Raw genomic sequence first — 72089 nt, forward strand, 5'->3', positions numbered from 1 at the left:
TTCCTCCCTCAGTCACAAGCAAAACCTCTTCCACACCCCAGTGTTTTGCTGCGCTGCCTGGCAAAGCCATGCAAGAAACATGGTCAGTAAGGCAGTGATGCTGTAAGCTGAGTACAGGAAATAAAAAGCAAAGTGTGAAAAGCGACCAAGCTTCTGTACTTTTCTGCTGTGCCTATCTCTGCTATAAACAGGGGAGCAAAGCACAGGCCTGGGAGAAGCAGCTCAACCACTTGGGAGATGAGAAACCAGCCCCAGCCCCCTGCACGTCCATCCCTTTGTGGCTTCGTCATTTGGGGGCTGATAGGGCTTTTTTTCAGCACAGTTTTGCACCACCACCTCTCCTGGAAACAGTCCAAAATCAGTGAAGGGGGCTTGCAGACGGATCCCAGCCCAGGTGATGCTAACCCTGCTAACCCTGGATGGTTACTGTTATTCTCAACAGTCCTGAGTCCTGAGTGTGGGTATTCATGCAGTATCCCTGATCCCAGGTGTGACAGCGACAGCTGGGTTTTAATCATGTAAAAGCTGATAACCATCAAACACCACTAATTTCCAACAAATTATCTAATCCAGATGCTTGCTGGATTTGAGTAAACACTACACCCAACAGGATCATAAAATAAATAAGCACAAAGCGGTTTAGGATTTCAGCTCTCCCCTTGCTTAGCCTGGGACCCTCAAACGGGGAGAAAGTGCAAATCGGGTGATCCACCACCTGTGTTTGAGACCAGATGGGTTCCTGGGGAGATGATGCACAAGCCCTTCATGCAGCACAGATGGGCAGCCCTGAGTGAAGAGGGGCCATGGGGCAGGTGCTGGCAGCGTGCAGACAGGGGTGCATTTGAGGAGATAGATGCCCAGGGCAATAGGGGCAACAGCCAATATTGGTGCTGTCAGGAACAATAATTACAGTGGGGACTGCAGTGGCGAGGAGGCATTTAGGGATGTTTCTGCCTCATGGTGAAAGGAAGGGCTTTGCAAAACCTCGTTTCCGCCCTCATCTAGCTCTTCTCCCCACCAAGCTGCACCAGCACCCTTCTCCCCTGCAGGGAGCTGTGCAGAGCCTGGCTGCAGCGCCCGGCATCTGTGCACCTGGTGCACGGCACATGAGTGCCCAGCGGTGGTGGGCTGAGACCCACGGCACCGCTCCGGTGGAAGGAGAGGCTGATGTGCAGGTGGAAAGGGGCAGGAGGCATCTCTGGCACGCGGGATCTGCTCCCCGCACTCCGCCGACGCGGGAGGGAGGCACGGGGCTGGGGCCGTGATCGCCACCTCAGAAATCACTCCTGGATTCCTAAGCTCCTAAGTCAGGGCAGCATTTAAAATTCATGTGTTTGGGGAAAGGGGCATGCACAAACGTGGCTGGAGAAGCATGTTTCAGGCACTGTGAAACGGTTTCGGAAAAAGTTTTATCCTGCCGTGAGACAGGGGACAGATCCTGTCCCTTTTAGGGTCCCTTTTAGATTTCTGTTTTGCAAAAGCAGTGACCTGGAGAGACAGACAAATGTGTATCAACACGTGTGTGGATATGCATACACACATGCACACGTGCACACACACGTGCGCGTATAGTTTGTTTTCCCTCCTTCAGCACTGGCATATCTTCTGGGATAATTCTCCTGCAGGACCACATATAAGACACTCCTCTAAATGAAATCTCATCTCCAATATTCATATAATACTTCCTGAGGTACACATTAGGATACATGATATATATCTAAATATGCAATACATATAGTCACAGAGAAATACTGTACGAATGCACATGAAATATCTGTGCTCTGCCATGTCTGGGGACTCATTTAAATATAGGATTTGTTTTACAAATTTCCTTACACACAAACACACACTGGAAATATATGAGATGGAAAACATTCTTTTGCATAAGTGTGCTATATGGGATTCAAAGATACAATTACCCGGAGGTTATGTAGGCTTTGAAGAAGGAGAAAAAACTCTAGCATGCCTAAGCAGGCCTTCTGGTGCGAAAGGGGAAATGGCCCCTCCCCACTTACAGCATATTGTCTATTCTGTTTTAAATTGGGGGAAAAAATGTTTTCACAATTCCATAAACAACAGCAACCCTTCTTTCAGCAATTCATGGTGGTCCTAGTTCTCAAATGTTCATAAAAAAAGGGATAGTCCCAAATATTCGCCTTCCTAGGCTTTTTTGCAGAATAAAGAAATAAACCAGTCGTATTGCCTGCCCCTGAGAACTTTCCATCTTCCTCCTCTGCAATTAAAGCTGATCTCTTGTTGCTGCTTTTCTCCCCTCTGCTCCCCCTCCAACTAACCCCTTGTGTATCTGATCTCCAGTTCCCCTCCAAGTGCGTTATTTGGTTTTGGAATTACATCTATTTACCCAGAGTGGAAGTTGCACAACGGATGTGTTTATGCGAGAAAATTATATCACTGACAAACGCTGATTGGCATGTGGACATTGTGAGAGAAAACTACCGAGGACATTTTCATCAGCTTGGAATAACACAGTGATTGTGTTTTCAGCGGAGCTAATGGATCACATACCCCTGCTCGCTCTGATAGCTGTTTACACAAAGGACGGCTTCCCAGATGCAGCCACACACACAAAAAAAAAAAAAAAAAAGAAAAAAGAAAAAAAAAGAAAAAAAAGCTTGGAATAAGAACACCCGCCCCAGCAAACATGGTAATAAAATAAGAAGGGGATAATCCTTGGGAAGAAGAGCGTGGGTCTAATTCTTATCTGTACTGAGACCCCTTCACACAGTGCTGGGCGCCCGTGTGGGTGCTTCTGCAGCGAGGCTGCCGCTCTCCCCAAGACGGGGGTGAGACCTGGGCTGGGGGAGAACTGGCCCTTTGGCCCTTTGGCCAAGGTGCCGCAGGGCGCAGGGACGGGACTGCCCAGTCCTGCCCCTTCTGCACGCGCGGGGGCTTTGTTTGGGGGCAGTTCCTCAGGCCGGAGAGCTCGACGCTGCTGGCGCTGGCGGCAGGGCACACAACTTTTCTGTCGGACTTTTAGCAACGAGAGACAGCACCGCAGGCCGCCTAGTCGGTCTCTCCTCGCCCCCGTTTCCAAACAAAGATCAGCAAGCGGGTAAAAAGCGTATATGGTGGCGGAAATCAGAACTCCCTCTGCACCAGAAAGCGCCCTCCCTGCTAATTACGCATTTGGCCTTTTCTAGAGCTCACCTATTTATCATGCAAATATGTATATCAGGGAACAAAGCTCTCAGCCCAAGGAAAACGCTTTACACCAGCTTTCATCACTCTAGCCAGTGTCTACCAGTGAGATCTGCAGAGAGAAATACACAATTTTGTCAAAAACTTTTTTGCAGCTCAGACTTGCAACATCTATTTCTTCTGTCTCTCTATTCTGCCTTCTCCCTACTTTTTTTCAGCAGATACTGTTCATCCGAGAATCAAACAAACGAGTCATTAGGATAGAGGCAGTTCATCTGCCGCATGTTCCCAATTTCACATCCCTTCGTGCCTTTGAGAAATCTAAATCTGCCACATGTTGTCCAGAGGAACCTGTCTGATTTTGCTCTTTATTGCTTCTTACATGCCGCAGTGTTTAAAGACGACCCATCTTTTGAACAGCAGCTCACAATCTGATAATATTTCTCTTTGAAAAGTCAACATTCTATCATTGTTTCAAATTCAATTATACAGCTGACTTTCTCTCTGTGGTATGCAAGCACTATATTTAGGTTATATTAAATTATGTTTTAATAACATCCACTGGCTTTTTTTTTTATCCACCTCAGCCTTTAAAAGTCTTAGTCCCTCCAAAGGGGGGGGGGGAAAGCAGTTTATTAATGCATCACTTCAGAATTGTTTTTTAATTGGAAACATTTTGCACAGAAAAGACCATTAATAAAATTCGATTCCAAATCAAACTTCTCTGTGTATGTTATTTTTACTCTGCAGTCAAATGCTTTTATTAGATTTAAAACTTTCACTGTTCTTTTTTATCTCTAGCTGTATAATGTTCTACAATAAAAAAAAGGGCCTAGCGACTCCAAAGTCTGGCAAAATAATATACTTTTTTGGATGTCTGTGTATGTTGCCAATTAGTTTTGCTGTAAATACAGACCTCCATCCATCATCAGTCTCTGGGTGGCTATAAGAGATCTAATTTGTTTCAGATGCCTTGTGCTTTCCGAGCTATTCACCAACTCTGCTGACCTGCTGCGAAGACCAAAAGCTGCAGAAGGATGACTGACAAGGGAAACGAGAGAAAGACCTATCTGCCTCGGGACGGCTCCTGCCCTGCCGAACGGGGACGGGAGGGCACTGCAAGCCTTTACCCCGGCCTTTTCCCCTCTGTCCTCTCCGCGCTCTCCTCTTTTCAGAAGCTCGCTGTTTTGGGAAGGAGCTCAAAGGCGTAAGGCACCCGTTCGGGAGGCTATGACAGGGTAATGGAAAACTCTCCTCCTCGGTCCGTTCTCCCACCTCCCCTCTCCTCCTTTTACAAGCCGTGCTTCAAACCTCCGGTTCCCGAGGAATTTTATGAATGCCTGAGCCCAGCCAAAATAAACTCGTAAAGAAAAAGTTTCAAAAAAAGGTCACGGACCCATACAGCAAGTGCGAACCGGTAAATGTCGTACCTGGGGCCAAACGGCGTTGGGTGGAAGCCCCATGGCTGTACGCAACCCAGCCCCACATTATTTGTCCATCTAAAGAGGATCCGAGCCTTCAACCCCCATGTCCAAGTCCTGCCAGCTTTCCGGGCCTCCCGCTGCTGGCATCTCATATCCCCCAGGAAGGCACCTACAGAGCCATCAGCACCTCTGAAAGGGAACAAAAAGGGGAGCCCTTTTCTTTCCCAGTGCCTTTCATGTCCCCGAGGATGAGATCAGAGCCATCAGCTTAGGGGCTTACTCACAGCCAGCCAGAAACGCTCCGTCTAAATTGTTTTTCCACAGACAATTGGGATTCCCATTAACTGAATTGCTGGTGCGCACGCACGCATGTGTGTGCGTGTGTGTATGTGAAATGTGCCTTCTTTTCTATAGGAAATAATTCTTATTTGTTTAGGGGAAAAAAAAGAGAAGGTTACCAGGCTAAAAAAAAAAAAAAAAAAAAGGAAAAGAAAAGAAAAAAAATTGAATTCCTCTTCCAAATAGCAAAACCCTCATGACACTTCAGGCGAAGGCAGTTTATTTATCCCCCCACTGCCCGGGGCTCACTCCTCTCCCCGGGAGCCCCGCTGCTGGCGGCGGCGCGGCAGGGCTGGCGCGCAGCTGGGTCCCGGCGCGCGGAGCATCGGCACCGCCGAGCCCCTGCCAGCTCGCTTCCTCCGCAGCCGCGATTCGGCTGCCCCCGCGGGCCGCCCCGGCCCCTCGCGCGGAGCCGCGCTGGCCAGGGCGCCGCTCCCGGGCTGCTCCCCAGAACCCGGCCCCGCTTCGCCCCCTGGAAGAGGGAGAGCAGGGTTCGAGGAACGGTCCTCGGAGCTGGAGAAGGAGCCAGAGCAAGCAGCCAGGAGAGAAACGCAGAGAGCAGTTGGGAGAGGAGAGAACGGCCCTCGCCTCCCCACGCTCCCGCTGCAGCTCTCCCGGCGCTGCCGCTCGTGCGTTTCACACGCTCCGAGCACGCTTGTGGGAACGGGCCCTGCCACAGAAATCCTGCCCCCTGCCTGGCTTACAATTCCGCTTCAGGTGTGTTTTTGCCAGCTCAGGGATCCAGAGCGCTTGTGTGCTCAGGATCAGCACGTACAGGTAACTCCCAAGAGTCCAAACACCATCCATGTGAGGGAGAGGCAGGTAGCAATTTCACGAGCGGCGGTGGTCAAGCTTTGGTGCTGAGCCAGCCCTGGGCGCTGCTTGTACCGTGAAGCAGAGCTGGGAACCGATCCAGCAGAAAACTAATCCAGCTACAAGAAGTGAGTTTCTCGGATGCATCTGCCGGGAGCAGGGGTGCCCCCAGGAATGAGCAGCAGAAGGAAGTGCTGGGAACGCTTCAATTAGCATTTCCCCGCACAAAAGAAAGAAGTCCTGATTGCAGGAATTAACTTTGACTACGCAAAGGGGTTCTGCAAGTGCCTCTTCCTGTCGAGGTTGAGTTGCTAAACTGGCAATGTGGGAGAAGGATGCTACCTCCACCGGCAGCGTGAGCAGATGGGGCCAGCCTGGAGCCTGCAAGCATCTCCTGCCGTCACATTACAGCCGGCCGGCGTGGACGGCTGGGGGCAGTCATGGCTTACCCCACACTGGTGCCGCCACCATCTGCCCAGCGTGTCATTGCTTAGATACTTGTGAAAATGTGACGATGCCTTTCAAAATAAGCATCGTTGTTTCAGTTCAGAGAGGGGAAGAAAAGGAGGGGGGATCCTCCCTCTTCAATTGCAGGGCATGCTTAGTTTTCGTCATGTTTTGGGGGGGAAATTACTTTTACTCAAAACCATATGTAGAGCATCAACAAATGCAGATCCTGTAAAGTTGGGCGTGTTGCAAGAGGGATTACAATGCTAGCAATTTATAGCAGCTGCCTTGGTAGCCTCTTCTTCCACGCATTATTCTGTCAACATTGTATTTTCCTTGGAAAAACATCTACAGTAGTTTAAATCTCTTTACTGAAAACAAATCTACTACAGGTGCTTTAGAGTTCATCCACGGGATATGAGAAGGTTGAACGTCCCCAAGAAAGGGAAATTTATGTCAGTAATGACTAATTGATTTGCTTGGCTTTAAAATCCCTAATGTATTTCCACGTTTTTTCCCTCACTTCTTTTTTACAGTGCTAATAAAAGAAGCTACATCATATAGTTGTGTTATATGTGGCTTTATTCTTGGAAATCCTTACTTTTGCAATGTGTTTATGTTTTCTCTCATTTCCTTTTACCTTTCCTTTATAAAAGGGCTTGTTTTTATAGCAAATCAATAGGTTAAAGGTGAACATTAATGAAAAAAAGAAAAAGTGTGTTTGGAAAATATATGGTGAAAACAAGACTGAACTGGAAACCAAATCTCCATTCACTGGAAATTAAAGACACACTTTGCACTCTGAAATGGGACAAATGTACTATATTGTGGTAGAGCCTAGTGAGAACTGCACGCTTCTCTCCGAAGGCTCCCAAATACACCCACATCCCAGAAGTCTTTAGAAATGTTCTTGTCCTCATAAGGTTGAAGGGAATGGTTAGTGCATCTCTGTTGGAGGTCATTTATGGAAAAGGCTCCTGCAAGATCCTTTGCAAAAACAAATATTTTTACTAAATCCCTGGAGTCACTTATAATTCCCCCTGCTCACAATTACAATTTCCCCATTAGGAAACTTCCCTGAAAAACTCACTTTGACTCAGTTGGAATGTGTTTTTTCAACAAAGCTGAAACATTTTGATTTCAGCCTTTTTTTGCTTTGCGTTCCAATCATTCATCATGCTCAGATGCAGAGCAGCCAACAGGACAGAAACGGCAATGTCACACGGAAGACTCAAATGTGCTGCTCAGAAAGTGACAGGCCATTTCATTCTGGGGGGAACACTGTTCCACTGGGGGGAGAGAAACAGAAGAAAACAGCGGTGAAAATGAAATGATTTCCTTAAACACTGCAGTTTCTAAGCCAGTGGGAAACCCTTCAGAAAGGGCTTGGTTAATGTGGTTGTGACATGTGTCAGTCTGTCCAGACCACTGTCTGGCTGGAGAGGTAGATGAGGGCCCTCTTCATGTCCTTTGTGGCATGAAAAATTCAGTCAAATTTAATGCAGGATTTGGCAGCCTGCAGCAGGGTTGTTGGGGGCTCTTGGCTCTCCCGTTGCTTGAAGAGTCCCGTTAGTCAAGTCTCTTCATTGCGCTGTGCCTCAGATTCCATCAGTGTTCTGAGAAGAGCAGTTGGAAACACCCTTTATAGCCCGCTTTGGCTTTCACAGTACAAGCAACATTATATGACAATGCGGCTGAAAGTATCTGAGCTTACCAAAACTTCTAACTTCACACCATTTATTAATTAATGTTACTGGTAAGAATGTTAAAAGTAGAAACTGAAGCACTTGATTAGGATTGTACTCAACTCCACTACACCAAGTAGAGAACTAAATTGTTTATGAGACCACTTGAAAGGACTTCAAAAGTAAGAAATGTTGTTGCCTTCAAAATGCATTCTTCAGCTCTGTGAAATTAATGTCATTCTGCTTACAAAATTCTATTAAACTTGCATTCCAATTTTAAACTAATACTGAAGGAATACTCCATGAACAACTTAAAAGGCTAGTTAGGAACAGAGGCATTCTTTTAAATTACAGATGTGTAWAAGAGAGCCAGGGTCTGGGAACACAAGGTCTCCATATGTCTCTATATGTGTCCATACAGGCTCCTGTATACAATTTACAAATACCCTATGGAATAGGGGACCTGGCTTGCAGGCTGACAAAAGCTGTGGAGGTTACAGAATAGATGGTTCCCCATTTCCTCCCGGGATCCTACTGTCAAGATCTTCTGGGATGCAATCTGTTCTAAAATCAATTAATTTTTACAAGGACCACTCCCGCTGAACCTTGCAATATCCATCCTCTGCCACTGTCTACTCAAGTTATTACCCTCAGGTCACAGGAGCTCTGGCACACTAACGTATGCACATGATGGTGTGCATTGCTGGAAGCTATTATCTCAGGGAGCTCACAGGATACAACAACTTGGGGATGTTTTTTCCACTGAGAACCAGCAATCACTTTCCGGACTGACTAGTGTTTGAAGAGGGGCCATCTGTGCAGCTCAAACTGACATTGACAACTGTGTTTGATTTCTCTGTCTCAAATGGTAATGAAAAATCACTGTTTTGTTTTCCTGACTATACATTTTCTAACTTTGTGTCAGTGGAGGATAAGACGAGAAGTGATAGGCTCATAGTGGAGGAGAGGAGTTTGGATAAAACATTAGGGAAAAAGAACAGGTTTTTTAGACAGGAAGGACTGCTAAAGCCTGGAATAGGTTATCTAGGAAGGCAGTGGGATCTCTAAAAATAAGGGCCATTAAGAACAGGTTAAACAAACATCTGTCCAAGAGGTTTAGGCAGAGCTGGTCCATCCCTGGGGCAGGAGGAGGACAAAGATGACCTCTGATGGTCATTTCCAGCACTATTATCTGTACCTAATGATACTTGAGTATCCTGCAGTGCTTTAGGTTGAGTGTCTTTCATAAGAAGGTGATTCCTCAAAATGTTGTCCAGAGTTAATTAATTCAAACCCAAGGGACTGGAATGGACATCTCTGAGAGCACAAACCTGTACCTCTTTGAGGAAAGAGCTAGGCAGAATACATGGGACTGGTGATGTGACTCTGAGAAGAATTTTTCCACCCCCATATTTCCTAGCTGGTGGATGGTTCCATTAGACATCCTGCCAGCTGTGTTAGCGGGAAACAGCCCCATGTCACTGTTTTGTGCTTTGTGACCACACATGGCCTGAACTGGAAAAGCTCAGAGATGCTGCTTCAGAAAAGAGGAGAGGGCTGCCACACTAAACACAGGAACCAAAACACATGCCAGTCACCTGTTTCATACTCGAGGCTGTTGATAAAACCAATACAAAACTGACTACAGAAGGTCTAGAAGTATAGTGTCTAATATTATCTTTGCATTATAAAGGATTCACTATCTCACCTCTGAACAGTGAGCATCTCCCTTGATCTACATTAGCAATGCCAGTGTTTCAATATACCTAACGTCCTAACCAAACTGTGATATCTGTATGGATTCACCTCAGTTAGCTTTACCCATCTAAACATGAAGCACCTATCTGAAAAGACTCCTCTAGATCACCCTCTAAAGCCAGTGGAGAGAGGCTCACATCTCTGGAGAGCTCTTAATACATTTCTAAGGCAGAGCGGGAAGAACTAGCTTGTGGAGACAGTGTACTCTCTACATGGATTGTAGGGGTTGAGGTGATACTAGAGATCTAATATTTAGGCATCTGAAGGATGGTGATATCCAATCATTAGGGATATTTTGCATGAATGTTTTAAATTGATCAAAGAAAAAAAAAAAAAACCTTCCTATCTCAGTGCTTTCAGTTGCATGAGGAATCTGCTGCTCGACTTCCCTAAAGAAAGAGAGCCAGAGCTCTGTCAGCTCTGAGTCAGCAATGCTGCACTGTCCTTGCTTTGGGAGGAAAGCTTACTCAAAGACACCAGAAATCTTCAGTAAAAGAAACATAGGGTTTGGGTTGTTCTCCTTCTGTTTCTATCACATTGAGATATTAGATATGGTTGTTACTATTTAATAAAAATAATGGTAACGATTTCTCAATGTACAAGTAATACAATAATGATAGGCTTCGTGGAACATACTAAAAAAGAACCAACAAATATAATCAGTTGTAGAAGGAACTGAAGAAAATCTGGGACACAAAAAGCAGAGTAACAACTGTTTGTGGTGATGCATTGGCTTGCTTAATGGGGGTATCCTAGCAGCTGTATAAAAAGGAAACAGGGTCTACTGTAAAGCTATGTGTCCTCCAGATGGCAACATTGATTGATATTTCTAAAGGAGTCTGGAAGGAACATTCATACTCTGGGATGTTCTGATCGGTGTTAGATAGAGACTTGCAGCTGTGCTGCTCTCAAGACCCTGGGCTGTGGCAGGAAAAGATAGTATCTTTGACCATGTCCATGACACTGGCAATGAGGAGGAAAATCAGGACACTGGAAGACTGGTGGAAGTCACTAGACAACCATCAGACTCAGACAGACAATTCCCAGGTAACAAAACACTATTGAAGAAACATTATTGCTCATTTATGGCATGAATATCTGGCAAAGGACAAGAAAAAAAATAACCCCCCAAATCAATCCCTAAGAAGGGATAAAGCTCATTAAAAATGAAAAATGGCTGTAGTCTTAAAGATGCTTGAATCTCTTCCTGAAATCAATGTATTTTCCCTTGTCATTCAGTGTCCAGTGCTGTTGATGTGAAGACCTCTTTCATATTGCAGCAGCACCTTAACCTCTATAAGTCTTGACGTGAAGAACTGACAAGTCATGGGCATGACAATAACCCCTAAGACTGCAATAATAATGATTTTTAGTGCTCTTCAGAGGCTTTTCATTGAGGATTTCATAGCCCTTTGGAAAGGAAATTAGGATGATGAATTGTAGTCAAATCTCAGACTTGCATCTTTTTGCCAAGAATGAATTTAGTCCCTGATTTGAAGCCAAGTGAAATCAAAGAAATGAGATAAACTCTTTTGCTTTTATTAACTTCACTGAGGTGTGATTTTCTTTCTAGTACACTCTAGGTCAAGTCAAACTGCAACCACGATAGGAATTCTGCCTGGATTTTGTGATCTGAAATGCATCACTGTAGCTTCCTGAAGCCCTGATAGAAAATTTGACAGAGTGCAGGGAGAGATTAAGATCAAACAGCATGTTAACATGAGATTTAGGGCCAAATTGTCAGTGGGTTACAGGGAGAATTTAGTCTCCATTTCTGGGTTAGAAGAGGTGGATCATGTTGACTCGTATCTTCCATATCACTGCCCTTTAGAGAGCAGATGAAAAAAGAAGCTCTATGAATTCTTACACAATTTGTCTCTTTTTCCTTGTGCTAGTTAATATTCAAAATGTCTTGCGATTTCCATGACTTGTCTGCCCTCTTTAATAACATTAGCTATTAACAGGAGAGCTTCTTGGAAAATAGAAGAGTTTAAAATTTAAAAAATAAAAACTCCTATTTTCTGTTGAAGTTTGATTTTTAGAATCATTTTCCACTTTCAGCAAGAATAAGACTGAAAAGCAGAGAACATTTTTCATCAAAGTCTCCAGAGAAATTTCCTTTTATTTCTTGCACAGAAAACTACAGGGTTCGAAACGTCTGCCAGAACAAGAGCCAGCCTCTTTTACCTCCCTTCTCTGCCTTGAATCCAGCCTAAAGAGACACCAAGTCACCACTTGCTGGGCACAAATGGCCCATTAGGTCTTCCTTTTACTTCATCTTATCTACCCAGGCTACTCATGGTAGTCGTATTTTCAGTGCTCTCCCTGTGCTCTGCCCTACTGAAGGAGATGAGATTAATCTCTCCATTCTGACCGGCGGGAGTTTACTGGAATTATTAAGTCCAGTGAAGAGCTACAGTCATAATCAAGCACTTTATTCATCTCTATATCTTCCTAAGGTGACTATACTTCTTCCTCATTTTCACTTTGCTTCCCATGCATTTTTCCAGCCTGGAGGCTCCCCAACAGGTTTTGCAGCAGCAAGGCACGAGTTCAGCCTATATTTTTTGTTTCTCAAAGGTTAATCCTGTTCCCACTGGCATCAATACAAAAAAAATGAAATCTAATACAAAGTCCAATAGATGTTGGGATTGGGGTTTTGATAAAGGAAAACATTTTTTGGATAAAAATGTCTGACTTTTTAAAATATCTTCGGTTAAACTTTTGAAAGATCAGGCTGTATTTTTGACTAAACACTGAGAATTGTTGCAGAAAGCTTTTTTATTAATTAAATTTTCATTTAAAACCATCCATCCAAATTTACTGGCTCAGAGCCATTATCTTGTGACCAAGTCAGGACTGAATCAAACCCTGGATCTTCTGTGGCACCTTCACCCACCATCGGCATGATCTGTGTTCCAGTGATGGATGGCAAGATTTGTTTCTTCTGTCTGCATAGTGCGTAGCAAAATTAAAACAGTATGATTTAAATAGACAGTAGTTAGCTAGCTCAGATATGGTCTCAGCTCGTATATGAGAACTGGTGAAACAATCTTTCATGATTTATGGTCTTGGTAAGAGCAAGGCTGCCCCTAAAATCTGGTAGTGGCTAATCCACTAGTGTTAGAACAGGACAGCTGCCTTCTGGAGAAGCACACAGAGCAACGAGCCTCTGATGAAAACGCAAAGCTAAAAATTTAATCTGATGAATTCTACCTCTATGTTTCTGCAATAAGAGGTTAACAAAATACTTTCTGTGCCAAGAAGATGTAAAATAAGCTTCATTTTAGATGTGATAGAGGAATATCTTCTTACTAATTGTGCCAAGGTGTCTACTGAATTATCTGAGATACAATTATCTGAGTATCAGCAGTCACTGTTAAATCTCAGTGTGAAAATATCTAAAAGCACTAGGATAGACCCCAAGACGGATCAGCTATATCTAAACCTAAATCAGGCTCAACGATGTCCAGCCACACTGTACAAACCACCATTAACCGGTACCTCTCTTTGCATGTACTTGCATGGGATTTGGCCCATTTTTGCAATGGCATGCAGGGAATATTTCCGTAAGTGATGGGATAATTTGTTAATGAATTAGCCATTAAACACTCATATGATTTAGGAGATGGTGGATACTGCAGTCATACCTAGACTCCGCTGGGGCATCAGGAAATCACATTTTGATTTTGCTTTTAAGCAGTAAATTTTTGAGGGGATCTATTTGTTTTTAAACCAGAATGTTTCTCAGACGACAGTCACATGAACAGTTGAATCTGCCCCAGGAGAGGCCAAGTGCCTCTGCTGTAAGGATGGGCATGTGCAAAGAGCTGGGGGTGGCCAACCCTGAGGGGGAACCAGGAAGGGGAACCAGGAAGGGGAAACCTCCGTCCTTGATTCGCTGGCTTCAGGGGGACTCAAGCCTTTGCTAAGACTGTGCAGGACTGATCCTCTCACCCCAGGAGAGGACTGCTCACATGTACAATGTTAAGCAGCTGCCTTTACCCGAGCCAGGACGCATGGCTTCCTAGAAAGCTCTCTGGAGTTGTGGATATGTCCTCAGTACTCCTGCTGGGCTTGTCCATGCCTTTGGCAGTTAGGGACCAAGGCTGCAGTCAGGGGTTGCACATCAGTATGCTGTAGGTTCATCACAGGAGTCTTGCTGGCAACTATTTACGTTGCTCAGATTCAGAAATTCCCCCCTCTAACAAAGACTGAATGGAGAAGAGCTGTGATTGCATTTGTTCTATTAACTTCTGCCCAGTCTGACTTCCTACGAAGGGCTCATTCACAAAACAAAGTCATCCATTCCTAATTGTATGCACTACTGTTATTTTTTGTACAGAAGCAAAGCCAAGACCACAACCCTATTATGACTTTACCTTACCCTAGTCTCTGTGCCCAAAACTGCGCAGAAGGAAGCAGCTGGAAAATATCATTATACCTGTTCCACAGATGAGCATGAAATGACATACCTGTTCCTGCAGTTGCCCCATTGAGATATCATGACCATATTGTATCATCTCTCACATGCTGTTGCAAAGTTAAGAGGGGGATGAGAGACGCAGACCAAGTCTGGTTTCTCTAAAGCCCCTGGAAAGATGTAATCCCAAATGTCTAAGCAAGGTGCCTTCCAAAGGATGTTCAAATAGGACTTTGGATTATTTTCCATGTTTCCATATGGAAATTTGTGACAGAAGCAGTAGGAGAGCTCAAATATCCCAAATCCCAGGTCTAAAGTGCTGCCTGTGGTGCAGGACTTCACTTACCACTTTGTTTTAACTACCTTACTGCATGGGATTTTTTTCACTCTTACATATAGCCTCAAAATTTGGGTCTAGCTTTGAAATGTGTGTGGGCAGTGAAACAGCCTTATCATTTTGACCTGTAAACAAAGGGTCAATTCCAATATTCTGCATCTTTTTTAGTAGAAATGATTTTACAGTAGTAGATTATTATGAAATATGTTTTTTTCGTGTACTAGTAATATACGGTAATTTATACATCCAATGGAAGCCAGCATTTATTTTCAGTAATTTCTCCCAATTACATTTATCAATAGGTATCTCTCAGCAAAATGCCAAATCTTCCAAGCATGTTTGCAAAGTCAAATATGTTTGTGTAATACAAACCTATGTCATGTCGGGAATTAGTTTGACTAATGGGCTTTTAATTAAATCCTTGTGGGGTTTTGGTGTGAAGAATAGATCCAGCTTCCCCCAAAAAAGAATTTTTAAGATAAATCTACAAATATATCACCTAATAAATCTCTTCTACATCCAATATTTGTCACAGAAACAATAACAGGACAGATAATTTAGTAGATGACTTCCTACTGCATTATAATGAATATGCTTGATACTTTAGACATATTTTTCAGAGCATTGGAATCATGAAGGCTCCAGTTAATGAAGATAAAGATTTCCAGGATGCATTGATCCAGGAGAGATATACTTAGTGCAACTTCCAGCCCTACATGTAATCGCAGAAATATTTCCCCAGAGAACACAAATTATAGATGACTCTAAGGTAATACCCAACTGCCACTGGAGATATTTTGCAGAAACCACAACAGGAAATGTTTATTTTCTCAACCTTAATAACCCTTTCAATACAAATTATTTTGGATTTTAAAGAAAATTGCATTAATTTCCTATTTTTTCATACAAGATATTTTGCATTTATATAAATATCCATATTTTTCTCATTGTGATTTCTTTAGCCAGTTTTATCGTTTCTCACTTAAATAGATGTTGTGTAGGAAACAAAATGCCATCTGAAGTGTCTCTGTTTCTCTTATTTTGGAGAATGGCATGCTTTCAATACAGATGAACACTGCAAGAGGTCATTTCTGCCCCCGCATAAAAGCATGGGAATCTTAATAGCAGAGAACAGAACAGAAGTTCAAAATCTAAAACATAGTCTCAACAACTAGAAATACTATTTTGGTATTTCTAAATGGTCTTCAGAGAATTAGACCTTTTCCTAATCAATCTAGATAAAAATCACCTCTCAAAGTTGACAAAGATTAGAGAAACCATCTCCCTGCAGCCCTTTTCCCCTCACTGACCTCCAAATATACAGGTACAAGGCAGTGCAGAGCCTGGATATGATTAGGACTACAGAACATCTATTTAGAGCACCCTCTTCCTCCAGCAGCAGAAGTCACAGGTTTTTAGTTCTTTACAGTATATTTCTTTTACTTAATAATCGATAATAACATTAATAATAGTTTTTCTTACCACACAAGCCAGTTCCAGAAGGCCATATGTTGCATGGAAAATGTATAGGAGAGTAATGCAGGCTAAGGCAGGGAAAAATGAATGAAAGACAACAGCTGAGGAAAGAGATGGATTAAGTTATGGTCAAGCTTGTTGGAAGTTCTTGAAGGCTCAAAAAAAAAGTGCTTGAGCTTATTCATAACTGAACTGGATAAAGTCCAACTCTTATGGTATTCTCAACAGCACTGCTGAACGGCGCGCAGGTCTTCACAGCCTTAGGGGCATGCGTTAGAGGTCAGGCAGCTGCTCTGACTCCAGGCGCTACAGAGCTCAAGTCAAGATAGAAAACTTCTGAAGAGTTTGAAAAATAAAATACTTTGAAAAGAGAACATCAACTTAGATTCTTGATGATTTTTAGAGGAAAATCTGATTTGCAACCTGTGGTTTGGCTTTGAGTGTTTTGTTTGCATGGATTTCATAGCAGTGGAAATGAGGCACTTAGTAACCTTGGCTAGTATCAGCCTAGCTGTGGGCAGATGCTCCCCCAGAAACCTCGTGTCTCCTCAGCCCAAACAGCATCTCTGCTCCAAAATCCTGTGCACGTGATTGCAGGTAGAGATCTTTGGGCAATGAACAAATAAGTAATAGAGATGACTGAATACTAAGAAGTTTTCAAAAAACAGGGAAGAGAAGTAAGTTGGTAGAGCTGCTTCCCACTGGTTTAGGAAAGCCATCATGCTGCCTGAGGACTTGTTCTCATGCCTAATCCAACAAACAGAATGGCCACATGGTTCTTTACATGCGGTGTGTCAGGCACTGAGCTCCCAGCACTGCAAAGAGCAATGTTTCTCTATCGCACTGTTTCATTTCCTGCTACAAACTAAATCTCTACCCAAGGACACAGGAGTAAAAAGGAATCTAGTCTCTTGCAATTGCAAATAATGATGGAAATGTAGTATATATGGAACTTCTGCTCCTATTTCCCACACAGAGTAAACTGCAAAACATTTCCCCAAAACTTGTGACCATCTTAAAGCAAGCTGCTGAAAAGATCAAAAGTTACAAATTACACGGTACACCAGGAAGAGAACAGGAAAGATTACAAGCACTGAGATGTCTGAGGTCTTAAAAATAGCAAGGGTATTTACTAGGTGCTAATTCCCAGATGATCCTCAGCAGTAAGCTATATTCCATGCGGCACCTGAAGACAAAGAAGAGGTGACAGGTCCCAATCTGTGACATTTGATGAAAAACTTATGCCTAACCCTAAACCTGGTGATTTAACACCAGTGCTATGAACAGGATTCCCTGTCTGGGCTCTAGAGAAATTGCTAACACCAGCTGGCGCACCAGCACAACCAGTTTAGTGTCCTGCCTCTAGCTGTGGCCAATTTCCAGTGCTTCGGAAGAAGACAAAGAAAACTCTCAGAAGTTACGCTACATTTACACAATATTATAAATTAATATAGTCCTTTTTTTTTTTTTTTTTTTTTTGTTCCCATGAACCTGATATGACTCAATGGAAACTACTTTGCAGGAAATACGTGGCACATTTTGAATCTTAAGCCTCCAGAAATGATATAACACTCATTAGAATTTGTATATGGTCTACCTGTTGGGATAGGGTGAGCTAGCTCAAGACCTAAATCTGAAGAAATCTGTAGTTTGGGAACAGCTGAAAAACAAACCTCCATCTGGTCTAAGTGTTGCCATTTGCAATCCTGGTAGCAATCCACAGGACTGAACTGAAGCCTTGCATCTACCTAAACAGTGTGTTGATATAACAGCATTTACTGTAAGCTTGAAATAAAATAGAATATCCATTCAGTGGAACTCTTTTGTGCTTTCTTCCTGAGAACTTCTAGATGTTTGTACCAGCATTTCTTAAATCCTGTTTCAGCTGCTACTTATAATCCTAAAGCAGTGTTTGAAATCTGTCTCTGAACTTCAGGGTGTGAAGCCAACTTGAATCTCCTGTCTCCACATCAGCTCTCCTGACAAGCATAAAGAAGGACAAAATGTTATGCAGACATGTTGACGGAGGTGAAATTCAATGATTGCCAAAGATGGTTTCTGGAAACAGTGCAAACCCTCCACTGAAACCTTACTGGCATGCAAGACAATCTTTGCTTTTTACTATTAGGCCCAAAACTAACATTTTCATAATAATTTTCCAGTATCAAAGTGATAGTTTTTATCCAAGACAGCTGAATACTACAGAACTGTGTAACAACAACTCAGTGCCAAACATATGCTATGTATATATTTTAACACCTTTGATAATAATAAAAAATGCATGTTCCTAGCAGTTTTCTCAACTTTCATTCAATAACAACATCCTCAAGTTGATGCTTTTTGTTTTCCTTTCATATTATTACGAACCTGTGTTTAATTCTCAGTGCCAGTTTGGCTTTTTAACCTCTCTTTCTACATTCCACTAGTAATGTCTGATTAAGAAATTAGCCTTTCAAGTGCTATAAAAAAATCCAAGAAATACAGTAACACAATACCACGGAAAACTGATATAATCTTTTCAAAACTATAAAAATTGGTCACCCGGAGGAACATCTGCATGGTAAAAATTTTAAACAAACTGGAAGGGAATCAGATAGCTCATAAAGAACTAAGCAGCTAGAAGAGCCATTGGTCGTTTACATATTTTGCTGTCATCCTGACTTGGAGAAGACTATCATTTTGAAGCATGTTTCTTCAGTTTTAGTTACCAGCATCTGGAATGAATTCTAGGATGGAACACTGAAAGTTTTTAAAAGGAAACTCAACCTTACAATAATTATTCCTTAAATCATTAATATGGTGAAAGTGCCAGATGTAAAAATATGAACAAAATAAAATAAAATATGCTCCCAGGTATCAGTCAAATCCCTAATGTACATCTGTCTGTTTTCTCAGTTCATTAATATCTGTTGTAGTCTCAGATATTTTCTTTTATGTAAAAATTTCCACTTGCTTGTTATGTCTTCTGTCTTGCATTAGAGTTATTGCTCTACCTCTCAGAATAACTCTGGCTGTGTATACTGTGGGATTGCGGATCTACTGTAATGTAGGCTTTCCTCCAGCAAAAGATAACAGTGCATTCATCTTTTATCCAACAGCATGGGAAACTTTCAGTCTGAGAATATTCAAGAGGGACCTCACCCTAAAAAAATCATTCTGTGATGGTTCCAGGGATATGCCAGTATGGAGCTCCTCATAGGATCCAGGTTTCATTCACAGACATGAGATATTATGCAGCAAGAACTAGGTGTGAGGAACTGTTAGGCTTGCCGAGCTTGGGACAGGACCAAGAGCCTAAAAATCTTACAATTCAGTTTACTAGTCCCTGTTCACACTTTCAGAGTAGCAGGATGAATGCAGCAGAAGAAGAGATGAATGTCACTGTAGATGAATATAAATTTTTTGATGCTTCATTCTTTTGGGGAGAAGGATCCAAATCATAAGGCCAAAATCAAATCCACTTTTTTAAGGGTATCCACTTGAAATACAATACAGTTCAGCAAAAAGTTGCATCTAAGTTACTTAGGAGAACCAATTTCATTGAAAATTCCTAGAATGCTTGATTTGCACCTACTGAAACCCCAGCCATTCATACATTTGCACTAATGTCCTCCCTTCCTCTCTCCCTCCCCAAAGAAGATGTCTTCCAAGAGTTCCACTGAGTAGTCATAGTGCCACTAAGCATTTTTGCAGATTAATACTTGTTTGAATGTTACTAATTAGGCCAGGCCACTATATAATGAGATGCTTACAAAGTTTATTCATCACTAAAAGTAAATGTTAAGCATCTGGTTTGCAGGCTATTCCCATGTGCCATTCAGGTCTGCATGCTGGAGAACCAGATGGAGCTGGAGGGAGACCAATCACAGCACAGAGGGATTACATGTCAGAAAACCATGGTTAACTTAAATAAGCAAGTTGCCATCCCTTCATAAATCCCGCATCTACCACCAGATGTGTGACAAGATTATTGCACGGTGCTTTCTAGCTGGGGCTTTCCAGTTCCAAGGGTGCAGAGAAGGATGGTGGTCCCTCATGGCAAGGGCAATCTCTCCCTTGTCAGCCCTCGTGTCAGCAAAGCCACTCTCCGTTGGTGACCATCTAAAAAGAAAGCCCTGGTGAGTCACAAAGCAGAAAACCATCAAACAGGGCTACACTAACTAAACTCTCTATCTGTCCCAGGCAGGGGTGGAAATGATTCATCTTTCAGCTGAGCATGGGGTGAGTTTCTCTCTGCTGTATTGATGAAATGTAAAGTGTTTACTTGCAAGACCTGACTAGGTACTCAGCATAGCAATCAATCTAAACAAGGACACTGTCTCTCCTGAGGACACTCCAGGCTGCCAGAGGAGGTAGGATTGACAGCTGGATACTCATAGTTTTCTTTTTTTGTTCCTTTGTGAGGCTGTGAAAGAAGAAGTGCTTGGCTAGTGTTATGGGGCTCTTTCAGAGCGACTAGGAAAGAAGGTCTGGGTGATCATAAGTTCTGGGTGGCAGAATGTCATTCCTTATCCAGGAGAGAATGGAGAAGGACGGGAAACAACCCAAACCAACATTAACAGAGAGTAGGGCAAAAGCTGGTTTTTCCCTGCAGAGTCAGAACCTGAACTAATTCAGAGCTGAGTAAGCTCTCTAGGGAAGAGGAACATTTAAACTCCATTTCTCTTTTTAGATGAATTTAGACGTTGTTTTCAGAATGGGAGATTTATTTTGCTAAGTACTGGATAAATACAGAAGCCAATTTCTTGTCTCCCTCGAAGAACAAGCAATTTGAGGAAGCAACATGCAAAGGCAGAACCATGGAGGGGATAACTTTAACAATGAAGATAGTTTTCAGCAGTTGTGTTTTTTTCCCTAGAAAGGAGCATAAGATGATAGATTCATATCTGGATTTCAAGCATCCCCAGAATTCAGAGATTTTGGATTCTGGGGATTTTGGATTCACTACTTCACATTGCTAGGGAAACATAATAAGGTATATAGCTTCCAGGAACCACAGAGTACAAGTAAACTATGTAAATAAGACTATTAGCATAAGAAAAATACTCTTTTTCTCTGAAATGAGAAATCGGCAAGGCTGTTTGAGTGCAAGAAAGGAACTATTCTTCATTCTTTAAATCAGTAGTGAACTTTTTAGTTGACTGCTATTTGAACATTTCAGATTTTCAACCTGTCTGATCCCCCAAAATATCAAGTTTCAGGAGAAACTGTAACATTGCAAAACTGACAGGCTGAGTTGCTAGCTCAAGTAAATTCAGAAATGACGCCAGCTTCATGGGCTGATTGTCTGGACTGAACACAACCTCTGCTTTTCTGTACATTCTCTCATCGACAGGTGTGGGTCAGTGAATTCAACAAGAAGTCACTGGGTCTAGTGAATTAAGCTAGCAGCACTGGCTTTTGAACTTTGGGAGGGATTTACAAAAACAGAAACCAAAGAGAGTGGTCTTTATGGGTGAAAACAATAGTGTTTATCTGGATTTGCTAAGGAAACCATCTGCATGCGTGTGTGTTGTGTCTCTTGCCTGTCAATCTCTCAGAATAACTTTTGGACTAGACAGGACAAGGGGGTAAAGGTCTTAGAGATATTAATCCTTTATAACTGGGAAATTAAGCAGCTGGGCAAAGAGAATGATAGAATCTCTTCTACAGGAAAAGTTACTCTATGACCAGAACTAGCATGTTAGCAGCCACAACGATCCACAGAGAAGCAGCCCACAGTACCCATTCCCAGACAACGGTTAGTCCAACTACCAGACACAAAGTTGCAGGAAATACAACTTCTTAAGATCTGCTGCTCACCAAACAGCCTGTTTGCTACATAGTCTGGACTTCCTTTCCTTTTTGCAGCCACTCTCTGACACTACAGAGTCCTTGATGTGGGGTGAAGTGCACTAGAAAGAGCAGCGAGGGGCTGCAGCAGATGTGAACCACGCTCATCTGTGTAATAATAAGCAGAGACACAACAGCGTGTCAGGAAGGGCGGTTTTGTGGTTACGTGATTCACCCACAACCCAGAAAATCAGTCTCCACCATAACATTTTTGCTTTATCCTAAGCAAGTCCTTTAATGTGGCTGTAGCTCAGGCCCTCATCTGTGATGAAAATGCATTAAGAGCATGAGGGAGGTTTATGCTATGGTGATACGAGTCATGCAGGTGTGACATACGGGGAAATGGACAGGCAGACAGAGGAAGGGTGATAATCTCATCAGATTTCGCTGCATTAGAACCAAGTTAGACAAAAGGAGATGGATTATGGGCAGTTACAGAAGAGCTGGAGAATATTTGGGGCTGTACAATAGCCCTGGATCAAAGATTCACATCCTGAGAGAGGAAGAAGCTTGAATAGGTCTCAAGGAGTTACAAGGACCATCTTGGCTAACTGGAAGCAGTGAAGAGCTTTTCTTTCAACATTAGCCAGTGCAGGGAGAGAGGCAGAGGAAAACAAGAGAGTTGGGAGTGAGGATGGAGCATAGCACAGATTATGGAAGTAGGATCTTCAGGGGCTGATTGTGCACAGGTGATGAGAGAAGGAAGGGGGGAAGACACTTGACAAACTAAACATAGGTAGTATTGCAGCAGAAAAAGAGGTATATGGCAGCAAGGAGCTTGGGAGGCAGATAAAACCAACGCCCGGAGAACCAGTGGTAATTCTTGCAGCCAGTTGAACCAGACAGGACCAAACCATTGCCAAAGCAGCTCTAAAAGGGAGAATCCCAAAATGATGAGTGGAAAGTTACGAGTTATACTATCAGTTTTTCCTTTGACTTACACTTCAGAGAGAAAAAGATGAGGCCTGCTAATTTAGATGAAAACTGCACTTTTTAGCAAGCTTTTACCAGGTACCAGGGACATCTAAAGTGAATTGACACTATGTCAAAGGACACATTGAGGACTGTGGGGACACAGTTTTTAAAAGGAGGATACAAACCCTCACGTCTGGTACCAACCAAGCAGAGCTGGAGATGCCTCAGTTCAAAAACCAGAAGTTTGGGAAGATAAGAAATGAAAGCTGACAGGTATATCAAGAAAGAAGGCATGCTGGGCAACTTATACTGTCTGCATATGTAGTCTGTATAGACCATAACTGTGAGCTTCAGGTCTGTACCTGCTCCTGTAATGGGCTCGTCCTCTTCACTGTTGTGTGACAGAGCTGGTGTGGCAGCAGGGGCTCACATATAAGAGCTTCTGGGTTCTGGAGCAAGCCACAAGCAGACTGGACATCACAGTCTGTCATCAATATATCGTTCTTATCATGGTTAATTCCAGCTGGAACAGGCCTGAAGCCTGAATGTACAATTCATGTTGGAGGGAGTTGAGTTATGAGACAGATACTGCCCAGAGGTGTTTGGGAGAATTAATCCATGGGTCTTCCCCATGGGAAAAAAAGGGCGAATAAATTGCTGAGAGTAAATAATACTGCTGATGAAAATGAAGACTGATCTAGTAAGACAAATACTAGGTAATGTTTAATGCACTTTTTTGCCTTTGGAGATCACGTGCTATTTTTGAACTATTAATCTATCTTGGCTAATGAGGCTTACAGATTTCTACAGCCTGCCCCCAAATCTCTGATAGCATCATGGGTGCAAAAAGAAGGGAGAGGAAGGTGGTGAAGGTGAAGAAGTTGTGAACGAGAAATAGCGAGGAAGCTCTACTGACATCCCTGTCTCTGGAAGGACAGAACTGAAGCCAAAAATCTCAAGACTTAGATAATTTGAAAGTATTAAAGTGAAGGAGAAAACAGATGATAATAGAGATGCTAGGTGAGGACTGCACAATGGCATGATTGGGAAAATTTTAGAGGTCAAATTGTTCCTGGCAAACTTATTTTATGGATAACATAAAAATACTCCTGCTAAACAGTGTCCTTTTTTATTGATAGAAATATCAGTTGCTATCACCTGGGAATTTTGTTCTTTTTTTTTTTTTAGTTATGATTTATGGGGTAAGTTTAGTAAAAACAATAAATACATCATATTGGTGTTCCATCAGGGAAAAAGAAATTCCTTCCTGACAACACTAAGAGATTTTACCTGTCACTGTTCCTGAATCCCTGAAATACAGCTTTTGGGCCCAGGCTACAGGGAGGGTCTGAGATTTGACTCTTTCCTTTTAATCCAAGGAAAGCGATCTCTCAAACAGAGTCAGAGTCTCGTGTCCTGTATATAACAAATGGAAGGGGAACAGGAGCGAGACAGAGCACATTCCACAGCCTGGTATGTTTAAGGAAAGAGGTATAGCTTTCACTCTCCTGCTGTTAGACAATAATGCGTTGACTGAAAATGTCAAGCTTCAGTTTAAACAAAATAAAAGACTGGAGGGCCCAGGGCAGAGAATTTAAACACATATTAATTAGGGCTGGTAATACTCTGACATTTGCCAGATTTTTAATAAACTGATGAATATTTCTCCCTCATTTTTCAGTGACATGAAGTCTGCGCAGCACAATTAATTTCAACAAGTCTCGGTCAATGGGTGCCTGAAGGAAAATGAACATACAACGTCACAGACTTGAACTAGAAGTACTCTCACTTTCAAAGTTAACGTGGAAACCCATTGCCCTATGCATGAGCAAATTGCAGCGCAGGACCTTGAGAGGAATTTATTTACTTGGAACAAGTGCTTTATTTAAATAATAATAATGGCACAAAAAGAAGACGAGGACAGAGAGAAAAAATCATTAAAGCTCTCTCGAGAATGTAACAAAATGGAGTAAAAGAAATCCCCAAATATTGAAGCACAACACTTAAACTTATGTTAATATGAAATCTTAAGTTTCTACTGTTCATAAATTGTAAATAGGGAGAAAGCACACCTTTTCGAAGACATTGAAGGTTTGGACCGTTACTGTAGTAATAAGCACCAGAGTAATATCCCTTTACTAGGTAACAGTCTGCCCAGAGGCACTTACACAATTTTATGGTTCAGAAGGTACCAGTACCTGGCCAGAGCACTAACACTTCCACACAATGAGAGTTTGGTTGTTGCAAGTTGTAATAAATGCTCCTGGCCTCATTGATGCAATTTCTTTCTTTTATGTTAGTTACTTCATCTATTTATATGGTGAGGGGTTCAGTCAGATCTGACCTCTGTTGTGCAAGCTATGGTTGAAACACACAACAAGCAGAAGTCTAACCTAGGGCCCTCTTGAGAAGTTTAGTTTGAGTTATAGCTCAAGACAATGACATTGCAATAACATAAGCCACAATGTTGGCATAAATTGAGACAGAGTCTCAACTCTAAGTATACGAAAAAAAGCAACTAGAAAGATGCTACTCTACTTGCATTACTTATATGTTATAGTACAAGCACTCAATCACAGCAGTCCCCCAAAATTCACATGCATGTGACCATACCTTCTTTGTATTGTTAAGTGAAACTGGAGAGGTCTTAGCTTGGGGGAATGTTATACCAGAAAGAAACAGATTGAGATTTTATACTCTATGGTAAAGAAAGATTATTTAGCATCTGGAATATTAGCTCTTACACTGAGCACATGACATTCAAATCTTAAAAAAAGGGAAGTTTAAGCATAGGATAGAGCTGGACATCCTCTTTCCAGGTTTCAGTGAAATTTTAGATTTTGCTAATAAAGCATTTGCATTTCCTCCCATTTTTCCCTCTATAAAATACTTATAATCACTAAAGTCCAATAATGTCCATCAGAGACCTGTATCCTGGATATTTTATTAATGCTTATTTAAGAGACTGTCCTTGCCCAAAAGACTTCTAATTTACTGTTGCATTCAAGAGAACTCAGAACAGAAATAGTTACTTAGCACAGGTGCTGGATTATCATAGATTCCTAAAGTCAAGAAATATATCAACCTGCCTATTGTCATCAACACTTATACAGAAGATCTAAGATGCATCAGGCAAACTCAAAACACCACTGTCTTAGCAAGAAGCAGATCCTGACATGAACAACTTGCAAACTAAACAGATGCAGCAGCAGATACGATGAGACAAATAGGAGGGAAGTACGGACGTCATTTTATAAACTAGGAGCTAGGAAACTTGAGCACTGAGCTAGTAGAGCATGGCAGGATGGAAATGTTTTCCAAAGTTACCCACACACAGCAGGTCTCTAAAATCCCAGCCTGGAGGCAAAACTTCAAGGATATCTTTTGCAGATGGCACAGAGAGCAGCAGGGAGGGTTTCTCAGAAGGAAGAGCTCCTAGAGAGCTTCTAGTGTGTCCAGTAGCTAATAAGCGTTGGGACAGCATTTAGTTAGCACAGCTTAATGAACCATCTCCAGGATGGACCACAGTCACTGACTATTTGTATGTTCCTACTGAAACAGCAAGGTAAATACATCTTCAAAAACTGCCTTTCCTGGGTCTAAGCCAAGGCTTCTTAGCTTGCTTCTAAAGCAGATCATTGGCTTTGGTATCTACCCAAGTACCTGTTCCCAAGCCTCCTCTGGAAGCTGCAGTCCTTCCAATGGAGGTGGATGGACAGACCGGTTTGCTTTTACGCTACTGGAACTCACTGCTTAGCACTGTAACATAAACCATGTTGGTTTCAAATTATCTGTCAGGCTGTGAATTGCAGCAGCAGTCGGATCTTCTGCAGGATGCCTCTGGGAGAGGATTTGCTGCTCTGAGCTGAATGGACAGTAGCACAATGACTTCAGCAGGGATGGCAAAACAGTCCTAATCTGTTCCCTCAATGCCTCTGGGAGTGCTGGCAGCTCCTCACACCACCACAGATGTTGGAGATCAGCATCTCCCAGATGCTGGTGACCATGCCCTGATGGCTTCTGAGGCATACAAGAAGGAAGCTGAGCAAAGTGTGATGTTTGGAGCTCATGGAGCCTCATTTCCCCTGTTGCTCTGTGTAACCAAAGTGTGAAGACAACATTAACTCTGCAGGTGGGGAATGAAGATGGATTCCTCTCCCTGCAGCCCATACAGCTTCCTTGGAGGAGAGCTTTTTTACAGCCAGACTCATCATTTTTTTTGACCTAGTCCCCACAAGCCCACAGAGGATATACAAAGAGACTCCTTTCAGCCCTATTGGGTGTTACCAGTGTAAACAGAGCCTGCCTCCCTCCACTTTATTTCAAATCTTAAATCATGGGCCAAATGTAATGGATTTGTAGACAGATTCTTAGAGAAGGAAGTGCTGCAAGGGATTCATTACATTGCGGGCTGATTGCTAATGCCTAAATACCATGAAACAAATGTGGTTTCCAGAAGGAGCTTGACACTAAATATGTAGTGAACGAGCAGTATGGGCTGCAGAACTCACAGCAACCCAGGAGAGACAGATATGAAACACAGACTACTGAGGTTAGCAATCACCACAGAAAAACTAGGGAGATGGGAAATACCCAGGCCATCTGGAACAGAATCGGGTTGGGTAGGAGACAGAAATACTGGGTTACAAATAAGAGAAGTTTAGCTTCTTGATTTCTTTCCTAAGGCAGTTGTCCTCATAACCTGTGCAGCTCAAGAGATAAGCTTTTTGTTTTGGATTTTGGTGATTTGGGCATTGGATTTATAGACTGTTTTACAGGAATGGGAGTCTTGAGACCTGGATTCTTGTATCTTGGCTCTGCTATCAACTTCCTGAATAACTGTAGTGAGTCATACAGACTCAACTTTTCAAATTTGGCAGCCTGAAGTTTGGCGCACAACCCCATGGTCAGCCACACAGCAGATCCCTCCTATCACCTATAAGGCCAGCATTATAAATTGTGAAAATTGACTTCCAGGCTGTGGGCCTCAGTTTCCTGAAATGTTGCTAATGTTACTATGTTTCCACAGTGTCATTTCAGAGGCTCAGTTTGTTCATGCTCACAAAGTATAGCAAACGTAAGGACAGAAGGGGTATGGAAAAGCAAGTCAGATAAAAGGATTATCTGAGTACTGCATGACCACCTCAGTAAGCAGAGTACTATCACCTTATTTTACAGTAAATAGTGGGGCCCTCTCTGGTTTTTCAAAACTGAAGGTGGAAGTAGGGGGGCAAGGAAATTGTTATTTTCCCTACCTTACCTCTAGTCTTTCACTGACACCCGTCCCTACAAAGACCTGATCAGAGAAAGAAGAAATAAGGTGATGTGATACTGAAAAACAGAAAACAGCAACCCGACATAATTACCTAGAACTAGCCCAAATAAACATTCATAAGACGGACTCATAAATACTTGGTACTCATTCAGTATGTCATCTGATGATCTTGGAGCGGCTTACAGTGTCTGCTTAGGGAGCAGCGGGTGCAAGCATTTCTGAATAGCAGGCTAAGTTAGATGACTAAATATGGTATTCTTTGATGAACTTGGAGCACCCACTTTGGAGTGCTTGGCCAGGACTGATTCTTTTGAGACCTAGGTCTTTGATCTCACTGCTAGACAAAATAATTAAAGGAACTGAAATACAATTGAGGCTTCTTTCCAGCTTAAAAAAAAATACTTGGACATCTTTTCTAGACTCTTCAGATAAAACATCACGTAGAAAAATGACACAGTATCTCTTGAGCTTATTCCATCAGCTACCTTCTTTTAACCTCACATGTGAAGCTGCTCAGATCTTTTATTGGGGATGAGGAAAAATTGGAAGCATAAGGTAACCTCAGGGGACACACTTGACTTTATACTAGAGATATTCCCCTCTAAACATCATTACCTAAAATGCTTTTTTCATATTGAATGCCCCCACTGAAGGATTTTGCTTTGAAAGGGGCCCTCTGTGGGGAAAGGGAGTTTTCTTTGTTGCTGAGCACATAGACCTGGTTATTTGGGTGGTACTTCATTTTTCTTAACTCAGTGCTGACCAGCCTGCTTGATGGCACCATTTAGCTGAAAAGACAATCTGCCTCCCTTATAAAATACAACATTTCATGGCTGGAAAGGGAGAGAAGAAAGATCCATATTATGAGGCTAAAGAAGGACTTGATGAGTTCCTGTTAGGTCCTGCCACCCAGTCTGAGACTTCAGGGCTAAGTCAGGCTAATGGTGGGGTTTCTACTCCTCAGAGAGTGGCAGAACTGAGAGGCTTCACTATAGAGCTGAAGGTGCCAGTTTGAGCCTCACTTTGATTTTATGCTACATGCTGCCCCAAATTCATTCAAGTGGGAAAGGATACCAGGTTGTTTGGATTGGGGAGTCAAAAGATGATGTGATACTGGCACCATCAATCCTTTAGCAGAAAACAAGTACTTCTTATCACTGCTGGGCTACCTGGGCTTTGGAGGACCAAGAGGATTCTCTGAATAACCAGCTCTTGACTGACTCCTGGCATCTGGAAAGAGTCTCCTCTTACCCGCCTGCACCAGTACTGAGAGTGCAGCAGATTTACAGCAGCACGGCATCCACCATGTGAAGCCTCTTTAGGGTTTATGGAGAGGAATTAAAAAGCCTGAAGAGGTGTTTTGGAAATGCATACATTCCACTGACTTAGGGACTTGCTGGATTTGGGCACTTCAAACTCAGAATGGGCTTTAAACACTGGTGGTGCCATATTGTCCTGCATTGTGGACCACTTGTTGGCACTGCTACACTGGCACAGCACAAGGGTACCTCGCAGAGATGCCCTGGCACACTTGAGGTGCTGTGCAAGATAGCAGCAGCCAGACACCAAGCTTTTTGTGGCAAAACTGAGAGGAATGGGGATGCTAAAACTTCATTCAATTAACTTCTCCTAGATACTCACTTCTATCCATCACCTCCCCAGAGAGCTTCAGCTCTTCAGGTAGGCTATCTAGGTGTTTCTGCTCCTAAAGATCAAGGGTTGAACATAGTCCCTAACGCTTCTAACAGTTTGACCTCGTCTCTTGGTTTAAGCTAGAGTTTTGCATCCTCTAACTGTAAACCAACGTTCAAAAGCTAGTGCCTGAAAGTTTAGATGGAAAGCAAAGTTTAATAAAAGGGACATTTTTTATCCTTTAGGCTCACCTTCTATCACGAGGCATCTACCTCACCCCACTGTTTCTTTTTCTCTTGCTTCCTTTATCTTCTTGCTAGTCTCGCATTTTGACGGTCTATCAAGGTAGAAGGCAGAAGACTGGATTTCCTAACTACTGAGCCAGTTAAAATGGCTATTTTATTGAAGTGCCCAGCCTCAGATAGGCTGCCAGAACAAAGGCAAACCCGATGTAACCACACAGTCTGTGTGAGCACTGGACTGGCTTTGAAATCCTCTGAAGCAAGCAAATCTTACTCCATGCAAGTATCTTGTACAACATTCCTTCATTTTACATTTGTTATTAATCACTACCTTGCACATTAATAGAGTGTTTTCTAACAGTTAAACCAGATATTCCATCCTAGCAACTCAAATTAATATTTGTTTGAATAATCTATTTAAGATGATGTCTGGCCAGCAGTGTGGTCTGGCTGGCAGCTCTCTGCTCTCCCAAGCAGACATTTTTATTTGGTTTATTCCGTATTTTCATCCTCTGCTGTTATTTTATATCATCCTCCAAAATCTTCCACTCAGATTGGTTTCTCCAGCAATGGTTCCTCTTGTCTTCATTCAACAAATCTCAAAGTACTTCCTTCTTTGCTTGTCCTAATTGTTTGGATAGACGACTCAATTGAAATGAGGTATCTTTGAGGAACTTATTTTCATGACTTTTTATGTTACTTAAGATTTATGTTTAGATATATATTTTGAGTATAAAATGAGTGATATATGAAAAAAATTTACAGTTTGTCTTTGTGTGTATATTCAATTATTTCACAGCACAGCAATTGATCGTGCAATGAATCTGGCCCTTAATTACATATATTATTGGGTTGATATTGTGTTATAAGGATGGTGTACCAGGAGATCAGAGTCCTCCTATCTTGATTAATTTCCCCATTGATAAAAATGACAGAAAACTAGTGAATAATCAGGTACTGATTTGTGTTGGACCTAAATGCTCTCCGTTTTGAAAGATTTGAAGCCTGAAGCCAACTTTTACAGCTCAGACTTGTCTCTAGAAAATATAAAAGAGCAGTAATTCATATCCAGTAGCAGTTTCTCCACTGAATCATACTCAGACTTCGGTCCAAAGTCCTTCATTGATTTGAGGAGGAATGAAGCTTTTCTGGCTTGGTTTGACCCCAGACTGGCTTGGAAAGCAAAATTTTTACAACTGTTCTTTTTCAGAGTGTTGCAGTGGTAGAAATTCACTTTGACAACACCCCTCTGAGGTGCAGGGATCAGTATAATGTGCTCTGACTTCACAAGATGCTGTGAACACAATCTGGGCTGTAGAAGTCAGCTTTGGATCAGGACCACTGAGAATAAATGCATGGAACAAAGTAAAAATACAAGCTGGTGTTGGAGTTGGGACGAGTTTTCCAGATTTCAATATTTTTCAACACCTAAGACAGCACATGTGTTGTAAGGAGTTATTTCATCTTTTTACCTGAGTTTGTTTTCAGGAATCTGGTTAAATCAATAGTGACTGCAGAAAAAATAGCAACTAATGACTGCTTCCCAGTGAAAAGTGTACCAGGAAAAAGGTTATGTTATATCATATAAAACTTCTCTCTGAGCTAAAAAAAAAAAAAAAAAAGTGTTTTCTGCAACTCTTCTCACTGCAATTAAAATAGACTCTTCCTTTTGCCAGCGAACTTACTATTATTTCCTTCTCCAGCTGCAAAACAGCAGATAAATGACAATGGTCATTGCAAGAATTCTCTCCTCAGCCAAAGGAAATTATCCTATTCTCTTAAACAGAGTTTTTAAAAGTATATTAAACTGAGATAAATGGATGCCTTTCCCTGAAAATCCTCCTTTGAATTGATAGCCAGGGCTCCTTCCAGGAGGAAGTTTCATAAATCTTGATGTCACAGATGATTTCCCTTTCTTTGATGTCTTCTGAAAAAGTAAGAATACTGGAACTGATGTACATTTAAGTCTTTATTTCCCTTATTTTAGTAATATAATCATAGAAAATGGCAGATCAGAGATGTAATCTGACATTCTGTTTTGTAATAGTCACCCTCAAACCAAATTCCAGACCAGGATATTTATTCTTGATTAAACAAGGCTAAACTATATATCCACTATATATATATATATATATAAAAACCTACATCCAAACACGCACTAAATATGGGTTGCAATTTATAGGGCCCTTTATGATTACAAACTAAAAAGATTCAGTAAATTGGTAAGAAATATCCTTGCAGAGATCACATGATCATCTCACTAAAAAGCCCATTGCCATGTTCTCCCAGGTATTCCAGAGAAAGCTAATGCCTGAGTTTGAAAAACCCCTGACCTTATGTCCACTCTTCCAGAAGCTCCTGGCACAGGGAAGTTTCCCTTTCCTACCACCTTCCACATACTGCCGCTGTCTCTGCAGGAGGGTGTTGCCCCAGGGAACATACAGTTTTCCCCATTAGGAACTTGAACTTGCATCCCACTAACAGCTCTTCTATTCTAACCCACTTTACTTCACCAGGGTCCAACAGTGACATGAGGAAAAACATGGAGAGCTCTTGTCAGCTCAGCAAGGCATAAAAGCTGTTGATATCTGGGAAGGATCCTCCAAAACCTACCTTCTAACTGCCAACTAGCAGTTGTACTATAAGCAAGACCTGCTATGGACACGGTAAAGAACAGAATTAACCTCTTCTACTGCAAAATCTTCTCTAGATTTTGGAATGTATGGCTAGTTGTTGCATTTGCATTGTCGCAAATATACCACCCCAAAAGAAGTCACATCAGGCACTTTGCTGGTAATTTCTTACTGGAATTGCACTTTTCTACTTGAGGCAGCATTTTCCCAACCATGACAGGTTGCCATCTCAAAGTTCAGCTAGGCAAGGAAGTGCTGACCAGAACAAAGATACCCAGGAAAGTCACACCCCAAAAATAGCCTATGAAATTCCTCTCAACAAGAGAGGACAATTATCAAAGGACCTTAGAACCCACAGAACAGAATGGGAAATCAATCTCTCTAACCGACCTTCAACAATTTCTGCGTATTCATGAAATCTTCATTCAGTCAAAAATCATGTTAGCAAGCGAACAGGAACAACAGCCCATAATTTATAAACAAGGCAAGATATTTCTCCCAATGGCCTGAAAGGATGATTGAAAACTAGAAGTAGATTCGTATAGCCTGTATCCATTTTTAGATATGTAGAAGAGCTACAGATACTACTACCGTGCTGGCAGACATATTGAGAGGTACGAGCAGATATTGGCAGATTGTTGAACACAGAACAGATTTACTAGTACATGACCAGATCACGCATAAAAGAGAGATCTTTAAACATTTGCAATACCTTTTTATGAACAGCTGTTAATATGACGCATCAATTTATTATTCTATGCTTATCTGCAAGGCCTTGTCTTTGGTCTTGAGATTAGTCTGGCATAGATCCTTTCTACCTGCTCACTTCTGAAACTGAAAGGAGTTTTCAGCTAATCTTTGTAGAAATCTGTTGCAATCAAATTTGCTCTTTTGAATATTTCAGTATTTGACTCAAAAGCAGAGTGTTTTAACTCTCCTCAGGAGTTACTGTAACTCTTTTTCTAATGGGCCTTACTCCCACATTTACCACCTACAGATTTCTGGGAAGGTTAGGACAGACATTTGCAAAAAATTTTGTAAGATTTTCATTTTGTATTACTAGATAGCAATTCCTGATTATTACTGGGGCCAGAACAGACACAAAATTGACTGAGCTCATCAGAAATTATTTTTCTTTGATTTATGTAACTGGATGGGGTGAGGGTGGGAAAGGAGGAAGGTAGAGATTTTTCCTGAAAAACTGAAGATCTGCTCTGTGGTGCTTTGGTTTGTTTTTAATAAACATCATGGAAAAAACGACACAGGCGCAACTGTTTCCACTTTTTTTCCTTATATTAACTTTAAAAATGTCAGTATTTGTTAAAGCCACCTCTAACACTAAGCCTTTGCAACTCCCGTTTAAGTCCGTGGAAACCACAAGCTCTTCCAGGACTGGATCCTGTAAACGCTAGCTTGCTGTAACTGACTTCGCATACAGCCAATTCCCGAGTCTTTATCCGGGTTTTACTCCATCTTTACTCAATCAAAGTTCCCACTTAGGGGCAGTAAATAAGGACTTGAGGAATTGGCCTAATGGATAGGTTCCACAGCATGCAAGACAACTACTATTAAGCGTGGGCGTTAGTCAGCAGTAAGCCCTCCTCCACCTCTTAAACTTTTGGTGTTCCCACAAGGAAAGCTATTGAAAGTCTGTGCTTTGTAAGTTCAATTCCCTTTGGTGGCTTATAACACAGCTGCTATATATTATCTTATACATTTGACCACAAAGGTGCATTCTATAGGCAAGATTCATCCACTCCTGCCATCTCTTTTTATTCATTCACCGCTTTTCAGTGTAATGTTTGGGGACCCTGTTCTCAGCCACTTGTACACTTCAACACTTGAAACACACCAAGAGGGACAATCGCTTGACTGATATCTCCATCCTAGTGTCTATACCCGTCTCTCTGTTTCTCTAGCTTTCTACCCAAGCCATTGTGCGCGCCAATTGTGCTATCATAAAGCAGAGTGTTGGGCTGTTTTGTGATGATGAAGAACCATGCAATCACAAGCTTTATTGCATACCATCCCATCCAGTGACCCCTGTTCTTATCATGAGAGCCCATTCAAGGGGAAATTACACGAGACTTCAACGGGGAAAGTGTCCCTCTGTTTCCAGGCTATTCAGGACAAAAGGTGAGAACCGCAGAACAAGCCTCTTCTGCTTTAATTGTGAAATGTTTCAAGCAATTGGGGAGGGAGAGGGGAGAGAAGGGGGGTTAAAGGGGATGAGGAGGGAGAAAAAAACAAAAAAAGAAAAACTCTATTGAGATCAGGTGGTCCCATTTCCCAGAGATAAACAAGTTCAATAGTATACTGGTCAACAGAGTTACCCTATCCTCACAGGCTTTTGTTTTTTTAAAAAGGACTAAAATAACCACTTGGAAATGTTAAACCAAGGCATGGCATTTTAATATGAAAATGGAGGCCTAGTATATTTTTGGTCCCTCTGACAACGATTGCCCTCAATTAGATCACTTATACTCAGCAAATTGGTTGCTGCAAGGGGTTTGTGATCATAAAAATAATTCATACACAACAAGTTGCTTTCAAACATGAGGTTTTTTGCTGTTGTTGGTGGTTTTTTCTCTGCTTTTTTGCTTATTGCTATAGTAACAACAAGTGCATATTTTGGCTTGCTTCCAAAATAATATTCAAGAATGTTCTTTTTGTCCATTTTTAAGAGGAATCATTATGAATATTTGAATTATATTTTCCAATTAGGTGAACTGAAGTGTTTTCCAGCATCTCTGTTTTTTTCCCCTCATTTACAGAAAATGTGAAATTTTTATTACACCAAGGACTTTCAAGATAATAGCTACAGAGACTATTTTTCAGTACTGTTTGTAATATCTAATTCAGAGCTAATTTTTAATGGCTAGGGTTCCATGGGGATTTGTTTGCAAATTTCATCAACTTGAGTTTCTGCTTCATTTATTGAAATGCAGCACTTGGAATTGACCCAGAGAGCAGAAACACTTTTCTTCCTTTTAAAACATTACTGTATATTACAATAAACACTGACTGGTTATCAAAAATAAAATTCTTGATTGTCTAGAGATTCAGAGCACACGTTTTGTCTTGGATGAACTGGCAAGATAGATTCACCACTGACTGCATAAACAAACGTGTACATTTTATTTTAAGACTTCTGTATTCAGAAGCTAGTAGGGTGAACTCAATTTAGAACATAAAAGCAATTTCATGAGGAAATGCTTCTGCGATGGACACATCATTTTGTGCTTAGCTTTCTTTACTAAAAACAGAGCTGAATAACTCACAGTGCCTTTCTCAGTCTTCATAAACATCACCACTATAAGTCATTTAGTGTCCAATAATATCACTGTCTTGACCCTTCTTCTAGCCTAGCTTTACATTTTCTCCTCTCACCTAATCCTTTATATTTATCCCATTAATACACTCCTTGGCTCTGTTCCTGAGTGTGTGAAAGTCCATCCTTTTACCAACAGAAAACCCTTCTTGGTATTAAACTCTCTGTCCCTCTAGGAGGAGTCCAACATGTTTTATTTAAATCATTGCTTAAAAAGAACTTGACCTGCTCCTGTGTCTGGACTCTTCTGCAAAGAAGAGTCAGGTTTTATTAGCAGATAGCAACTCCTATTTTGGGTGAGTTGAATAAACACAAAACAGAAGAAAGCATTTATTTAAAAAGGGAGCTCAGCTTTTTAGCAGCACCTGTTTCTGGTGAGGCTGTTGCAGACACCTAGAACATGCCAAAGTGTCAGCAGTTCTAGTCAAAAGAAATCAATATTTGCAAACACTCCATATTGTAAATATTGGGGTTTGCTAGAAATTTGAGCTGTATTTTCCACCTATAAAGGCATAAACATGGTCAGTGTGCCATATACAGGGGTAGAAATAGCCTCACACATTGAACTCACACAAGATCCTTTTCCAAAATGGACTGTAGGTGTAAAAGGTCCTGAAACTTCCAAATTGTCATCCAGCGCCTCTGAGCTTCCCTTCCAAACTCTGCCTTAATGTATTACTGAGTCAGACTCAAAAGCCTTTGAAACTCTGAAAAGCCCTATCTATTCATTATTGTTTGTGCCTCATAGAAGCATCTTGTCCCAAGAAACTGCTAAGATGAACTGCAGCAGAAATGTCAAAAGCATAAAGCAGCATTTATGTGGCATTGCAGGGAAAGGAGTGGGAACAGAAGAGAGAGACCCAGCAACAAGGAGGGCGGACGGCAAAGGGAGTTTCACAGTGCCCAAGTGTGATGGGCTCTTTCCAACGGTGAAGGTCTGGGTCTGCTGAGTTCCTCTGCTTTCAGAGTATGGCGGATTAGACCTACGGGCTCTGTTTTGTACAGTTGCATGCTAAGCAGGCAAACAAACTAAAATATTGGCGTGTATCCATCCACTCTTTCATGACTGCACAGAACAGCACTTAAAAAGAAGAAAAAACAAACAAAAAAAACTATTTGGACATGTTTGATCAGAAAGCACTTAAGCAATACAGAAGGAATCCACAGCTTTTGATTTTACATTAATATACTAATATCTTAATCCTTTACCAGTGACAGACTACACATTTAAATCCCTAATGGGACCTGGTTTCCAAATTACATTATTTAATGTTTATTCAGTGAATAATCCAAATAGTATTTAACACCACTGAAAAAACACACACACACCCCCTGGGCAGATTGTCTGCTTTTCCTTTGCTTCATAATTACTCAACCAAGGGTCCTATTAAATGACTCCATTTTTTATGATCTTAAAGTGAAATGAACCCTCTATTTGAATGCTCCACAGAAGAAATACTTCAGGCACACATGCATGCTATAAAACTCAGCTCCATGTCCATGGACATGGACTGTCAAAAACTTTGCAGTGATGAAGACTATTTTGATCCATTTGGGGATTTTCTATCCAGATTTACTTATTTTACAATGGACCTGATCCTCGCCCTGTCCAGGAGAGGGAAGAAAAGTAAGAGCCAAGAGAACATCAAAGTAGGAATGGCTTATCAATGAAATCTGTGTGTGCAGAAAGGGGAAAGCTAGTTGCCTTTAACATTATAACACGATTAAAACATTTCCAGTAGGGTTTGTTCCCTCAGCAGTGGGGATGGCCCATGGGGTTGTAGTCATCCAAAGCTCTGTTACTAGCCAGCAGAAAGGCTCTTCCCCTCACTGTGGAGGGAACTGAGGCAATCACGTTGCTTACAGACGTACCTGTGTCATGGGGCTTATGTTGAGTGCCATGAATCCAGGCGCTTCTGTGCCATGACACCATGTCCCTGTGTTTCCTCACCATATCCCCCCCCAGTATTCCCATCTAAGATTTGTCCATACGCCCACTGCTGTGTATCTTAGGAGGAGAAGACAAGCTGGGCACAGCTTTAGTGGGATGCAGATGCTCACGCATCGTTATTGTTGTTCCTTGTGGAACTGGCAACAAGCTGTACCAGCCCATCCTGCTCTTCTACTTTCCAAACTACTGTTAGACTGTTGTTTTTGTTTGTTTGTTTGGGGTTTTTTGTTTGTTTCCAAGATACCAGCAAGACTTCAGCGAGTGCAGGAAGAAATCAGCTCTTAAGGAGGCACCTTGGTGCTGAGCACAGTCATGCTGTCCTCTGTGAAAGGCAGTCTTACATTCAGCAGAAGCCACTTTCTTCCCCTGAAAAAGGCACTTGGTAGATCTAATGAAAAGAATGCAACCACCTCTGGCTTGTCACAACCAAAGATGTGCCGCATTTCACTTCTAAGGGACAAAATGCCTTCTTGCCCCAACACGATCCTTGAGTAGAGGAAATCAGCACAGACATATAATGTGTGCAAAACCAGATTTCTACATTTTCATACATCTCTTTCAAATCTGTCTTAAATAAAAGCTGAGCTTTTTTCTTCTGTTCACATCTCTAATTGAAACCTTCAGTCTTTGATTTATAAATCAGCTCAAGTAGATCCTGAAGTTGTGACACAGAGTTAAAGTGTGTGGAAGGGAAGATAAGTTGGAGACATGAAGTAAAGACATTTCTGTCCCCTTTTGGAGTGAAGAATAATTTGAGGATTCACCTGTACCACTCCACGGAAAACAAAGCTTTTTGAAGGTATCTTGTTGGCTCAGGTCTGCTTTATATTTGTCACAAATAATCAATGGCATTTGAGTCAAGTATTTAACTGTTTCAATCTGCATAGCTAAAAAAAAAATGCATAGCACAATCCCAGACACATGTTTTGACATCAGAGCTCCTAGTAATCTGTCAACATTTCTATTAAAGAACCCTGTTTGGAAAGTTGGACATATCAACAATTTCAACTGCATATGGCCTGCAACAGAAGGCGCATGTGTTACTGCCAGTTCGGATGCGGGGATGCATAGACAGACAGACAGACAGACAGCTAGTATAACCTGTCAGCATTTCCATTATAGAACCCCATTTTGGAAAGCTGAATAGATCAACCCTTTCAAGGACACATGGATTGAAATACAGGACAGGCCTTCCCCACCCCCATCTTTAAATTATTGACTAGGTGTGGAAGAAATGAGTGACACTGGTCACTGCAGTGGTATCTCCTCCAGCACTCACACAACCCTGCCATGCGAGCAAGGAAGGCCTGAGGAAATGCTGGGACAGGGACAGGCCTCCAACCAGAGTTTAACCCAAGTTCCGAGCATTGTTGCTTATGGTTTTGGGACATGGCTGGCTGAAAGAATTCTATTTTTTCCCTCCAAAGGCAAAAAGGTAAACATCCCTGAACCTTGGACTTTTGAAGAGGATATGAGTGTTTTCTTTGACAGTTGACCACTGGCTACGTTACCAGAAGCAGAGAAATGGAGAAATGACTTCTTTCTTTATAGAACAGAGAACCTCCGTTATTGATGAGACACACGAGCTGACTCTTACGCAGGCTTCATTGGAGACCCTCATAACAACTGGTGGATTTTATCCTACCAGTATGTGAGGAGGTGAATATTGGTCCTTACTGTGCAGAGGGGGGATGCAAGCACTGATGAAGTAAGTCACCTGAGGACTCTCCTGCAGGGCTGAGACCTAGCATGTGCGCCTTGAGCCCTCTCCAGCTTGCTTCACGTTAGGCAGCGCTGTGTTTCAGTGCTGATCTTGAGAGCCAACACTGGTTGTGTGGATGTTGCAGAAGGAATGGAGAAGTCAAAATGCACCATGCAGTCTGAAATCTGTGTTTACCAGCAGGGTCAGGGAGCTATTTTACTTGCTACCACTGTGAACTCTAGGAATGGAATCAATTAGTATTAGTTTAAAACATCATCTGTTTTAGTTTAAAAGAAAGCTTCTGTTCAATGAAATACAGGATTGGTAAATGAAAAATAAAAGTTGATCTGATTTTAGTAACTCCTAAGGTACCATTTTAGGCATAGTAAAGGGGCATATCATACTTTTTCACAAATATGTACAACAATATACTACTCCTTTTTTTTTTTTCTTGTCTTCATATCAGTATATCCCTGCAGCATTCTGGACGAGTGAAAATCACAAATCTGTCCTTAGCAAGATATTTCACCAGCAGCTTAGCAGATGTGTGACTGATCATTTTCTTTAATGATATTATTAGGCAATAAACCTACTACTTTTAAATACATAGTTGCTCAGATAATTAAAATCATCTTTAAAATTGCAGTAGGAGGATTCCTTCCCAGGAATCATTTCTATCTTCAGAAAGATAACCTGTCTACACGTGCCTCTTCTTTAATCTTGATTTTGACAATCAATGGTAGTAAGATGCATTAGAAAGAAGCAAAATACGAGAATTTTGCAAGACAAGGAGCTCGTTGCATTCTTTTTAACCAAAATTTTTTCAAGTACTGACATCTTTTCCAATTCAAAACAGTCCTAAAATATTTCAGCTCTTCAGGGACACCACCAAATTGTTCCTGATCCAAGGATCTTACAAGGCAAACAGCAAACATTACTTTGTAGGTAAAACAGGAGCCATGTTACTGGACTTACGGCGATGTTACGATAAAGTAAAGCCATTTGCTGCAAAGCGTGGGTTTTTTGATTCATACTCAGCACTGTGGCACCAGAGCCAACAGATACCACAGAAACAAGAGATATTGGTGCCTATTACAGTTTAAAATGTAGTGAAGGATGGAAGGGCAGCTTAAAACATGTGACTGAGGCTAGAGTTAGATATAACTAAGATATAGCTGTCTACCATCCAGGACAATTCATTTTTCACTGTGTTTCCTATGCTATGGCATGTCCCCACTGTCTGGGAATTTTATGGAGATTTACCACCTACATCAGACAAAGTGCACAGGAGCAGCAGGGGCCCATGGTCAGGGCTGTAGTGCTGCGGTAACACTGCAACTAATACTGCAGTAGTATTCACGTAGTGCTATGCTGATGTTACCACTACGCTATGGTAGCTACAACAGTACCGTCCCAGGAGCCACTATTCCAGCATTACTACTAACTCTGCAATTGTTTGAATTCCCCATTCCAGCTTTTGGTCCACTAAATGTCTCTTCCTTCTTTTAGTTTTCTTTTTTTCTTTTCCCTCCAATTTTTCATTTTCTAGAGAAAAAAAATCAAAAAATTCAGAGCAGGTGAAAGGATTAAGAGGTATTTCTCTTTCTCTCACATCTTCTATCCCCCTTTTAAAAGTAAAATAAAGAGATAGAATGAAGGGGAAACCAAAGGAGAAGTGGGAGAATATTTATAATATTTCCAGGTTCCCATCACCAAGAATCCATCTTAAGCAACAGATTAATTGTAGAAAACATCATCATTTTCCAAACAATTATTCAAGGCTTCATCAGTCACCCAAGTCCTCGAGCTGTGTCTGCTCCAGGTGACAGAGCAACCCTCTCCTCCTCATGTGCCACTCTGCACCACGGCAGCCATAACAGATGAAGGTAATACAGCTTGCGCTGGTCGACTCTCCCTAATCTAATTAAGCAACACTGCTAAGAAACTATCACAAAGTTAGGAGAAGGAAAACAGAGATGAGTGGGGTTTATATCAGTGGGGACAACTGAACCCTAGACAGCATGATAAAGAGCTGACAGATCCACAGAGAAAAAGGCCAGCCCTGGCCTCCTACATACAGTCGGTGTGTAGCACGCGAGTCAGCAGAAAAAGCTATGGAAAGGACTAAGGAGGGAGTGTGGGGTGAGATGAAACAGCTGCTAGACTTCCTAATTGGTGGAAAATGGCATTGCAGCCCACAGTACACTGCAGCAAGGAAATGCAAAAGTGGAAACTTATAGATATATTTTTACATGGTGATAATGATTTTAGCATCTGCACGACACGCATGAGCCAGAGCCTGGATCTCTCCTCACTTAAATTATTTAAAGTTCTGTTTTCCCTGAAAGTAATAATCTCTTTGCCTTTATTGCTGCCTTATAAACTTTCCATCCCAATCTACTAATGAAACAAAGTGACAGAAGAACTGACAAATAAATTCTGCAAGAGGAGTAGGAAGAGAAGCAAGTGTTTGGACTTAGTCAAGTAGAGTAGGAGTAGCATAGTCAAAACATGAAGTCCAGGAGAAGAGGATGACCGTGGCTGGGAGAAGTGCTTCTCTGGGGCTTGTGGATTTTGCTAAGCCCACAAAGCTGACCCTGAAGCACTGCTATCAGCTTCCTGTTAGACATTTGCTGGGTCACTAGTAGACCTTGTTGAAGAAAGGCTTCTTTATGTGAAGAGCTGAGACCTCCGATGACGAGGTATTAAGGAGCTATTCCCTTTCCAGACGGTGTAACGGATGTTGAATAACCTAAATTATGTCATGCAGTGCGTAGTAGCAACTCATGCTGTGTGCACCATCTCAGGTTGCAGGAGAACAATGGAGAGTGGAGAACAAGACAACGGAGGCCATAGGAGTCTGTGCGAGGCAAGGACACAAGGTGCAAAGTAAAACAATACAGTAAGTATTTTTAGGGCTTGTTTTTCTTTGCTGAGGAGGTGATTTGCTTCTGTGCCATTGTGGAGAATGACATGGTGTCCTGCTGGATTAAAAGCGTTATGAGGTAACCAGGAAAGCAGAGATGTGATCTCACGTCTGTTATTGTTATTACCAGCTACTATTATTTTTAATAAAAATTTTAATAAATGTGGACCAAACCTATACTGTCTGACGGACACCAAGACTGAGTCTGAATTTACAGAAGCGGGAATTTATATTCTCCACACTGGCTCATCGATTTTGCCAAAATAACCAATAAACGCTTTCATATGCTTGTAACTCCAATGGCTGAGAAAAGCATTATTTTTTATTACAAGGAGAGAGTTTTTCACAATTCTCAGTATTTCCTGCAGAATAATAAAATCATTTTAAGTTCTTCCACATTCATCTATCGGAATGGACAGCTGGGGAGACAAAAAGGAAATAGAATTCTCCCCGGGGGTGAGAACATGCCTATTTATATGTATTTAGGTCTGTTGTTTGTCATAGGATTATGTTCTGCAGGGACCCAAATTTGGGATGTGAGTGGGGGCAACAGGGGGAAGAAACAACAAAACAAAATAACCATCCCCTTGGACCTGGTTCTGAGATGACTGACATGGCTCCCCTCTGCATGAAATTACTATTATTACATTGTTGCTTAGGTATCTAATCTATTCCTCTGGAAAATCTTCAAGTATTTAATTTCAGCTCCAGTCCTGCTAGAGCCAATTGGCCCATTAGACACTGAATATGTAATAGAGAAGTCCAAATACATTATTGATGAACATAACCAGAGAGAAAATAACACTTGGCTTATTTCAATAAAATAAACTTTGGATGCTTATGATTTGAAGGTGCTATTTTTTAATCTCTCTGCTAGAGCAGAACTGATGAATGTGTGATAAGCAAAGGAAATTGTGCTAGAACAGTGCAAAACTAGAGCATTCAGAGATCACAGACACAGTGCTTGGGGAAGAAATCCCCTACTTTTGATTTACGTGCCCTGGAATCACCCAAACTGTCAGTACAAATTTTAGCTTCCAACAAGCTTAAAATCTTAAAGCTGGTTTTAGACATAATAATCTCATCTCTTATGTCTTGCAGCAAATCCACACATAGCTATTAGAGCTCTGTTTGCTGCGTTCCCATGAAAACCATAACATTGATCGAGGTTAAATTAATCCATTTGTCAGCATCCGCTGACCTGTGCACCTGCGTTGCAGTTTGTAACAAAATCCTAAACTAGCATCACTGGGCTTCAGGTTCTGGCAAAAAAACGGCTTGTGGAGTACATGCTACAATCCTTGAGACTTCCCCAGGGGATGTAACTCACTGGAGAGATGGATGGATACTTACATAAATGTATCCAGATTGGTTTAACCTAGAAATTTCAGGAGATCAAGTTCCCCGGGAGATTCCCTCCCGTGTTAAAATATGTTTCATCATCTTTTGTCATTAAAGCTTGTATTTGATTTTACGTGAAAAAGTCACTGTAGCTTAATCAGTTCTCACGGAAGAAAAAAGCATAGACATTATTAAAGGGAAGGAAAGAAAACAGAACCAAAAAACTATGAATAAGACTCTCTTAAATAACCCCCAAACTGTCACTTGATAGCAAAATTCATATCTGAGGTTGCAGAAAGGGGGAACTAAATTTCTCCAGAAAAAAAAATGTAGTCCTTCTTGTATATAATGGTATTACGGATTTTTTATTTACAAATGTTGCTGAAGAGTACATAAATGTATAATTATTCCTATTCAAAATATTCCACCTAAAAAGCAATGTGGGAGAGACATTATGAGTCTGGATCGATATTACAGTGAAAATATGGTTCAGGTCCATTAAGACATCAGTGTGATCCAAGTCTTATGCGCAAGTTTTTACTTCCTTCCTTTTCCTGGACTCTCTGACTGCTACAGCTGGGACCTATAATCTTTTGGGAATGGACAGATAGTAACGACAAAATTACCTGGAGACTAACAAAACTTGAGAAATTCTCTCAGTCTAGCATATCAAAAAGTTCAAAAATTATCATGATCTCAATGGATAAGCACCAGAAGTGTCAGGTGTTAAAATATTTTTTAAAGAAAATGAGAAAGGCGCAAAAACCACAAAAAGGTGGATATGAGATCCAAGAGAATTCACACACATATTTGACACACAAGGCTATTTTCCATTAGACTAAAATAGCAAGAGTAATTGGATATTCTCAATTTTTAATAAATTCACGTTAAAAATCTGTATCAAACTTCTGAGAAAAATTTGGACTGCATGTTTTCATTGACCAAAAAATGCAAATCCAGGATGACTGATTTAATAACACATATTTGTCAGAATTGTTGAGCTTTTGAACAAAACTACTTATAAAATATGCTACATGGCAGTAACATAGTGGGAGCCAGACTAGAAGCTGGTTATCCATAGATTCATTCTAAAGGATGTGTAGAAAGCAATTCATAAAAGGAAGTTCATTTTCAGTAGGATGAAGTCTAATATACATTTTCTACGCTTCTTTTACAGTTTTTTTTAAGGGCCACAAACTGAAGATGGTTGAAAATGAAGCACTTTAACCCTTTTTTTTCTATCCTAAAATATCTAGAAACTTTGAAGGTGTTATTTAATATATACCAGAACAATTCTAATTTTGTCTAACTCTGCCACCAACCCTCCAGGTGAAGGCCCTCGGGACAGACTCTCAGCAGGTGACATGGGTCAATGCACCATGGAAAAGCAAGAAACTGCTAATACTAGTTAAGCAGCAAAACAGGATTTTCCTTAGAAAGCTAAGAAACAGCTGTCTATCAATCAATCTATTGATCAGCTGTCTATCAGCGTTTGTTAGAACACATTAAAGGCAAAATTGACACTATTATATTCATATATTCATAGGAAGAAATAGGCTTTTTCTGGGATTTTATTTTGGAGAAAACAAAAAAAAGGAAACATTTTGATAAATTAAAACCCTTAGTTTCAGTACTTTTTTAATAAAGTGCTTTGATTTTTCTTTTGAGAGAAACTATGTATCTACTTTTTAAATATGTATACTCATTAGGTGTATGTCATATACAGAACAATTTAAAAAATATAAAACCAAAAGTGTAGATTTTAATTTTCCTTTTTACATTAAAAAAATGCAAAGGAGTGGCAACTAGATGATAAAGGATTTAGAAATCTCCTTTAGAGAAAAATTTGAAAGTTCAGAGATTTCTTTTTCAGAAACAGAATAAACCTAAACTTTGAACTTCAAGTTTTTGCAAGACAGGAGACCTGTTCTCTACAAACCATCAAGAGACATGAATAATTAACATCGTGATAAAACTGTCCTACTAAAAATCAAAGCCTTCTTCGTATCTGAATCATTAACAGGCCACCCAAGAAAGCCAAAAAAAGCTGGACTTGACTTTCAAGGATATTTCCGTTATTGCTGGTGGTCTCTGCCATTCTTAGAGACTCATTTTTGCTAAGCAAACAAACTGGCGTGAAACGAAAAGCTTTTCTCATCAATAGATTGAATAGATTAGATCATATCAGATCCCTGTCAGTCTGCAGAAATCTATGGGGTTCTTTTGCTCTTGGCCAGCTGAGATTCTAGCTGATGAATTTTAGTACCCAAAAGATGAAAAAATCTATAAAAGCTTCCCTCTTTCTCTACCTGTCTAAGTATATTCAATCACATGCTGGATAATGCAAATACATATAGTGTGATATGATTACTTAAAATAAATATTTCCACCATGGGACATTTCCTTAGAGACACAAGAACTTTTATAAAAAGTAAAATTTCTATTTATTTGCTTTGAAAATAAAATATCAGAAAGAAAAAATTCCCTTAAGAATGTCTTTAATTTTATGTTATTTTTTCCATCTGTATTCTTTCTATAGAAGTAAACCTCAACTCCAGGATGGTTTTTAAGATTTACATGTTTATTTCATTCTGTTTAATATCCTAATCGGTTCACAGTAAATTTGACCACACACACATACACAGTGATCCCAGCTGGTTGAAAGTGGCAAGCAAACTAAAGACATAATCAGAAATACAGCACTACCGCTGAAAACTTAACAAAATCGTAAACAGGACCCTTGAAATCACGAACTTTGCATCAGAAGGCAGCAACTGTGATGATAACACCATTTTGCAGGAAAACAAGCAAAAAGTTGCTCCCTAAAGTTGCTCTTCAGTATTTAAATGGCTAGCGTAAAGGAAATACTTGCATTCAAACAGGGTTGATGCACAGATTTACATTCAGTTTGGCCCAGTGTTTAATAAGCAGGTCTGATAATGATGCCTGTCCTTGTAGGTAGGAGAACGGCACAAGTTAGCATCCCAATGAGCCCTTCCAGTGTGTAAACTCGCTTTCTTTTTTTCTCCCCCCTCCCCCAGTTAATTCATTATCTGTTGCCGCTCCCTTCATGGTAAAGCCCAAAACAAAAAAACCAAACAAAACGAGCAGCCTTCAGAGCTGCTTTATGCTTCACCATGAGAAAAGCAAGGATATGCTCTTCAAAAGTGTAAAACCCCAAATTTCACTAGCAACATTTAGCCTCTTAGCCACCCCTTGCTTGCCCTGGACTAAAGCGAAAGGTCTGTGGTGGAAATGCAGACAAAGTTCAGACCCTGACAGGGAGGACGTGGAGGATGAGAGACACCGGACACGGCCAGCATGGGACAATTCCCTGAGAGGAGCCGTGGCATGAGGTGGCCATGCTCCAGGAGCTGCGAGACACCCACAAAACCTTCCCTCTTCTTCTCCTGTGGATTTAAATGGAAAAAGTGTCACGCTGTAATTACCTGGTTCTCCTTCCTGAGGGTAGTCCATCATATCAGAAAGTCTGACAGTGATTCAGTGATGCCTCGAGAGTGCAGGCTAGCGCTGTGAAGATACCTGTCCACACTTACTGAGCCACACTGCCTTATTTCTTATGACACTGGAAATCCCACAGTAAAGCCAACAGAAAACCAGAGTGCACATATCAGTGAAACAGAGGAAAAAGAGACAGAATCAAATCACTTCTTTAAAAATAATTAAATGAAATAATAGACAAAACCCTATTTGTTTTTAAATAATCTGGACTTTCCACGGTACGTGGGTCCTCTTTAGGGAAGGCTATGATGAGCAAGGGCTAGATCACACAGTGCAGAGATCAAATACATCTGCAATTGGAAAGAGATAATGACTTGAGGACGCAGAAGCGTTTTGTGCTGACTTCAGCTCACACAGCTCTTGTAGCTCTGTCTCTGAGGCTAATCAAAAGCTGAGCTGTGCGGCGCTATGAAGCTCGTTATCAAGATTTCACATCTGGCCTGCACATCTTAATTTAATGATGATATGGCAACATCCCCTCTCCACTGCACAGCACAAATTATCACGTTGACTTCGGAGGACATAAATCTTACTTAGCATTTCTTCCCCTTCAGGGACCAGACAGCAAGGAAAAGAAAAAAACACCTGGATATGCATAAGGAACTTCTTATGTGGGTATGAGGGTAAAAAGCCATCCATCCCTGATAGATGCTGCAATTTTGCATGCTTATTACCTTTTCCTAAACTCCCTGTGCCAGTCCCTCCCAAGGTACAACCTGGCAGAAGGCCATGGAAGCTGATCTGCACCAGATGGGAATGTGGTCCATCTTGTGCAGACCCCCCTCAAACCACCCGCCTGTCATTTTGACTCAATCCTATGGTTTGTTTTTTTGCAACAGAGATGTTAAAGAAAAAAATCGATATGTTTCCCCCTTTCTGGACACCTCATTTAATCTAGCAAGGTCTAGCAGAGAAGAGTTCCTCAGTCACCTCCTAATAACAGCACAGTCCTGCCATCTCGGTTCGGTGCTCACTCTGAATTCAAAGAGAAACCGGTTATCTGGCTACACTGGTGAAATCAATGATGGGAAGGAAATTCTCAGCATGGTAACATGGACAGTTGTATCCACAGCCCCATTCTTACCCCAAACTTTGTTATTATGGGATGGAGTGTTAAGGATCTGTCAGCATTTCTATTACAAACCTCAGTCTTTAGAGGTTTATAAACGCAGCCATTTAAAATAACACTGCATTAAAAAGTAGGTATGTGAGTTGTCAGCAGTGGTGTTTCTGTTTTCTTTAAGATGGTTTAAAGACGTTTTAGCAGATTATTAGCCTTAGAGAGGTCAAAAATAATCAGAGGTGGTTTTTCAGCTACATTTTTGGCTACTTTTGGATAAATAATGGTTTAATTTGAAAAACATTGAGTACATAATGTGAACTGTCTTTAAGCACTAACAACAAAAAAAGGAAAAGCCTCAGTTAACGGTCGTGCTATTTATATTTTAGAAATAGCTCCTGCACATGCATAGGGAATGCTCAGCTTCTTACAACTGTCTCTGTGGTGCAGTTAACATGATGCAACAGCAGTTACATTGACAGGGTGGCTGTTCCCATGTCCTGAACCCACCGTTCGCAACCCTGTGCTGGTGAGATGCTCAGGATGGGGCACCAGGGTCTCCAGGATGAGGTGCGAGCCATCGTCTGTGCTACTACTTCCACACAGAGCCCCATCTCAGTTGGTCCCACACTGAATAGAGTAAGCTTGTACCCAACCCAGATGCACTGGGGATCGGATGGTGCCTGGCTCCGCCCAGGCATTCCCAACACCAGCATCTCTGCAGGCACAAGGAAGCCCAAGCCACAACCAAGCTAACATCCAGTAGTGCAGACAGAAAAATGCAGAGGATAGACATTTAGACAGATAGACATTTAGACTTTCTTCTCACAGGATAAGACAAGGTGCACACCTAGATTAATGGCCAGAACGTTTATGTTTTAGAACTGCCCTCCCTGCAGGTAGGTTGAAGCAGGAGCCGCCGTCTCACTTTCAAATCTCTTTCCCTGTAACTATTGACTCCAACTCTCACCACAGACAAACTTTCAGACCTGCTAGACTTCCATGCCCTTGTCTTCTCCATGTACAGTTAGACCCTCAATAATTCAGGCCTTTGGAGGACACAAGCCCCAACTCAGGGCAGGCAATCTCAATTCACACTGGAGACAAATGGAGGAAAACTGGGGTGATCTCTGTATTGATTTCAGTGTGCAATGGGACTGGGAGAAACTGCCTCAAAAAATGCCTGTGTGCCATTAAGTGCTGTTATCAGTGAAAAATCAGAATGGTATTTTTTCTTTCCCTCCATGGAGAAAATTGCAGGCCTGATATTTTGTTACAGCAATAATTGCCACGGAGATTGGCTTGTAATTATTTTGGTGAGCCTGACCTTCCAAGTGAAATGACATGAACAGCACAGCATCCATGGGCCCAGGTACAGAGCCAGCCTAACAGCTTCTAATTATTTCCCATCAACTCTTGATCTTCTTTACTTGATTGTTGCTTCAAAGTATTCCAGCAAAGAGGAGATGGCTTCAGCACTCTCTATTTATCTCAATATCTTGGTGAAAGTTTTGGAGCACTTTCACTGGGCAGCGAGTAGAAACTGTCTGTGTTGCCCAAAACCCATTTTTAGCTAACAGAGCAATGGTTTGAGTGCTAAATTTATTTTATTACCCAGAGAAGATTGCTGAGATTTTTTTTTTTGAGACTTAATTTTCAATATCATTGCCAAAGTATCTGTTTTCAAGATTGTTCATTCATAGGAACTTAACAAAAGCCATGATTGAGTACTAGTTAGTTCAGAGTATTTATGTTAATATAAACCTTCGACTAGGATTATTTTATTCTGGAATAAGTAACCAAAGGCAGAGCTAAGTAAAAATAAAAGTAATTAGAATAATCAGGATAAATTTGTGGGTAATATAAAGAGGTAATAGTCTACTTTACTTGCCATTCACTTTGCAAAACCTGTAACCCAACACTGATATGACGCTGACCCTGCAGATTGGCTGGACCAAGTACAGCTTCCTGAGACCTCCCAAGATCCCACCGCAGCTCCACCCCACTGCAGCCCCCTGTCCTGACCCCCAACCAGACCCTCCCTGGAGAGAAGGACCAGAGAATATTGCCTCCTCCAACAGTTTCATCCCCAAGCCAGATGCTGCCTCTATTCACATTTCTGCTGCCCCTTTCCCACATCTCCTGTTCCTTCTATAATTTATTTCTTCTCTCTCTCTGGCCTGCTGTATTAAAAAAAAAAATCTGATGCAGCCAGCCAAGATTACATTACTTATTCTATTTATTTATCTAGCCGTATTCCTGTGAGCCTGCGACCGAAAAGGCAACAAAAGGCAATGCCTTAAATAGCCTGACCATGATACAGCTTGCCTGGCACTGATAAGGCCAGACGCTGTCCCTCTCCAGCACGGCGGCCCTAGCAATGACTCAGCTCCAGAAGCTGTGTTTTCTAGCTTTGCTCTTCTTTTCTCTTTCCTTTTCATATGTCTTTGGGACTTGGTTTTGCTTTCGCCTTCCAGAAAGCAGAATCGGACTCCAGCAATAACAGTAGCAGGAACAGGTCTACTGTGTCTTCATTAAAACTTTTCCTTTTCCCAGAAAAGGCAGTTTTACCATCTCTAACATTGTCTAACCATGGTCAGAAAGGGTTTACTTCACAAAAACAGATGAGTATTAAGGAACATCATTCAAACAAAAGCCTTAATATTTTGTATTTCAAATGCTTTCATGTCTTTTACCCAGCTTTCTGGAGGCAGAGATCTTTGTACTTCAAGCCCTAAATGTTATTTATAGGGTTTTATGGAGACAGACCCATTAGCATTCTGACTCTCCAGACCCCTTCATCCGATCTTTGTTAACACAGTACCACAAGCCCACAACACTGAGCAAACGAGGAAATGAAACACAGAGGCACAACAGTTCTGCGTCAGAACGAGACCATCTCTTTGCAACAACCTCCCCCCACGCCCGACACACACACGCACACATCCTAACTGCCCAGCCTTCCTCTTTCTGAGGAACCTCATCCTAGTTTAGTAGACATGGGTCCATTATTCCACCTCCTCGTACAGGCATGCACGGCATCTTCTCCCCACCCGTTACCGCAACTTGTTTGGTTTTTTTTTGCACTTTGTTCAACTGGGATGACACAATTTAACTTAGCAATTTCACTGCTTCTTTATACCCAGTGCAACTTTCTCATCCTCAGCCCAGGAGAAGGATATTAATTGCATAGCCCTAAAAGGCATAGGTTACATTGGAAAAGTAAAACACTAAGGTTGATAACCCTGCAACAAGCTATGAGTAAGGACTTTCATACCTTCACACTATCAATTTCTGCTTGTCACTAGATTCAAGGTGACTTTTGTTCTCTCCCCAGTGAATCTTCTGTTTGGACTTTGGAGAAGCTCCTACCTTCCCTCCTATGCCCCTACGGGTGGTTCACAGCAGGCCTTGGATCAGCCCCAGACCACAATCCACGACCCACCTTGTGTAAGTGGATACATTCTGTACTTCATACTACGGCAAATTAAAAAATGGCAGACCACATCAAGCTTTTATTTCACATACAATAAAAGGTTTCCTCAGTCATAAAAAATGGGCAGTGAGAGGAGAGAACAGGCCACCACACAAAAAATTCCTTCCTTACAGTCCTGAGAATTTAATGGGGTGGGTTCAGGGGAAAATTTGCCAGTTAATAAAATGTCCTGTATGAAATATACTTCAGGGCTGGCTCAAAACACGAACCAGACACAGCGGGATGTATTGGGATCACCGTGCCAACACAGTACCACGTCCAATTCTGCAGAGCCTTGCACGCATGCTTATCTAGAAGGTTTAAGCTCCTCCTGTTTCTAGTTAAGCAATGAAGGACAGATGTAAACATTCACATGTTGAAGGACTTAGTTTACAAAGAGTGCTTGTTCTGAAAAGGTTGCCTACATTGTAAGAAATACTAAAATAACAGAAAACATTACAACTGTTCATCCTCTTGGTTAAAAAAAAAATGATGCAAGTATCTAATACGTTTGCTTTGCTAATGTAGGCACACTTTGCCTCTCGTTTTTTGTCGTGGGCTGAATGGAAATTTTAACTGTAAATTTCTGTACCTGAAATCCACATTTGTCTGTAGAAAAAAATCCACTGACTTGAAGGCAGTCTTGTAGGTGCTTAGGAATGCAGATTTGCTGCTCCACTAAGATGAAACCCGAATCGATTTTAAAATGACTGCAGTGACAATATTGCCTTCGTGGTAACTCTGACATTAACTTATTCTTATCGTTAGCGGAAAAATAACATTTGGGTATACTGTATATTATTTTCATTGCCCAAGTGCTTAATGGCCCCTGGGAGGTGCTGTGAAGTTTATCAGCACTAAGAGATACACAGCCCTTGTCTCAAAGTCCTTGCAATGCAGGCATAAAACCCCAAATGGGTGGAAACGGACCCAAAGATATTCCCATATGGAAACACAAAACAACTCCCATCAGGATGAAAAGCAGCAGTTCCTACACCCCAGCTGCCTAACCATTCATCTTTACCACGCTCTATTTGTCCGCTGTTCGTAGCAGTTTGTTTTGTAACGCTTTTTCCTTGTTTGGCTACAGTAGCCTTCCAGATTTACACGAGGGAGCGACGAGGGGTTTCCAGCGGGCGCAGCCGCCGCATGCACTCGCACGGCAAACTCCGCCGCGGCGTCTCCCGGCCGAGCGCCGGCTGCTGGGCAGCACGGAGCCCGGGACGTGCGGTCGCCGCTTTATCAGCCCGGGATATTGCTCTTTTCCACAGCGCGGCAGAGCTGTATCAAATCCTCATTTCATTAGCATAGTTGCGGTAATTTTTATAAGAGTTACCACAGCAAAAAGAATACATTTACTGCTATGTTCCACAAACATGACGTCACGCGCGGAGCACGCCGAGGACTCCCACAACTTCCACACCACATACCTCCCATGCAGCGAGCCTGATAAATACTTAAGGGAAAGAAAGGGGGTGGGAACAGGATATTTTAATTGACTTGACACCGAATTCCACTCTCCGCGTTGAATCAACCGAGCATTAAATTCATGTGTCTATTAGGGTATGTGCAGATGTGTCAGGGTACACATGTAAGTGTTTCCAGTCATTCTCTGAGTTATTTTTTGTTGAGTAAAAATAATGTGAGACTCATTGAAGAAAAGACTGACAGAACTTGATACCAAGATGCAACAGCTATCTAAGTTTTTGAACAATCCTAACAATTTCAGGGAAGAAATGTAACTTTTCAGCACTTCTTCCTAACATTCACTAGAGATAAAATCTTTCCTGAGGTAGGCATGACTGTCTTTTCTTTTTTTTTGGAAATGCTACTGACTGTATTAACTTGGGTTAAGGATAAGTTGAAAATGAAATTTTTCAATACTTGTACTGATTTTTTTTAAATAAGAATTTTGGCAATGTTGAAGCAAAACGTTTTGACAGATGAGATACATTTTCTTCTGGCTTAAAGCACCTTTAATTTAAAATTAAGTTATATCTGGTTTTAAGAAGTCATTAAAATGGAAAGAAGAGGCCCTAAAATGCTTGAAAAGAATATTTCAATTCACCTGGACAGAAGACTTTTTTCAAATTTTTGGTATACGATATATATGTATATTTGGGGTATATGGTATATAAGACATTTCAGTGAGGAAATACATAGCATACGTCACAAGTTAGAGGAACCACAATCTGATTACTTCTGTTCGAAAGACAGAAATCTGCCTAAATCTAGCAAAACAGAAGGTATTCGGTTAGGAGAGGACTGGTCCTACAGAAAGAAAATAAGCCGTCCTTCCCGCCAGGCAGCCCATCCTCTGGGCTGGTGTAAATCACTAGGATACAGCAGAGGATGTGGCCTCACGCTCTTTAAATGATTCCCATCAAAATGCCCGTAGGAAGCGGCAGGGCTTCGCGGCAGCAGAGCCCCTCTCCGGAGCGGGGCTTTTTGCAAACCCGGCTTTGCACTGAGAGCAAACGAGCAAGCCCGTTTCAGAAGCCCCTGAAGCCACCGCGCTCATTCGCGCGAGGCCCGGGATCCTTAAGCTGTTCCCTCTTCCCTTTTAAAATTTTTGTTGTAATAGGATTTAGCACGTTCGGGGGAAAACGCTGCCCGCCTGTCCCCGCGCAGGGGCTGGGGCGAGGGACGGCGGCGAGAGCAGCAGGCCCTTCCAAACGCGGCGCTGCGGCCGATCTGTCGTTATCTAACTCGCACGCAGAAAATAGCGCCCGATATTTCCCTTGAATCAAAAATGATCGACCACAGCAATTTTCATTACTCCAAGAAAAAGAGAGAGAGGGGGAAAAAAAAAAAACATTACTTCTCTGAATTACACGCCACTTTCATAATTCTCCCTGAAGTACCACACAGGGACTGTGTTGAAGGGAGGAAAATGAAAACAGCTGCGGAGGTTTTGGGTTACACTGCAGTTCAGCGCTGCCTTTGGCCCTTGCCCACCAGTGCAGTTTGTTCTAATCCTGGTCGTGAACGTCCGTATTTGTTACTGCTCGCTAAGACGAGGCTTCTGCCGCTTAGAATAATAAAAACTGTCGTGCGCTTATCTGCTAAGCTTCTCCGACAGTTGCAAAAAGTCATCGAGGCGGCAACGCGCGCGGCGCCCCAGGCTGCCGCTCCGAGGGGCTGCCCGGGCCTCCCGGCCGGCCGACAGCAGCCGCGGGAACCGCTGCTCGGCGGCCCCGACGCCTTTCTTCATCTTTTTTTATTACTATTTTTTTTTAATTTCTGACGAACACTCCTCAAAACCCAAGCGACGTCCCCCAGCCGGCAAACCGGCTCCTAAAGCAGGTCGCCGCGTTTCGGGACGGGCCTTTGGCTCGGGCGGCTCGCTCTCGGCCGCCCGCCCGCCCTCCGCTCTCCCTCCCGCGCCGCTCCGCTGCCATGCTATTTCCTGCTGCTGGGCTCCTATTTTCTCCCTAATCCCTGACTTCCTCCGCGCTCGCCGAATAGTTCTCCTCGGCCTCGGCTTTATTAACTTAAGCTGCCGATTCTTCTGTCACTAGAAATTAATTCTGCGCGTCCCCCTGGTTCCCCTTCCCTCTCCTCCCCGTGTCCTCCTGCCTCCCTCCCGCCCCCATCCCCAACCCCGCTGCACGCTGAGAAACCATTCGCCCCTCTGGAGGACTGCATGTTTTTTCCCAATGCATTTGGGAAAGAAGAGTTGGGGGTGGGGGGGAGAGTTCCTGGCAGCTCCCAACTGGAGGATCATATCTGTTTTTAATTTAGATAGTTAAAAATTGCAGCTCTGTTGGAATCTGGAAGGAGAGCGTGTGTGCGCCTCCGTGTGTGTGGTTATATACGCCACGCATTGTTTTGTGCCTGTATGGAAACAGGGTGACATGTTTACTGTGTGTGTGCACGCGCGTTGTTTTCGCTTATGCGGAAACGGTGCAGCGCGTTGTTCACGGCACGCAAATTGCCTGGGCCTGAGTTGCATCCACGCAGCGCCAACTGAGGCTGACCTTTTTAGCCGTATCGAAAAGTCTGAGAGAACGGTCGCCTACAAAATCTGTTAAACATCGACGCTCCCCACCAGACCCGCAAGAATCCCACAGTACTCCGAAGACCTCCCCCAGGAAAGTCAGCTCACAACACGGCGCTCGGCGCTGTCAGCAAACCCATGGAGCAGCAGCTCAGCCATGGCCATCAATCTGGAAACCCGAGCACCTGTGCTTAAGCACCTCCAGCTCTGCAAGAAGAAATTGTAAGGCTTGGACCTGAGTTATGTACCCATGGGGATGGGGTAGGTGGGCAGCACCAGACCACAGACCCAGGGTTGGATTCAAGGAAGCAGAAGGCTGGTGGTGAACACATCACAGAGCAAAAAAGAGCTGCAACCTCCACTGCTACAAGAACTCAAGTCTCACATCTTCCTTGAATCATTAGAAATCCTGTCCATGGGACCTTCAAGGAAAGACAACAAGCGTGAGCAACTGGTTTCTGAAGAAATATCTCTTGGCAGCAGCAATATTAGGGATCTCAGTTATACTTTGTGCTCCTCAGCCCCAAAACCTGATGATCTCTACTTCCACCTGAAGTTCAGTAGAAGGCAAACATACGCATAGACATATATATAAAGAAGTGAGACAATATAAGCATACACGCATGCACACACACATGCAGTGTTCCATATAGTCCTCCTTCACACACACACACACACACATATATATGCAGGGGACTACATAAAGCACTTTGCTAAGACCATGAACAAACCTGGAGGGGAGGCTGGGGTAATTTCTCTGCCTCTAATGGAGTTCACTTCCTCTCCGGAACCCAGTAGAAGTGACTTATTACAGGAGCTTATAAAAATTCCCCTGAAGAATAATTGCAAAATGAAACAAATTGCGCTAAGTGGTGGCCAATAATTTCACCGGGGACGGAGGCTATTAGACCAGCCGGGAAGGCCCTGGTCTCCACTCCACCTCTCTCCAGCTGGGACAAGCCCTGCCTTAGGTCGGTAATACTGTCCGAGTGTATTTTTAAGGGGCAATTAATTGTGTCTCCATCAAACGGGAGCTGAAATTATTCTGCCTGCCTAGAGCTCCTCTTGGCAATGTCATGGTGATGGGGCTCGACTCTGCAAGGTGCAATACCCGCACCCGCTTCCAGCGCTTCACTGTCCTCATGGCTAAAAAGCTTCTCTGATGAGTATGAAACTGCTTTTCCACAGTTTGAGCCCCCCACTTCGTTAGCTACCCACAGCAGGCAGGGAGCACAGCTTTCTGCTCTTTGGGGATATTTAAAGAATATTCACGTCTCCCTCAAACTCTAAACTACAGAGCCTGCTTCTTCAACCAAGCCTCTTTTCTACCTTTCTAAACCTCAGATCCTTCTTGTTGCTTTCCTATATACTTTTGTGAACTAGCAAGGAAACAATTTCCCTGTAGCATTAACCAGTATTTTGGCCTCTGCTCAACAACTGACCCAAGAGGAGATGTTCTTTTGAGCTGAAAAAAAAAAAAAAAAAAAAAAACCCACAGCACATTCCCTCCCCCTTTCACTCCTCCTCCAAAAAAATAAAATAAAATAATCACACAAGTGATGAAAAATGGGCCATGTGTAAAGAACAGCAGACCCCAGGGGCAGCTCTGGATTGAACTCCCTATTTATACATGGTTTTACATTATTATTTACTACAGTAATCAATGTAAAAACACTGCCTACCCTAGCAACCCCTGTGTCATATGGTGTGTATACATCACCTCTGGGAAGCAGGTCAGCTCTATAAAGAAAATCAGCCATATTTAATGTGAAACTCTGTAGTTTTTACAATGTTTTTAAAAATGTTTTACAACATGTAGAAATGCTTCCATAAAAGCAGACTTATTAATCCCAGTTTTAAGCTGTCTTTTAAAGTGTAGTTTTCTTACACAAATATTTTCCTTGTCTTCCCACTGCTCCCCCCCTCCTTTTAAATAATGTTAGAATAGAAAAGGAACCAGATCCTTGAATGGGGAATTCGGATCAGCAGCACTCACCTCCACAGACCCCCAATTTATCCTAGAAGACGTGCTACAAGACAGGGAGAGGACAGCTCTTTTGCACTGCTGCCTGCCCCAGAAAAGTCAGCCTTTCTGTTTGCTATTGCAAAGTATGATATATGCAAGATTTAACATGTTTTTTAGTGCTTATATCTAGACTGAGAGTCTTCACACCAAATGTGAGGCTCTCAACTTAGGTGCCTAAATTAGGAACCTAATTAATCCCTTTCCTAGCCAACGAAGGGCCATAGACAGCTGAGGTATGAGTTGCCCTCTGGAGGTGCCTGTCCCTCGTTAATGCTAGGAAGAGCCTAGTGTAATTATGTGTCTATTTTAGGAATGAGACGCAAAATGAATCCAAGCCCCAAAAGCATATTAGTCTACTCCTGTAGATAACTAACTACTTGTTATCTCCCACTTACATCCCCTGGAGCTCCAGCAGGGTTGCCCACCTCCTCCCGTCCATGGCTCTGTCACCCATTGGCCCCTGTGCTGCGGGCAGGGAGGTGAACGCTCCTCAACCACAAGGTACCACAGTCAGCAGAGGGATGAGCTTCCCACCACAGTGCCTGGAGGTATGACAGGTCAAACCGAGCGGGTTTGGGCTGCGCAAAGCAGGAGCACCCTCACATCACAGGTCCAGCATTGGGAGTGGACAGCAGTACATCAGCTCCCAGCCGCCAGTGAAATCACAATTCAGTCCTTCGCTCTCGAAGCGGAGTAGAGAGACCATGGGACCACCTGCCCCCAGTCCTCCAGTATCAGTAAACTCACACATGTGAAATCCATTTCTGCAGGTTCGTTTTTTAAATATATCTAGCAACATCTCTGAGGAACACTGCAGATCAGAAAAGCACTATACAAATGGCAGCTCCATGTTATTCAGTAATGACCAATATATTCAAAAAAAATCCATTGCATTAACATTTGTGGTTCCACATTGAGACTAATCAAGATTAGCTCTCAGATAAACCAAGATGCTGTCTCTCTCTCCTCCCTTACCTCCAATCTGTCCAGCACTTTCCCTTGGGTGACAGCCCTTTTTGCAGGTGGGAAAACTGAGACAAAGCGGATTTGGTAAGTTGCCAAGGTCGCACGTTTTTCCAAATCGTAACAAATCATGTTCAAGAGCACCAGATCTTTACAGCAAAGACTGGATAATGCCATGTTCCTGTAAGAGGGGGACAGCTCTGTCCCTACTGTCTGACTGAACCTATTCATGCCCACCACCAGCCTCATCTCCATAATGAGCTTGACCGTGCCGATCAGCGGACGCTGTTTATCTTTCCCCCTGCGCGACCCTGCTCTGCAGCCTCCTCTTACTGGTCCTTCATTGGACCCAGATTTTGACCCTGCCTGCTGTTTTTCCAGCATTTTGGCTCCTGGCAGACTGGAGAGACATTTCTGCCGGCGGCTCAGAAATCCCCTTTGTGTCTTTCCTGAGGTTAGGCTCACCTTGATGCTAGTCTCTGACCCCTCTGTAATGCAACGGAATGTGTGAAAAATTTATTCCCCTTTTCAATAAGAACTCATTTAAATCCACCAAAAGGTGACCCAGCTCACTCCACTGTGGATATATTGTTCTCTGAGAAGCTGTTTTATTTCTGACTTCATTTGAGTTCAACAGAAAAGTGAGGTCTCGCCTCCGCTGATCTAATGGTTTAATTCTTTGGCATTCACTAAGAATAAAACAACATGGAGACAGTTTAAGGTACATTTCTCATGCTCATAAACAGTCTGATGAACTATAAGTAAAGAAGGAAACGCTGTGTGTCACTGGGCATAGTGTCCTCCTTTTAGCTTTCTTAATTAGCAACTGTGGTAAAAATAGGAATTAGATTTTCCATTAAAAACTTAGAAAAAAATATTTGTTCTGTTTATTTGTTTTTCACAACACACACAGCGAAAGCCAAACCCATCATTTCTACTCCAGTTTGTTTTGGTTTTTTGACAAGTGAAAAATCGACAATCCTAGACTTAAAGTGTTTTGGGGGCTGATCTGGAAAAGGTGCCAATGCAAATAAATAATGTCATTCTTTGTGCAAAATTTCATCCAGCTTAAAAAAAAAGAAAAGAAAAAAGAAAAGAAAGAAAGAAAAAAAAGGAGAGAGAAGCTATTTTTCATCCAAAAAGCACTTTGGAAAATCAAAACCCAAGTTGTCAACTCACTTTATTCTCAATCTGATTCTTATTAATGTCCCTTAATCTTCTGTGTCCTCAGAGCTGAACGTGTTGCAGAAATATTGTTTATAACAGTGGTGCAGCAGTCTCCAGCCCTGAGCAGAGATACATGCTGCTGAATGCTATATAAACACATCATAAGTAAAGGTAACAACCCATACCATCTTCATGTCTACAAAGGACACAGAAAACAGTAGGCTGCTATCCCTCTTACCGGTGAGAAGATGAGGCAGGTACAGATATTTTGGGAGGAAAAATCATCAGGAGCTTGCAACCCCCTTTTTCCCTTACTTAGATCAAGCTTTTACTTACACCCAGCCTGGCCAAGACACTTTCACTGACCCACCCAGTGTTGTTGCCTCCAGTGCACTGACCACAGAATTACCCTTCTTTTACCTTCTTTTTTTTGCAGCTCAGTTGCTGGGCAGGCAGAGATACCTGTGGCCACCCTCCCACACACACCTTAACCGTAACAGATCTGCTGCATGCTGATGTCCCCGGCATGTGGGGTAATGCTGGCCATCCAGCACAAGCCACAGCCAGCTGCAGCTTGCCTTATTTGTGTCACTTGTGTATTTGGTTTTTGGAGAGGGGAGGAAAATACCTTAATACAATTTATTTTTTAAATGAACCTATTTAAAACTGTGGATGCCGACTTTTCAGTAGTCTTCTGGGGGCTGTTACAAAGGGGCCCTGGTTGAAATGTATCTGAAGGGAGTTAACCACAGCTCTTTGCTCACACATGTGGTATAATGTAGGCTCTTTATTGCTTTCTTTACTCCTCCCCCCCCCCCCCSCCATATACATTTAAGATACACGGAGTAGAACTTTTCTAAATATCTTACAAGTGTGTTTGTGTGTACGCTGGATTTATGGCAGATGGGGGAACACACTTCTGCCCTCAATTAAGGAAGCCTGTGAGCAAGCAGGACTCGGCAGCAAACTGCATAACAGCCCAGAGGAAGCTGCTGGAGAAGAGCATAACATAGCTCAGAGGCACTTGGGGAGGATGAGCACCCCAGTCATACCAGGGGAAGAAGCTCATGCTTTGGGATTTCAGGAGGAAGGGATGCCCAGGCCCATGCATTTTCCTCTAGAGAGCTAGAAAATGGGCTGGCACTTCATGCCTTAAGCTTGGCCCAGCAAAAAGCCTCCTACAGTCTTGGGACATACAGGCAAGAAGCATGGTCACCTGAGACTCCCTCCGTGGCAAGTAGATTGAACGGCTCTTTTATGGCCAGATTTATGGTCTTAGAGCAACCCTGAACTATCTTTTGAGGTGCTTCTGCCTCCTCACTGACTGCTCAGCAGCTTGGGTTGGCCAGCTGTTTCCAAGCCCAGCTGCGTGTTCTGTTCTCCCTTAGGCACTGCTGCTACTGCAGCCTTCAAGTTGTAAGGGGATAAGCCAGATTGTGCCTGTCACAATCCAAGCTGGTACACTGGTTGGACCACCTACCATGGCACCTAAGACAGATGTAGGTGTTGATGACGACATCTCTTTCCAAAAGAGTGATGAGCAACTCAGACCACCCATTATCTGGTGATGCCAGATCCTTAATCACAGGGAAGAGATGAGGGCTGTACTTCAGTCATCTAATACAGGCACCTAATGGTCCCACCAGCCTCTCCCCCTTAACTGCTAGAGAAGCCAGGAACCAGGCATCACCAAACAGTAGAGCAGCTAATCATCTCCTCCTCACCACACTAGGAACTTTGACATGGTATTTGATCTACTCAAGTCATCCCTGACGTTAGTGGCAAGATTGACATTCATTTTCAATGGATGCCTTTCCAGGTGCCTTGAGATTTCATGCATTTGTGCCATAATGGGTAGAAGCTCAGCTGGTGTAGGTGGATGCCAACCGAGGTCACCAGTTGAAGGCTTGGCCCAAAGTTGGCATCCCTCTGTTTAAGATTCCACAAAATGCAAATCCAACCCCAGTTCTAATCTTGCGTGGGTTTCTGGAACTCTGCTTTGCTGCACTAATGCGCTTTTAACATTGTTTCTGCCCTGGTATGCATGTTATATTAGCACACATGCACACGCGCACCCTGTATACACAGAAAGTCTATAAACCAGGGCACTCGTATAATTTTAAAATAGACAAATCAGTTTAAAGCATTAAAGCAAATCTGGTAAAAGAAAATCTCTCCTGGGTTGACATTTTGTTTGCCAAGTTTTAGCTTGGAATGAATTTTTATGACTGAGTTATAAACCCTCGAAAATAGAGGTTTATAATGGAAATCTTGACAAATCCTTAACACAGGCCCCATTGTAACATATTCTGTACATATCCCATTGATCTATGGTAATAACAAGTTTTATATAAAACATTTAAACCATGGGAGCAACGTGGTTATCTTCAGGCTTCCAAAAATATTTTTCAAATAAATAGGTGGCTTTTTCAATTGGGCAAAATCAAGGAATTGTACATTGAAAATGACATCTAAATATTCCTCTGGATTTAAAAAATGCAAAAAGAAAAATCATAATAATCCAGAACCCATGATGTTTCTTTGGCTGAAAAACAACCACTGACTAAGCAGCAATTCTGCTGCAATACAACGCTCAATACAAGACAGGGTATTAGCCACAAGCAATAGGAATGACTTTCTTAGAGGATTAGCTGCAGGCCCAAAACAATAAGCAACTTAAAAAGCAAGCTACTCCTTGAGCAGTGGAGCTGATAAAACCAGGATTCAAGGGATTTGTGCTCTAGGCCCCCTAAACCTCCTGCTCCGCTACAAGACACCCTTTGCCTCTGCCGTGGTGCTGTTGCCCTGCTGCGTGGAGCTGGCAATGGTGCTGCTCAGTGCATGCCATGCAGCTGGCCCACCGGGGCTGCGGTGTCAGCTGGCTTCATGGTGCCGTGCAGACCGGCTTGGGAGCTGACTCACAACTGCTTTTTCCCTTCTCGGGCCCTTCAAAGACCAGGCTTGAAAAAAGAAAACATTTCCCACATTTTTGGGGTTGGTTCTAATTATCTCCTGGCCTTTAAATATGTATAAAATTGGTGCTATCTCAGGCCAGTTGGCCACAGCTGACTTTGTAATGGTGTGCGGTGCATACACATCAATACGTGCTGGCCCAGAGCCAGACTCAGGCTACCCAGTTCATCCAACCCAGGTATTGCAAGGATTTACTTCCGCTGAGGTTTGGGGATATAAGGAGAAAGGGCAGGCTGAGCTGTTCACTTTTAATAAACACCATCCACAAACTTCCCACCAGGACTCAAAAACATGGGAGCCTGTGGATTGGTTGTCTCCTCCAGGAGTAGAGAAAAGCAGAAAAAATTTCAAGGCAATTCGATCTATCCGGCCATCTATCTATGCATATTCTAAAACCCAAGTTGTCCTAACTTCACAGTCTTTTCTGTGTTTAGCCTTACATTGTTCTTGTCAGATAAGGAGGTTCTAGTTCACAGACAGGAAAATGAGGCACATAATAATAAAGAACAAGAGGTATTTCAGGCTCTTCAAAGGTATTTAGATACTGAACTAGTGATCCAGATGTCCAAGAGCTTTGGGCAAATGGCAATGAAAGAGGAGGAACCATCTAATGTGGCTTTGTTTGCTTTAAGGTGACATGTATTGTCTAAATGAGTTTTCCAGGCTCTCTCTCGAATCAGTTGAAGAAGGCACCTTCATGACATGATTCAGACCATCCTAAAACAGGTGAGATGAACTACAGTCTGGACAGGCTTGTCTGACTTTTCCTGATTCCAGAGGGAACCTAAATGAGCCACTCTGATAAATCCTCTAAAGTAAGCTGAATGGCTCCTCTTGGCAAAGCAGGGGTTTGAACTTGCACCTCCAACATCCTAGGAAAGCCTCAGACAACTTCATTTACATCCAACCAAAGGGTAAATAACTGGCCTTTAGAATGTATTTGGGTACACCAAATACAGCTGTGTCTACACAAACACACACGCACGTAGGGGTACAACTGCCGCAAGCTTGATTTGCTCCCACAGATAAAAACAACTTCCTTTTCATGCAGTTGGTCCAAACTGCAGGTCTGAATTCCTGTGCTTGCATCCAAGGGAGTGAGCTTCCATTGAAACCGATTACTACACTGCTGCTTTAGCATGAACATAAATTTTTCCGACTTAACATGTTGCTTTAGGACTCAGTTCCACCCGGCAGTAGACTTCCATATGTGCTGTAATGTTTGTGTTTCTAAGCAATGCCTCGGCAACCACATCAGGGTTGCCGAAATACGAAAACGAAAAGCCTGCTTTTTAATTTTCTTTTTCTGGCTATCTCAGTTGGAAACTTGAAATAAAAAAAGGTGGTCTATCTTCCCCAGAAGAAATGTAGCCTATAGAGCCAACTTGTTCTTAACACACATATGCACACCAAAAACATTTTGGTGGCATATGTCTGCTTTAAAAAAATAAATATGCTTCACTAGGATTAGTTTGAGAGGAAAACCATTAATTCATAGACATGTGAGAGTCATAGCAAAATATCTTGTCCTTATGGAAAATGCCAGCAGGTGTTGTCTAGGGATGTTTTTTCCTTTTTAAATGCCAGAATATTTCCACACAGACACAGTCCTGGCAGCATCCTTTTGCATATTTTGTTGAACGATTGACAAATTAGCTGTACAAACTTGCATGAATTCCATTCCCTAGCCATTCATGAGCAAGCAACAGTTTATTCGGATGCCTTGACCAGAGAGGATAATGGCTTTTCTTTTCCTTTTCCTTTCTTTTTTCTTTTTTAAGAGTAAGATCTAAATCTCATTGAAGTCTACAGAGAGATACAGAGGTTTTAGGATCGTTATGAAAATCTGCTCTGACGCATACTACGGAGTTTCGCTCCGTTACCCCTGTAGTAAGCTCTAGAATTTATGCTTAACTAAAGACCAGTGCCATTATTTTGCTGGGCTTTGAGGATCAAGCATTTATGCCTTAGTTCTAGAAAGCATTTAAACACATGCTTAAGTCCCTCCCTAGTCAATAAAAGCACTTAAACACACACTTTGCTCCTGCTGAAGTCAACTGGATGTTGACACAGTAAGTGGCTTGCTGAGAAGAACAGACTGCTAAGGGGGAGCCTTAGTGAATTGCATTATTATACTTTGAACTTTAAAACTGGGGACACATTTGTTCATTTTTATAGCAGACAATGGACTTTCCATCCCATGTGACATTTGAAGATTTTAAGATTTGGTCTCGCCTGGAGCTGGGATGTAAAGTCAGAATCCACAAGGGTCGTTTTATTTGTATATATGTACTTTTTTAACACAGCACAAATGTTCTCAAGTATTTCACATCACACTTTTAACAGTATGCCTCCGTCCGGCCAGAGCAAGCTCTTTCAAAGCTACTGTTCAGCTTCTGTTGTGAGATACTTATATGCCAAGCTCATGCCTAGGTGACAAACTCTCATCACCCCTCCCAGCCACAGAGACACAAAACCACCCATGGCAAAGGGCACCCCAACTCCCGTGACATTTCCTTCAACACCACTGAACCGCTTTGCTGGAAAATATTCCCCCAACCTCCTCTGTTTCAAACTGAGGGCTTCTCCCTGTAGAGCAGACTGTCTTAAAGGAAAGCACTGAATCTCTGTCTCACCACCCACAGACTGTTCCAGCAGCAGAGCTAGAGCCACACACCAGGACATGCGGACCCACCGGGATGCGTTCACCTTCCCCAGCCCTCAGCTGTCTCCTCTCACAGGGATGCAGCTCCTCCGTGCCTCAGTAAGGCTGCAGCATGTGTTGGCTGCCTTCACCTTCCCTCTTCCCTATTTAGAAATTGATTTTAACCTCAGTGAAGTGGTTAGGGACACTTAAGAGCCAGTTATGGCTCATTAGAGGCTGTGCTGGATTGGTGGAAGTGAGGAAGTAGCTTAGAGCTGCTCTAGACAGGTTTAATACCATTTTGCTTCCCCAGGATGCCCCATGGATTCAAGGGGGCAGCAGGCTGGACAAAGAGTCCCAAAGAAGTAGTCAAGTCTCTTCCCTGGTCCACAGTAACAGTGATTCTTCCCCTCTCAAGCCCAGCAGTGACAGTCCAAATTCAAAATACTGCTCCCCCATCCCGACACCAGCTGGGGAAAGGGCTCTCCCCACTACCTCCTGCTCCCCAGCACCCACGACTAGGGCAGCAGGCCTTGTTTAGCCTACAGTATATGGCAATGCCCTGTAGAAATGTAAGTAACTGTAATTACAGCTTGCGTGAACATATGGTTTCAAGGATCTTGCAGTGTGTAAAATGCATGAATATGCATCATAGCTAGATGTCACTGCTTAAGTTACATAATCCTGCACAAACGTATATTTAAGAAGGACCCAACACCCTCTGTTTTTAAGGGGCTTTAGCAGTGATTAATTCTCTGAGCTTATTAATCAAAACATGTGTTAGTGTTTGATAAATTGCCCAAAAGTTGCATTAGCTAATAAGAACAAAACGAAATAGTTTCATCTGTTTTTATAATAAGACAAAGAGCATCATGGGAGCATACACGGTGGTCATGAATAAAAGAGAAACATTCATTTATGATAATTGGTTTCAGCTCCCCATTTGGCTGGTTCTTGTGACCTAAATGTATCCAGTTGTTTCCTTTCTTTCCCGTTGGTTTTTGGGTCACTCCTAATGGTTTAATTCAACAAAAAATGTCTACCATTTCCTGTAACCTCTGTCTTTTTTCATTCCTCCTTCCAAAATGTTTTTTTCTGTGCAGCATCTAGAGAAATCTCCCTTTCTCTCTCTCTTTCTGTTTCCTTCCAAGTGAACAAAGTCAATATTGTTGACAGAGAAAAGGTTTAACTCCAGGCAAAAGAAAAAAAAAAGTAATAGTCATTTATTTGTCTCCACTTTTGAGTTCACAAGGGTTTTTTGTTTGATCCTGGCGGTCAAGACTTTGACACGGAACATGCCCCCTCTGACCATGAACAATTTATGGGGGGAGAAAGAGACAAAAATGCTCATTCATGTTTAAGAAAGCAAAGGAAATGGCTGTAGATTAATATTTGTGCATTTGTAGCAAAATTTCTGATAGGTCTGTAACACATTCAGCCACCCTGGTTGAGAAACACAAGAGGCAAAACTCAGCCCTGGAGAGTTGAGTTTTGTTACTCTTGGATACCTTTCAAAACATCAGCCCTCATTCTGCTTTTCTTAGGGCAGTGTTTTTTCCAGCAGAGAGTGAAAAATACTGTATGGCATTTGCAAGAACGAGACACATATTGGCTGGGTTACCTTGAAGCACAAACTGTGGAGTGCTTGCCTTGTTCTTCAATTTGCACTCAGGATTGATGCTCCTTGAACTTCACAAAGTGATTTTATATCTCCCATTTGTTCTGCTCAAAGTGTTAAGCAATGAATTTTCTAGCAAAAGATCTTATGTTCAGGCTGGATGGAATACGCTGCATAGCACAGTACTAGGGTATCAGAAGGCTGTTAGCACTGAATAGACATATCCTAACATGTGCCGTCAGAAGTCCCTGTTCTTGGTTACACTCATCACATTTAAACTATTTGGGCTGAAATTCTGCTTTGCCAGGTGTCTACCTCCAGCAGAATTTTCTTAGAAATTATGAGGAGGGTGGGAGAGGGTACATCTGGCAGTTTTCCAAAACAAAATTAGAGAAAAGTGTTTAGTTGATGTAAAAACAAATTCTAACAATTATTTTTTGGAGACTCTCTCACGCCTCCATGCTCTGGAAAGGGAACTGGAAATCTGGTGTCACCCTGGGAACAGGGATGTGCTTTTTGCATCCAAATTTGGCAACGTGAAAAGCCTTTGAAAATATCCCACTAAAGATTTATTAGGCTTTGGGAGAGAAACCTCTACAGATTCTGCCTGCCTTGATCTTGCTCCATTTTGGGGCTTCTTGGGCTTGCTCAGGACTTTCCTTGCTATGACTCCCTTCTTGGCTGCTGGACATGGCTGTGGCTCTGGGCACAAGAAGAGAGACAAGCAAGCTGTCTCTGTCGTCTTGGCCTCCATAGTCACTTGCTGCCCAAATCACACAAAGAGAAAAAAAATGCAATTGAGAAGCAGAAGAAATGAATGACGGACCAGGAAGAAGTCAAGAGCAAACATCTGGGGAAAGCCTGGGTCTGAGAAGACTCCTGATACTATATCAGCAAGTGAGTTGGGACCAGGAGGAAAAATGAGGCAATGTAATCTGGAAATTATATATAATAAAAGCATAGATAAAACAAAGGCACAAGGAAGTGGATGAAGGCAATGGATACAGCTTTAATTCTAGTATTTCCAAACTTCTAAGTTTCTCTCTCAAATTTCTCATAACAGTTTGTGTCTGTTATCACTTCTGGAATGGCCAGAGTCTTCTACCAGACCAGGACTCCAAAAAGCAAAGCATTTTACTGTAATACCAACCTCTTTCATAGAAATAGCGGACACACTTAGAAAACTAGACAAGAATATGTAATAAGAAAGCAGACAAAAGAGTCAGCCTAGAAAAATGGCATGATTTTGAGTGTACTGACTGCATGCAAAAGGCCTAGTGAACTGCAATAGTGAATTCAAAGTCTGTTCTCAAAACTTTCATGCTGCTTTTATCCAAAAAAACTCTGGCTGGAAATCAGTTCTGCACAAAATCATGAGTGTGACATAAATACTCATGTGATTTTAGCAATACTATTGCTGGGATATTTTTAGCCTTTAAGAATCACAATTCTTTGCCAGTCGAGCAATAGAATTCTATTTTCTGTAATCAAAAACCACATTTCCCATTGGATTGCACGGCTCAGAGGCTAAGACTGAGAATAAAAAACAACCTGCAAAAATTCTGAATGTGTGAGCCTCAGCAACATTCGATGAACTGGTGGCACCTGTTCCTAAGAATGCTGTAGAATCCAGGAGCGTAAATGGGCTCAAGACATGACATGACTCATGTGGAGAGGACAGCTCCATCCACAGACAGTAAATACAGTCATTCAGGCACAACCTCCAGCTCTGGAAATCACATCACAAGCAATTGCTAGGAGGCTGCTTCGGGGGAAAGATCACACTGTATTTACCTTTCTCCTTCAGTTGTGCTAAAGACTACTCTTGGACACTGGGTCCAGACCAGACGGACTTTGAAATCTGACTCGCCAACTCTAATTCTGCATCAGCACGGTTTTTCTATCTTCATCCACTCTTCTTCCTGTAGGGGCTGCCCACAGCTGAGCTCCAATCACGGCCTCTTAGCTCTTGGGAATCACAACTCACGTGGCTCGTTACTGAGGGTTATGCAAGGATTTCTACCTATGAGGGGAGAACAGCCACAATCTCCCTGAAACAGTCCCCCTCCAACTGCGAAGGGCCATGATCTGGGAATAGATTACGCCCAATGCAGCATAGACACCTGCCCCCCTCTCCTCCGTATCCTCTGCAGCATCAGCCAGTACAGCTACAGTCTCAGAGACTTCAGCGGCAAGCTCAACACACTTCCCTTGTCAACACAGCACAACTTGTGACTGCAGGCAAAACAGCACACAGAAGTGCCAGAAAACTTCTTGCACATCAGAAAAATAAAACCCACTGTCTAGACAGGAGATCAGAAATTATCTTAAATTCCAAGCAGTGATAATTGACTGGGGCAGGAGGAAGGAAAAAGAGTTTATTAACAGAGAGGATGTTTCTTTTTAGGTATATGATACCAGTGAGAGGAAACAATACTATTTCATTATTGTGATGCTACTAGGGACACGTTGTAGTAGGTTTTCTTGCTAGTTCTGCACTTTTCTAACAAGGAAGATACAGGCATTTTATTGCATATAGGCTCTAAAGCCAAAACTTCCAAATAAGACAGGCTTGTTACTGCATGAGACACCTGCTTCGCGTCTATTTGCATCAGTCACAATTGAAAACATGATTCAAGAGAACTGCACAACTTCTTAAAATATGTCAGGCATTAAAATGTTCCTGCATCTTCTCAACTACTTCAGAAACACTTTCTTTCTCTACTCATATCAAACCAAGGGAGCTGATAAAGCCAACTTCTGTACTAAGACAATTACACAAAAACAACTCCACTGTGAGCTTCCCCATGGTGGTGACCATGATTTCAAACTGACTAGATTTGTGAGGACAATTCTTGTATTACTGAATACTCAAGTTCTCTATAGATAGGCTTTAACATACAAAACAACTCTGGATAATATTAACATTTTTCAGTAATCTCCAAAACTATATGTCATAATCACTTTATCACCTAGCTTCACTTCCTAAGATCTCTGGGCATAATGCTGCACAGAGCTGAGCTCCTCCACTCTCCCTTAACTTACTTTCAGTGGGGCACACTTGTAATAATGCCAAAATATCAGTGTGAATCTCTGATCTTCTCTCCTTTACCTTATGCCTTTCCTCACTTGCCCCTACTGTCATATCGCAAAGCTGTTAGGACATGCTTTGTAATAGACCCAGCTGACAAATGCCAAGCAGGCAGTTTAACCAGATTTTGTTTTGACTTTTCAGGCAAACAATATTTGAAAATCTCTGAAGATTTAGACATCTGTAAATAAGAAGTGGGATAGACCGCTATCTGCATGGGGCTCTGCACAGTAACTCACATCTTCAACTTACTTTACAAACATTTACTGCAAGCTGGACACTATTTCAGCAAACATTAGAACAGCTGTGCCATTTTTCAATGTCATTCCACTCAACCACGTGGCTTTTGCAACGGTTTCTTTTCATTCCATCCCTGCATATGTTTTCTCCCATTTTGCTAGCTGTTACGCCAAATAAAGGATACCTTTAATCTAGAAAAACAGTGACCTTTGCATTAAGGGATAAGGTCTTCCTACTACTTTCTTTTTATTCTGCCCATTTATTGGCATTTTCTCTTTCCCATGCTACCCAAATCATTGAAAAGTGAGTTAACACACACAGCATGTCGGTGTATTTACAATGTGCTGGAATTTATGCTTGGTTTTGCATACAAGAGGAGGAATGGCTCACCCTCCAAGCTATTCAAATGGTATGCTTCTAATTATTACAGTGGGAGAGGTGACCTGCCCCAGTTCTCCAGCTACAGCTTGTTTCAGCGACATGTTTCCTCCCCACTGTCAGGGACTGAGATTTGTTTCCCTGCTGACAAATGGCAATTTCATGTGGTTCACCTGATGTCTCTGAGCCCAGCAGCAGGCAACGGATGTCACAGCCCCACAAAGAGGCAGTGGAAAAAAGCTCTGCCAAAAGGCAGAGTGACAGGATTAATAAAATATTTAGCAGGAGAGTAAATAAATTTCAGAAGCGGCACATGCAGTAACAGGTCGGCTCTGCTCCAGCACGGCAAAGAAGTGCCCCGTGCAGTTTGCAACGTGCAGTTGCAAACGTGCTGCTTCAACGGGAGCAGGGAAGCTCCCGCGCCGTGCCTGCATGGCTGTGGGCTGTGGTCCTGGAGTCTCGGCCCCAAGCAGACCATCGAAAACCATCATTTGCAAAGAGGAGCAGCAGAAAACATTGTGGAGGAAACCTCAGCCTCCCTTCAAGGCCCACACCGCATTTCAGACAGCTAGCCCGGAGCTGGAGCATACCCCCTGTCGATGCGGGCAGGCAGCAGAAAAGGGGAAGCCAGGTGGTTTTACATGGACAACTTCCAGGCTGGGCTCCTGTGAGCATGCAGAGGAGCACAGAGGGTCCAGAGCAGCTCTCAGCATTTGCTCTCCTCTTTGGTCGCTCAGGGACCCTGGGCAGCCACAACACAGTGGTACTAGCACCAATACAGCGGTGTCAGCAGCTACTGCCACCCAGGAGCTCGGTGGGGAGCAGGGGGCCTGGCACTGTTCACACGTGGAGCCAGTCCCCAGACAGATTGCCCCCAGCTCCCCAGAGCCAGCTGCAGGTGCAGCATGTAGGGAGGGAGCGAAATCCAGAAACTCAGCCAGAGTTGAGAGCAAAGCGCTGGCCCGGCATCTTCCCAAGCCTGTTTCGCTTTAAAGGTCTGCAGCTTTCCACACTTGAGTCCAAACTGACAGTAATCCAGTCAGGAGGGCAGTCATGCCAAAAGATGGCTGTGCACACCCCTCTTGCCTGCTGCATATAGGAACTGGGATTGTCCTAGCAAGGACTACCAGGTTGCCCCTGTGTACAGATACAGGGCGAGAGAAAGAGGTGGCAATCTAGGAATGGTTCTTCTGCCATCCTACTGACCTTGGGTCAAACTTAAAATCACTGTCTAAAGACTAATGATAAAGCAAAAGCCTCTGCCAAAAATATAGGCAGAGCATTCCTGCCA

Source organism: Rhea americana, unplaced genomic scaffold (genome assembly GCF_003343005.1).
Source record: "Rhea americana isolate MKP2758 unplaced genomic scaffold, rheAme1 scaffold_27, whole genome shotgun sequence".
Classification (NCBI taxonomy): domain Eukaryota; kingdom Metazoa; phylum Chordata; class Aves; order Rheiformes; family Rheidae; genus Rhea; species Rhea americana.